The sequence below is a fragment of the Lepisma saccharinum genome, chromosome 14 (assembly GCF_977018435.1).
Source record: "Lepisma saccharinum chromosome 14, izLepSacc3.1, whole genome shotgun sequence".
NCBI lineage: Eukaryota > Metazoa > Arthropoda > Insecta > Zygentoma > Lepismatidae > Lepisma > Lepisma saccharinum.
The window spans coordinates 79370413-79431360 of record NC_139242.1 but is presented as its reverse complement, the minus strand read 5'-3'; the positions used below and the strand labels follow the sequence as shown (position 1 = coordinate 79431360).

General features: G+C 37.7%; 1 protein-coding gene across 1 annotated transcript; it reads left to right on the top strand.

Moving 5' to 3' along the window:
• The first annotated feature begins 7409 nt into the window (after positions 1-7409).
• LOC145998419 (cytochrome P450 307a1-like) lies at positions 7410-50830 on the top strand. Its single transcript, XM_083134826.1, has 4 exons — positions 7410-7830; positions 10448-11239; positions 12740-13073; positions 50695-50830. The coding sequence occupies exons 1-4, from the start codon at positions 7410-7412 to the stop codon at positions 50828-50830; spliced, it is 1683 nt and encodes a 560-aa protein (XP_082990952.1).
• Positions 50831-60948: the final 10118 nt, after the last annotated feature.

Below are 60948 nucleotides of genomic sequence, written 5' to 3'. Positions count from 1 at the left end.
TAGAAAAAGACACCCTCAAACCTTCAGATTTCTAGATTCAGGGGTTCGGGCTGAGTGTGTGCAAGAGAAAATTATTTAGGTCAAATCTTTTAGAATAAAGATAATAACAACTGAATCAAAACCGTACTAATTTTGAATGCTATCCTGTAGTTGGATAGAAAGAAAATCGATGAAAAATCAATCACAATTAATAAACAATATTTGTGTCGCCATCCAAAATGTTCTATGAACGAAGAAATTGTCCAGAAATAGGAATGCAATATGAACAGTATTGCTGCAGTGTGTGTAACAGCAATACAGGATCACATTGAGAAAAGAACACGGTGACACTGGTATATCTGGTAGTCAAATGCATTCATATTACTTCGAGTCAAATAGAAATCCGTGTACGATATTACGTCACAATTTCAAAGTAAACAAACATTGTGTTTCCCAATCAGCAGGTTGTAATACTTCCTCATTCTTGCATTAACATGGTTCTACGATTCCGATTTCTTAATGCCTTGTTGCTGAATCCTTTATTACTCATTCCACATGAATCGGTTGATCAGCGGAAGATATCTGGCCCATGGCATGAATGTTGCAACCGATTTGTCGCAAGAATTAGCATCACTCATCACCAACAAAATGGCTGCTTGAACAAAATTATGGCGGCTGCTCGGTGCGATCTGTTCATGTCACCTGATAGCCATCGTGGTAGACCTTGGTTAGGCTGAAAGACGGCGGATTTGAATATCAACCGGCGTAGGAGGACTCAGAAGCAGACGCCGAAGGTTCCTCGTGAATAGTGACTTATTCGTCTTGTAGGGGGAGATGGCTATCGACGCTCAGGGACCTTGAAATTTCAGATTCTCAGGTGGCGAGTCGTCAGCGTGGCTGCTGAAAAAGTGGACGTGCAACAATGGAGGATGTGACCAACTTCCGCCATGCTTTACTCACTTCACTAAGCCTCGCGACTGGTTAAGTTTGCAGCAAGTTTTATGTATTAATCCACGTGAGAACGGCGCTCAGCATCTCCCGTGCCACTCAACCGTCGAGCTGTTCATGTCACAGGCAGCGAGGAAATCGGCAGTATTGCAGCGGAACTATATTCTGCGCGCACGCTTTGGTCTACATGTGTGAAATGGTTCTGCAAACTTAACCTGTCGCGGGGTTTAATTTGCAAGGATTAAGCAGTTTGTCCCAAAGAAAAGAGTTAGTGTATGGTCAAAAGCTAGATGAATTACTTCAACTTTCTGACAAGAGCTTAGTTGGTTTGTTCGAAACCTGTATACGTAGCATAGACGTGCGCACGGGGGGCAACAGGGGACCGCTGCCCCTCTTAATGTTCTCACTTAGATTTTATGTGTAGGAATCTTATCACTGTTATTAAAGGATATTATAAAATATATTTTCAAGCCGACGAAAGTTCCAAGAAACTACAGAAGGGGTGCGTTATTTCTTATGTAATTGAACTATTCAACCTCGTTCTCTAGCAGATTTCTTGTTATTAACACTTGGCACTCCCACACGCTTTATTCGTTGGTTGTGGTACCTCTGTGTGTTAGCAGAATAAATAAATTGCCCATACTGGAAATCAGTAGCTGCGATTGGGTGTCAAAAACTGGCAAGGCTTAGCATTAAGAGGCCACAGTGCGGAGGCCCTCCTACGACCCCTAATCGCCCTCACTGTTGGAAATGATTACATTCTGCGTAGTTGTTTTGAATCTGCCGTGCAAGACCATGTATACATGTAAAATAATATTTGAACCACCGAGAGGAGAAATAAAGGAGGGGCAAAGAACATTGGTGCCACGGAAGTTTGAATTCTTCTAATACAGTGATTTTCGGTGGTTCCGGACACACACTATATACGCCCCTGTTTCGTACCCATCAATACAATAAAAGTGTGAGATGAAATGGGATTCTTCTTTCTCCGATTGTTATCTCATGAAGGCTTTGACCCTTTCTAATCATAGGGTCTGATACGTAGCTCAATGCTCCAATAGCTTTGCTCTAAATTAGTGCCAACACATGTATGTTTTCCACACAAGCAACACACTCTTTAGGGTACTGGAACTGGAAAACAACATTATGCTACTTGTCAAATATCGGCATCCAACATACGAAAAGCCCCAAACTCACTAACGCACTCACTGACATATTCCTCGTTGTGAAAGCCTCTGAGCCAGAAAATACTTCATTATGATCTCCCATGAAATTGTCCAAAAAGACCGAGAAAATTCAAAATAGTTTTCAGTACTTTTGGGGGGATTCCCGCAGCTTTGTCAATTAATTTCCAAATGATTTGTCTTCAGCCTCATCAGTCCTTCCGGCATTACATGGGTGAGACGAGGAACCGTAGATAAAAATGCACGTGGAAACCTGTCAGACGTCGCCAAACATGTGTAAAACATGTGCGGTAGTTCAGTTCAGATAGTCACCTGTCTAAGATAACAACACAAAATGAATATTTTTCACCATTCATGATAACTAGGATCCGGGGCTTTATGTTATAACATATTTTTCATTTGGCTTCTGATCTAATGCTGGGGTGATATCTTTACATATCTGATGAAAATCAGCCGAAATAGACAAACTTGACAAAGCATATTTTGACATATTTCACCAATTTTGCGTTTTTACAACATATTTCTTCAATTTTGTTGTAATAAGTCATATTTCTGTATAATTTCGTAATTATCTGTTATTCCATAATTTTTAGTTTTAGCACAACGGAGAGTTCATATTGTCGATGGCAGGATCTGAAAATTACGTAGAAAGAAAGATGCCGTCTTTTCTTAGTTCAGAACACCCCACTTTTTTTATCCCGCCGATAATTGATAGCCACGCAATCTTAGGAAAAATGTTCTCTCTCCTTGTTGCACGGGAAGTGAAGAAGTTTCGTTCTCATTTCTTTGCCTTTTATTCTTTTCACAAAAATCAGTCAAAAGTAAAAATAACATTCGGTACATTACAGCCCCTACTCTACATACTCTATCGGGTATGGGAGATTTTCGAGAGTACTGTTGTGCATATTTTTGGCTTTACTGAGACTATTTCTGCATTTTTCTGTCATATTTGTAATTTTTCATGACATATTTTCCAATTTATATGACATAATTACATACATATTTTACAGTTTTATAGGACGTAAAGTCCCGGGCCCTAATGATAACGATTAAATTGTAGGAAAGGTGCAATAGTTTACATGCACCTGGGCACAAGACATTTCAATAAAAACAAATTTTATGCATGAAATATTTCATTTGAAGCAAGTGATTCGTTTAGAAGACGATAGGAACATTTCAAACATGAATATGTTGATCTTGGGTTAGAAGGGCGGCCTCCTAAGACAAAGGTTGTCAGTTCGAATTCATATTCGAACATATCTTCTCTCGTTGTGTATTAAAAACCACTATGTATTTGCATGCACACTTGGCTACTTTGTAGTTGATCGTCAGAAAAATAAATCAAATTTCCAGAATCATCGAATTCAAATCTCGGGACGTATGAGTTTCAGTTGATCATAATAATGTTTTAATAGGTCACTACTGCACATAATGATATTCTAAAATACTTTTAAAGGACGCCACAAATGCGAGCATATCCATATAAATACCAGAGTCACACGCAAGCAACGTCGAATTGTCTCACTTGCTATCCACATGCACACAAACTCAGAACACAATCTTCATAATGAAAGGCACTTTTGTTCAAAGTAATCAACTTTAGTCATGCATTTACATGTAGACAGCTTTCGCACATAATCATGTTATCTTAGTCTTCCCTTATAAACTCACTCACATTTTAAACAGTTGCAAATTGACAAAATGTAACTTCTACATATGATATCGTCAAAAGATCAAACGTTATTACAAATCAGTATCAAAATATGGACCTGAGAACTTACTACAGAGGCAGGGTAGGAATTCTATAATAAAAACATTTGTAAAACAATTATTTGTACATCTTTGAATACATATCTCGCAATGAGAAATATCTGGCAACATTGTACTCAAAACTGTTGCCATTCATGTTATCAGATTATCAATTTTCTAATGCAGTTCAGGACATCACAATTTTATTATTTCAAGAAAACTTCTCAAAATTTAATAATATTAGGAAATTAATTTAGTTTAATTACATTTTTACTGTAGGCAACCTAAAACATCATCACAGAAATGAAAAAGATTTCGTAAATTAGATATTTTAATATATTCACATATTTTTACATTTTTGCAGTACATTTACATATTTCTGACATATTTCAGCGATATGTTCTACATATTTATGTACATATTTAGCCTATTTTGCCTTCATAAAAATCCGCTCCTTGCTTATGACTAGAACCCGAATTTGTATGTAATTACATATGCTATTCCTTTCTAAAGTGTAAATCACCAACCCTGAGCCCTTCTGTAAACAAACCGTCTCACCGATTCGATGTATCACTGAACACGGAGACCTTCCCGCACGCATCGAAGTCGCCATGTTGAAAGTGGCACTACTTCCTTGCTGTTCACATGATTATTTTTAGGAAATAACCAATGTTATAAAATATCATTATGTACACAAATCTCTAAGCTCATTGAAAGTTACAATGCATATTCCTACAAAATGTTCACACTTATCTTGCCATGTCACCAAGTTATTTTACGAGGTGCACTATATTTGGCGGAACAAAAATCGATATTAGGATGCTTGTCAAAGTTTCCAACCTCAATAAATTTACGAACTTTCTTTGTATTCTCTTGATCACCATCAACAATATATTTATTGGACTTACAGCATTGCATATGGTTGTTTATGCCCATTATATATTTTATTTATATAAGATACAATTTACATAAAATCTACAAACAAATTTCAAATACACTCCTATCTATATTTAACCTTAGAAATATACATTACCATGTTATATCGTTTTGTCTAAAAAAATGGAACCAATTTTTTTCAATTCGCATGCAAGAAAGAAGCCAAATTTATGGGAAATAATTACTAGTGGAAAGAGTTAACCACAAAGGTGAAGCAATAAGTACAAAAGAGAGAGCATTGGGTTTAAAGAGAGACGTCATTTGCTGCAGCGTATCCCATACTACAAATTGGCCGTTGTTTTACCTTACGTAATGAATCCTGTAACAACGCTGGATTTTCGTGTGGATTGTTTTACTTCTATGAGTTTGCAATGCTTTCTGCATGCACGTGGTTTTGTTTACAGAAGGTCTCAGGGTTGGTGATTTGCACTTTTTTTTAGATGCATACCTTGAACAGGAAAATGTCAACGCATTATGTAACTGACATCAATTTGCATAAGTTTTATGTTATATAATTTACATATTTGCCAGGATATTATATATTTTACATATTTGCTAATTTACTTTACATAAAACAACATATATCGGTAATTTTTTCCTATCTTTATCCTCTTTCCTATCTTTTCGATCTCTGAAAAATGATGAACAAAATTTGTAGCTCATGTGATATCATATTTTCTAATCAATGAGATGCATAGTGCTTACGGTCACCTACAATTGACTGGCAAGTCGAAAGACAGGCTGAAGACAATATAAAATCAGATATTGTTAAATATTTATGTACATATTTTGTACTTTGATATTACATAAATATCTGGGGTGTACTCATGACCAACGTGGAGCGAGTGAAAAATATCTTGTCACTTGGGCGACTCCTGTCATCCCGGTTTTTCTCTAACTACAAAAATTCACTGCAGCTTTTTGATGTTTTGTGAGTTGAACGATGTCAATTTCCCCCGTTTCCATGCCAATGCCTATCATGAATTATTTGGGGGGGGGGGTGACACAATTTTATAGTTTAGCTACCAATTCTATATATCTTCACACAAAAATTGGGGATCGTTTCGTTTGACTTGTTATTGATATTTAGTTATGGTTATTATGTACAGTTTGCCTATGGTGATCGTGGGGATGGGATTAAAATGAAACACCACCTCTTTACGCCTTTAGAATCGGTTTGAAAATGGGGGAGGACGTGCTGTTGGCATCAATACAAGGTTAATCAAGCAAACAAACTTTTAAGAATAAGGTTCAGCACACTAACAATTTTAAAAGTGGTGCAAAATTAGGAAATTATCAATACGTTTGCTGCAACAACTTTGTAACGTCAGAAGTTATTATCATTTATGTAAAATGTTACTTAAATCAATATCAAAACTCAAAGTAATTGCTTAAATATATCTGAATTATAGTGTTCCGCAAATTTTGGCTGACCAAAACAATTTGAGTAAATAATTGGGCATAAGGAGGGGGAATCTTCTACTTTTTTGGGGGGGAGTGCGTCATAGGCTTTCGGGGGGGGTATGGGGATCCCTGCTTGCTTATGTGTATTTACACATACTTCTTGTAAATGCAATAGGAAAGAAGCTTTTAAAATAGTTCTTGGATGAACACAATCAAAATTAGGAAATTATCAATACGTTTGCTGCAACAACTTTGTAACGTCAGAAGTTATTATCATTTATGTAAAATGTTACTTAAATCAATATCAAAACTCAAAGTAATTGCTTAAATATATCTGAATTATAGTGTTCCGCAAATTTTGGCTGACCAAAACAATGAGTAAATAATTGGGCATAAGGAGGGGGAATCTTCTACTTTTTTGGGGGGGAGTGCGTCATAGGCTTTCGGGGGGGGTATGGGGATCCCTGCTTGCTTATATGTATTTATACATACTTCTTGTAAATGCAATAGGAAAGAAGCTTTTAAAATAGTTCTTGGATGAACACAATCAATGCCAGAAATATGAGAGTTGCAAATGTAATCACTCTCTCTAGTCCGTTGCCTATTTTGAATTGACACGCAACCTGAATGTTACCTGTCGGAATATCGTTTCAGGCAGACGAATTTTGTTTACGCCGTTTTTTCATGCTCCTTCATCAGAATTTCTGTCAGTTTTCCCCTAACGTGATCTTTGCATGCCCTACAGGTGCGTTTTCCTTTAATGCTAAACGGCAATTGTTCACGAGACATTTCCGTTGTCCTTAAACCAGTGGCCATGATTTCTTCTTTTTCCTTTTTTTGTCGCCGTGTCTTCTCTCCGAAGATGAAACAGTCATCATCCGTTTCCACCTTGCCGGCATCCACCCACTATGGCTCCTCCCAGTACCCGGGAACGCCGGTCGCGAGTGGCTGAGCCACGATGGCCATTTGCATGTGCTTCATATTGATGACAGTTCGGCGGTCGGTATAAAGTGGTTCTCTCGGCGAAGGGACCCGCAGGTGATACGCCTTCTGAACGGGCTAAGGAGGTCTGCTGATCTCGGGCGTCCTTCTACGCGAAGGAGTTCCTCTATTAGATTCTACCAAGTCGGCCTGGAAAGCTTTGTCGCTCTCAGCACTTTGCGCTTGTGTTGTTGACGCTCGAGTCTTCTGTTTCCAAAAACATCCACCATGGAAATAGTCTTCACGGCATCGACATACCTGCTCCTGTCAGGTCTTGCGATGCTTATTGCATTCTTGGCTGCGGACACTTGGAGGAAATCGACCAACGGCAAGAGGACAACCCTTCTGCAGGCTACCGAAGCCCGATTGGAATCGGTTGACGGTCCCAAACCGGCTCCCGGTCCCAAACCCTGGCCCGTCATTGGCTCCCTTCATCTGATGGGAGGCTACGACGTCCCTTACAAGGCGTTCACCGCGCTCAGCAAGAAGTATGGTGAAGTTTTCCGGCTCCAAATGGGATCCACACCATGCATCATCGTCAACGGACTGGAGAATATTCGCGAGGTCCTGTTGACGAAGAGCAACTTCTTCGACGGAAGGCCGGACATTCGACGTTACAATCAACTCTTCAACATGAACAGACAGCATTGTAAGTACCTTTATAGATATTCGTGGGTCAATAATTGAAACGGTCACACGAACCACGTTCTATCCAACAAAAACAAATGCCACACAAACAGCAAAACAAGTGCCCCTGTTGCCTTCTCTTGCACGTTTTTCCCTCAAATAGGAAGTTCTACGATGCAGAGAAATCTTCCAACCGTGTCACTGCTATATTCCCAAAACCAAATCTCTGTCGTCTCTCCAGGCCATAATGTTAGTTACAACTATCTTCGTGTGACAGATTCAATTGATATTGGTCGGATTGTATTATTGTCCATTTTTTTACGAATGTATCACGTGATATTCCAAAACTTTTATTGTGAAACGTCATTTGAAAAAAAAACATTTAATTTTAGAAGTATACTGTAATCATATAGTGTTAATTTTCATAACGATACAAATTCCACATTATTCACATACAATATTTTATTTCTAGTAAACAACTCTTATTCAATATGCTAAATTTAAAGAACTTTCCAGTGAAAACAAAATTGAGAACTGAAATAAACTATATTGTGAAGAAAATGTTTGAACTTCAGAAATTCTCGAGCTGCTTCTAACATATAATATACTGTAGGTACATATTATTGCTTCTTGGTAACGAATTCTATTAAATGTAGGATAAAATAGTGTAACGTGTAAGGACTGAAAAATTATAAAATGATACTCCTCTTCCATTAAACGCAATTTGGCTAATGTTTACTCACAAACATATAAAACATTAAATATATAATATCGAATATTTTGTAGGATTTGTGATTAGAATTCTTGTGAACTCGTTTCATGTAAAAAACAATGAAACTTTACCCGCTGCCAAAAGCTGAATTTCTTCATATATTATTAAAATGTAATCTTAGCTTAATATTTCGAGAACAAATTAATTTTGCAACAAAAATTCTCCAAAGGCATTAGAAATGTTTGACCCCCCACCATTCTCTTCAAATAAAATTTCTGCAATTGCAACAGGGAGAGACAGAAAGAGGCAAAAAAAAATATTCCCTCTCATGTAACAATCATTTCAACGTATGTATAAGTATTTGTATTCATTTAATTTTACTTATTCTTGCGACGACGAGGATGGGTGACGATTAGGCAAAACGTTGAGAGTACACTCACAGAGATACTACACCCAAGACCAAGACAATCGAAAACCGTAACTTTCGGTGCGCACAACCACTCAGCCACCGAGGCTGCATTGTTTATTGTTACTCATATTTTTTGATAAAATGTATTACTATGTAACTTTTATATGTAAGAATCGTCAATTTCATAATGAATTTAGCTATTGTACAACCAATTTCATTAATAACTCCCATTCTGTATGAACAATGAAACGAAAAAAGATTTCTGCTCAGGAATATAGAACATAAATTAAAAAATTTGATCAAGAAACTCAGTTATATGACCACTGGGCAAATGCAGATTGTTTAGAACCTCTAAGTATCGCTTGTATTATCCCATATGTCACATAGTGCGGGTATCATTTAAGGGTCCATGCATATCACAACAAGAGATCTGAATAAATAGATTATTATTTATAATTTATATACAATCTCAGTATCAGTACAAACGCTTAAAAACTTCAAGGGGCAATATGTGTTTCACAAGGCACGGGGGTCGACAAATTTAACATTCCCCTTCATTTAACATAACAGTTTCATATTTAATAATAGGCTATAAGAATATATATTTTAAAGAATATATAATTAGGATAACGGTATGTATATGATTATATATATATGATTATATATATTATATATATATATATATATATATATATATATATATACACACACACACACACACACACACCCTCTCCACATACACAAACATATACGGTATATTCGTGATGCTTTTTGAGGGTTGGACAATTGGATGAAAAAAGGGGACTTAGTTTCCAGTATTGTTGCGTAGTGACTTTAAAGATTGTAGTTCATTGGTTTATTTGTATTTTATTATATTTAGCTTCTGTTACTTTTGGCTAATCGCGACGATGACGATCAGCGACTGATTGAATTGGTTTATTTTACTTTGCTTTTTTGACTCTTGGATGGATAATAGTCTTTATATATTTTTTTATTGATGACGTTATTGCACATATGATTCTTTCTAAATGTATTTTCTTGCTGTCACTAGTTACTGAAGCCTGTAACTGAGTTAATAAGTATTAAATTCTTTCCTTCAAGGACTCAAAGCAAAAGTGGTGAACAGATTTGTTGCTATTCCATCATGGGAAGCATCTGCGATAGTTTAGTGGTTAAGGCCATTGCCTTATAATCAAGGTACCTTAGTTCGATTACCGGTGAAGGAACTTTTTTTTTACTTTAAATCATTAGGTTGCCATAAATTAAACTTAAACAATATCGACGTTGTCACTACATCCTCACAATGGTGTTTGTTACGCTTTAGAATAACCGTTCGTTTTCAGATTTCCGTTAAAGCATTGCCCATTTCATAAAGTTGAACGTCAGAGAAAACGAAAAGAGATGTATCGTAGGGAGCAGTAATAATCTCATATTATTTTTCTTCCATTATACTACTTCTTATATATGGTTTCTTCTTTCAAATTAGATTAACTGTATTATTTTAAATTCACTTTTCAGCGCTGGCCTTCTGCGACTGGTCGGATGTCCACAGAATCCGTAGAAAACAACTGAACAACCACGCGTTCCCTCGAGCTTTCTCCAGAGGCTGGAATCAACTGGACTCCTGCATCGCCACCGAACTGGAGACCTTCATGAGCAGCATCCAGAGCTGCCAGGATGGCGTCATCAAAATCAAGCCCCTGGTTCTCAGAAGCTGCGCCTGCATCCTCATCGACTACTTCTGCAGCAAGAAGTTCGATCACGGCGACCAGAGGTTCGTCAAGTTCGTGGAAACGTTCGACAAGATCTTCTTCGACATGAACCAAGGATACGCCGCCGACTTCATTCCCATCCTGGAACCTTTCCTCAAGAGCCACTTCAAGGAGCTGTCAGCCTGGAGCGACGAGATCAGACACTTCATGCACTCGGCCATCGTGCAGGAGAAGGTGGACAGCTACGAGCAGGGTAACACCACGCAGGACTATCTGGACGTCCTCGTCGAGTACGTGAAAACCAAGCAGGAACCGAGGATGGAGCTCGAGACCGCCTTGTTCTCCCTGGAGGACATCCTGGGGGGTCACGCCGCTTTAGGAAACTTCACCACGAAGGCCATCGCTCTACTCGTCAGGCACCCTGAGGTCCAGAGGAAAATGCAGGCAGAAGTCGATAGCGTCACTGGACGAACGCGAAGAGTTAGACTCGAAGATCGTACAGAGATGTCATATGTGGATGCAGTTATGTTGGAGACGTTGCGAGTGACGTCGTCACCTGTGGTGCCACATGTGGCCAACAGCGACAGCACTATTGCAGGTTAGTATCTCCAAGGATTGCGTATCATTTACAAGCACAATACGTATCTCCTTTGTCTTAACTTCTTACATCAAATTGTCATTATCTTTAATACTGCCGAATATACAGTACCTATATCGTCTAACAACGTTCTTCGGAACTTTTAACACACAATAATTGCTTTCCGTTGTTTTATTTTACATTAAACGTCATGATAGTTGAATTCACATTCAATTATTAATTCTATCATGACCCTCTCAAACACGATTCAATAATTCCAAAGATGGCATCTAATTGGAACTTCCACAGAAATGCTCACAATAGCACCGTTACAGAAACATGAACACGGTTTCCATGCTAGCCTAGATAGTACATTTGGTCCAAAAAGAGATTAGCAGGTTAATGCGCAGATGTAGATGAAATTTTAATTAATTAATACGCGACAAACATGCATCCATGCCTTATACAGTCATCTGAACCTGGAATCCCTGTTTTGTACAGCGTTACTTTAACCACTACCTCCCAGCGGCCGGCAATAATAAAATCCTAAACCAATAACCACACTCATGTGTCTCGTTTCTTTAGTTTTCAAAGGACGTTATTAAGAGTACAGATCACTTACTTTACTTAACGTTGTATTATATTCCGGTAAAATTTTGTGTTCTTTTATGCAAATAATTTTAATTTGTTTTGGTCGTAAGTACCTCTACAATGTACGATCTGGATAATTAAGCAGTCATTCTGTAAACATTACAACATGTAAGAAACTCATATATTATAACAAATTTCCCCATTGGTTAAACAAACAAGTACCTCCAAAAAAGTGAATCTATCCAACTATAAAAGCATCTTTATTCTATTGTCGCATTCAATTTCCCATGCATTCACATTTACTAAAATTAATAACATATATTTTAATCCCACACGTGTATAGTAAAAAAACATATTTCGTACAAAACAACTTCCATATTTTTATCAGAGGTTTATGTAAAACGATTATAATAATATAACATATATTATTTGATATAATACAAGTGTGAACTTTAAATGCATTAAAGTTGTGATATCCACAATATTTAATCAACTAATAAATGATCGTTGAGGAAGAAAATAAATAATGTTTTTCGCAGAGTGTGTTTTCGTTATGTACCTTTTTATTTTTTTTTAGTTATATATCTTTACTATTATTCACCAAAAGAGGTTAAATATATAAACATACGTAAATAAGTCACACATGTCGTGATAATGAATCATAAGAGTTAAAGATAATTTCAGTGCTTGATGCATGATTTTTGGTAAAACTACTGTGAAAATATAAAATTTAAAAATGTAAGAAACATTAATTGTCATATTTTTGTTATTAGCAAGCTTCATCAAATCACTTGGTTCATCCAGATTAAATATTTCTGAAACATATTAATGAACTTCTCATTACTTTTATCTGATGTGTAAAACCTTCTACATTTAATTATTACTTGTTTCGTTTGCATTGTGTCTCAAAATAACATGTCTCTCCTTCAGGTTACCATGTAAACAAGGGCGATATGGTTTTCCTTAACAACTATGAGCTGAACACAAGTAAGGATCTTTGGGATGATCCTGAAGCCTTCAAGCCAGAGAGGTTTTTGATGGACGGACGTGTCATTAAACCTGATCACTTTCTACCTTTCGGCATGGGCAAGCGGTCATGCATGGGTTACAAGGTCACACAATTGGTCAGTTTCTGTCTGTTATCATCGCTGGTTCAGGATTATGACATCCTTCCTGTCCAACAAGAAAACTACCACATCTACCCAGGAGTGTTGGCCCTTCCAGTGGATTCGTTCAAGGTTCGATTGCAGAAGAGGAGTAATAGGTAAAGTTCTTTTTCTAGTGAGAAAACTACTTTCAACTTAACATTTCAGTAAAAAAGAAATAGAGAAGGCAAGGTAAGCGTGTTCTGTTATATGATACCTCGGGAAGAAATTACTTCTGATGACTGAATGCTTGAAACACACTAATAATCATCGCGGCTGCTTCTGTTTACCTGCTGTGCATTTGTGCAGTCATGCAGCATTATGGCATGGTGCTTTCTATTTTACAGATGTGAAATGTATGCGATGTTGTCAACAATCGTTCGTAATATGTGTTTATTTCTTGTATGAATTTATCTCTGTAATTAGGCACTTGTTTTATTTGTGTTGATTATGGTTTTCTGAGCCCTGAATGATTGCAAAGACATTTTGCTCCAGGCCATACAGTCTTTAAATCAAGTGGAGTACATTTTAATGAAAGGCACAATATGTTATAATTGTATTTTTGTTACTATAATTGTCTTCCTAAACACGTCCACAAACTGGAGTATCAATTTACTGTGGTACAGTATCAAATACCATAAAGTACTTGAAGCTTTACTTGCTATTTCTCAAAGGGGCCATAGTAAAATTGCTTCACATGAAAAAATGCAAATTATGTGCTATTTTAACACATCCAAACAGAAGAAATGAACTTAGAATTACAAAAATTTGGTAAACTGTCATATTGGTATCATAGGCATTGACTTTGAAGGACAAGGCATTTTCTATTCATCCAAAATTATAGGGAAGAAGGTGGCAGTTCACTTGTATCTCCATACCATTCACCCTCATTTATCAATTTGGATGTCAAATGAATTGAGAAAAATATATATTAAAAATATTGATACATTTTCTTGTAAGGTACTATTCATTTAGTTAACAATCTCACAGAATTTGACCTTCAAGGTCATAAGATTACATAAGAGTATGCAGCAAGAGGCACAAAATCAGTAACTAAATATTGTTGAGAAAACCTATTTTTAAAGCAAGTGTTATTGTAATACTCTTACTGTGTAACTATTTCTGAACCTATATATAACCCAAAAATTGCAGAAAAGTGAAGTAAAATAAATAAATCAAACCTATAACAACGCTTTTCATCAAATTATTCGTCATTACTCCAAGTTGGTGTCACAGATTTGCAGTAAAACTTGTGAATTGTTGTACGATATTCTTAATCCACTAACCAAGTAGCAAATGTCATGCATCAGCTTTCAACATTCTGCCATCTATACAAGAGGTCAGGTGCATCCGATATCGCAGAAGGGCCTGGAATTGTCGATTTTTCCACTGGGTTGTTGTGTTTTTGTTCTATTTCATAACCAAAGATCTTTTATTTATTACAACTATATTTATACCTGGCAAGAAATATATACAATTTTGCTGTCGTAAGAACTGCACGAAATAAGTATTCTGTATCTCATGTATTATTTATACATATTAAGTTTCGACTTATCTAGAACAAATTATATGTATCTTTATTTGTCTTTGGTGTCAACAACTATAATAACAGTTTCATGTTTGCTTTATTGTAAATATTTTAAATTCTGTGATATATTATTATACTGTGAGGAACTGTGTTTTGTCACGAATCTAAATTTTTGTAATTATGTGATATTTGTCATGTATCATTATGTATATAACCAAAGACACACGTTAGATGTTGGTTTACACATTTGTTGTACGATTTTTATAACAAAGAAAAATAATATTAAATTATATCACACTGTACACTAAAGTGAAATATTTTGTTGTTTTTTCTAAATTGTTAGCATTGCCATTGTAATATTTGTTGAAAAAATTGAAAAATAAAGTTATAATTGAATCCCAATTTGTTGTGTGGATTTGAAATTACGCAGGTCAAGAAAAAAGTAGTTGAGACCTTTCTTACATCCAATAAATGATTTTGCATCCTCAAGATGTATGTATTACAGAAAAGACTGCCATTTTGTTGCTCTATCACACAGGTTTCTTAAACATGACAAGTAATATGTACATTAGGGTGTATCGAAAAAAACTTTTTTCGAAATGTTAAGGTGGCTAGTGCGGAAAAGCGGCCATTTGTGATCAAAAACACGTCAGATTTTTTTCAGATTTTTTGGAGGTCGTTTAGGTGGCGCGCATCGACCTTGAAGTTTTGATAGTGATTTGGTTATGCAACACGCACAACAATTACACAGAAATGTCATTATTTGGCTATTTCATGTGTTTTTTTCTGCATTATGGTCATTTATTGTTTTGTTTATGGCAAATATGTTACATTCGTGCCTTAGGGGTGGTTTCCTATGCTGTTTACGTATGCTTTTGGTCAAAAATTGTCAATTTGAGGCAAAAAACTCCACATTTTTCTATTGATGGTTTCCAATTGGTTTCAACAGTGTTTTATTCGAAGGTTTTCCGATATAAAAGACTAAATAAAATATTTTGGCTTTCTAATTGCTAACAGTTCCTCAATTACTGTCCAGCGCTTCTCTTATTTTCATAGCATATTATGCTTTGAAAATAACCCAGAGCTCACCACGAGGAGGTGGCTGGACTGCGAGCTTCACCCACCCAAATGATGTTGGCAAACATAATTTTACTAAGGGGAAGGCCAAGATTTTCTTCTAGTTTTCTCCTTGAACTTTATAGTCACTTTTTGTTCGAAATGTCGGCATATGTTCTCTAGATTCCAATTTCGCTTTCATGTAGCCATCACGTGCGCTGCTCCGAAAACTGAAGAAGCAGCCTCTGTGATAATTTTCACAAGTCGCTCCACTCCTTGTGTGTGTGGCAGGGGAAGTCTTGAATTTCCGCTATATTTTTGTTTTTATTGTAGTCATCTACTTCTTCATTTGTAATATTATTGGTCAACGTAGGCTCGTGGAGGGAGCATGAAGCCCAATCAACCATGTCATAGTATTGGTCTGCATTAAAATTGATGGTTGGTAAAACAAAAGTGCGAATTCTTTTGCCTTTCTTTCAATCCTCTTGCTTTCTTAATTCTTTGCCAATCAAAACTTCTTATTTCTGGGTTTTGGTCGGTTATTAAAGCCAGAAGGAGATTTTCAGGATGTGCAAAGAATACGTTTTGTTGAATGACCCTATTAATCAGATCTCTCAAGTGGTGTGGGAGAAATCGGGACAAGTGGATCAAATTCCAGAGGTGTCGGGCTCCGTCAGTTATCGATGGTTCCTTCTTGATCCCAAAGCACAACGGTGCGTACACCTTCATTATGTAGTATGTGGAATTTGATCTACTTGTCCCGATTTCTCCCACACCACTTGAGAGATCTGATTAATAGGGTCATTCAACAAAACGCATTCTTGGCACATCCTGAAAATCTCCTTCTGGCTTTAATAATCGACAAAATCCCAGAAATAAGAAGTTTTGGTTGGCAAAGAATTAAGAAAGCAAGAGGATTGAAAAAAAGGCAAAAGGATTTGCACTTTTGTTTTACCAACCATCAATTTTAATGCAGACCAATACTATGACATGGTTGATTGGGCTTCATGCTCCCTCCACGAGCCTACGTTGACCAATAATATTACAAATGAAGAAGTAGATGACTACAATAAAAACAAAAATATAGCGGAAATTCAAGACTTCCCCTGCCACACACACAAGGAGTGGAGCGACTTGTGAAAATTATCACAGAGGCTGCTTCTTCAGTTTTCGGAGCAGCGCACGTGATGGCTACATGAAAGCGAAATTGGAATCTAGAGAACATATGCCGACATTTCGAACAAAAAGTGACTATAAAGTTCAAGGAGAAAACTAGAAGAAAATCTTGGCCTTCCCCTTAGTAAAATTATGTTTGCCAACATCATTTGGGTGGGTGGAGCTCGCAGTCCAGCCACCTCCTCGTGGTGAGCTCTGGGTTATTTTCAAAGCATAATAAGCTATGAAAATAAGCGAAGCGCTGGACAGTAATTGAGGAACTGTTAGCAATTAGAAAGCCAAAATATTTTATTTAGTCTTTTATATCGGAAAACCTTCGAATAAAACATAGTCGAAACCAATTGGAAACCATCAATAGAAAAATATGGAGTTTTTAGCCTCAAATTGACAATTTTTGACCAAAAGCATACGTAAACAGCATAGGAAACCACCCCTAAGGCACGAATGTAACATATTTGCCATAAACAAAACAATAAATGACCATAATGCAGAAAAAAACACATGAAATAGCCAAATAATGACATTTTTGTGAAATTGTTGTGCGTGTTGCATAACCAAATCACTATCAAAACTTCAAGGTCGATGCGCGCCACCTAAACGACCTCCAAAAATTCTGAAAAAAATCAGATGTGTTTTTGATCACAAATGGCCACTTTTCCGCACTAGCCACCTTAACATTTCGAAAAAAAGTTTTTTTTCGTTACACCCTAATGTACATGCTTGAACTTACAAATCTCTAATACACGTGAACTTTACAACCAACATAATATAATACATTGTATTGTGTTTTTTAGTACATATATAGATTAGTACATGAAATTCATAAACACATGTCACATTGCCTATTGTAACATTTAAAGTCCAAAGGAAAAGAAGCACGAAAACCACTAATGGTCACGTGTATGATCTGTCAATATAACCGTTGTCGCTTGGGTGAGAAACTTCTTGTACGGCACGTTCTCTTGTACACTGTAACAGAATAATTACGTTTCAGGAGAAAAAAATAACATTAGTCGGCCATCATTGATGTAGTCCAACGTCCATACTCTTACCTTTCCATTTTCCAATTCCTTTGTACCTTACTTTTTGTAGTAGCCGCTCAAGATTGTCATATGTCTCCTACAGATGGACAGAATGAGCGACTGGGGCTTATGCTAGAATGTTACCATTGTCTAGCAACACACCTTTCAAACTTCTCTTGCTTGAATGAATGAAGAACCTCCATTCATCTATGCAAAGGTGGCCATCCCCCCAAGTCCCATGACGCACTCCCCTCCAAAAAGGTAGAATATTCCCCCCGTGTATACCGAATTAATTACTCAAATTATTTTTGTCACACAAAATTTGCGGGAAAATATAATACCAGAGGTGCATCCACGAATTCTTGTCTGGGGGAGGGGAGCAATTACGAGGATAAACGTACAAATAATAATAATAATAATAACATTAATAATAGCTTCATTGTTATTATTATTATTATTATCATCAACTCATCAAAGAAAAATCCTCATAAATTATGCAAGAAGGGGGTGCTAAAGCATTTGTTTGGAACTAACGATTTGAAATATTTTTCAACACTGTCAATTTCACATTAGCTAATAATGGAAATAAAGCGCACAAACTGTATTTTTGAATGGCAGAACATGAATGATAAATGTATTCCGAAGATACACTTGTAACTTTCATGTACAACATATGTTTTACACATATGCAACATGGAGCAACATAAAATAGAAAATACATATGCAACAAGCCAACACTAAATTGTGTACGTATTCAAATCTTATTCAATACAAATATACAACATATATTATTTAAATACATTACATTACAGAAAACTAGTAGAATGCGAGCGAAGCCAGCAAGAAAGAAAATTTTTTGATCCAATTTTTGCAATTGAAAACTATATTCATTTAATAGGGCGCAAATAATTTCACTGGAACGCGATGGCATTCTCTCTTTTACAACTTTTTTTTAGATCATTCGGCGCCCATGGCGGACTCCCGCCCCCCCCCCCCTAGCTACAGCTCTGAGCGAAGCAAGCAAGAACATTTTGCAAAATGTATTTTTATTTGCAAAAAAATTGAAATCGAAGGGGTAATTGCTCCTCTGTGCCCCCCCTGCAGGTGCCCTTGGCGTCAATGTTTGTCTCCTCTTGGTACATTATAATTTTGTTCCGTCGAATGACCCCCCTGCTCCCTGTTTTTGCGTCACTGTGTAATACAGACATATTTTAGCAATATATGTTTACTTTAGATACTTTAGGCTCACTCATAAATGAGGTTTGGAATGTGTATGCAATATACTTAAGAGCTATCCTGAGAAAAATGCTGTTCTACTTTTTGTTTATAAACTGTTGCATACGTTCCTGGAGCTAGCAGGTTTTTATTTCAGCCTCGAAGACAGAAGTTCTGCCGCATCCTTTGGGAGACTTACATCTCTGACCAAATCATTGAGTACCTTTTGTGTGAAAGATTGGGGTTTGCTTGCCCAATCAATCAGAATCTTCAGATGACTCGACTGGCGTAGTTCTCGATTCAAATTGTAGTATCTCAAGATTCTTCGGAGGGTCCAGTACAGGAACATCAGAGCCATTTGGTACAGGCCTTCTAGCAGAATCCAAGTCCGGATAAAACATTGTTTTTTTTTGTATTGAAGTCATTTATTATTAAATAGGCAGATGTAAATTATTAAAAATTGGTATGCGATAGGACAAAACTGGTGTCAATTTTGGATTCAGGTACACAACTTACTTGTAAAACAAGCGTCACAATCAAAAAAGGAAAATCCGTGTTCACCTGTGTTATTAGTGAAAATGACAGTAATGTGAAGGGAAAACGCAGAAGTGTCTGATGTACAGAAAAAGCATTTAGAATTGATTGATAGATTGATTGATTTGCTTTATTTTACTTCGATTTTGTGCCACTTTTGGCTCATTTGCGAAGATGGGGATGAGTGATGACATGATGAAATTGATGAATAGACACTCACAAACCTCCTATCTTGATCTTCAAAATATGTCGTATTTTTTGCAATTAAGTCGAATATATATATTCGAAACTTTAGTAATTTTGTGGTATGGATACAAATTGAAGAGCCGAGAAAATATGTACGTATTTCAAATACTTTAAATACCCCACTAAATACTTTATGTAGTTTTAACAGTTTCTGATTACATCAGTTGTTAACTTAGACAGATTCTCGTAGATCGACAGTTTATATAGCATTTCCTTAACAAATCTTTTATTCTGCAATATTTTATTTGTATTAATAATTAACGAGTCATGTGATTTCTATAATTGACTTTTGGAAAGATTTTATTCCAGCTGATGCTCAATGTACAGCTTTATAATGGTGCCTATTTGGGTGATGTTAACCACTGTCTCCTCTCACTTGACTCTTATTTTTCTATTTTTCATCAGGGTCATATGTCCGTCTTGCGATGAAAGTTACTGTTATTTGAGTCAAGGATTTTACACATCTCGCGGGAAACGTCTCGGAACCGCTTTGGAATCGAACCCATTTCATATCTTTGACCTGCATTCAATTGCTTGAGAATTCGTTTGATTCAAAATTTTATATAAGGTCTCAGCTACCTTATTTGGTATAAATTTGTACTTTTGCAACTAATATCACAAACAATAAGTGACCAAGACCCTTATAAGCCACTGCTTAATATGGGGTTGCTCAATTTAGACTTCGAGTTTCAGAACATATGATGATCACAGTCAGGGGAGGCTTTTACAGTTCACTATACCAGAAACTGTGGATTCTGCAAGAAGAAGCACAGTGAAGTCCTGCGCAGTGAAATTTGCTTGTTGTGCTCACAAGGTCAATAACGCAGTTCACAACTCCAAAATAGCTGCATAAATTGAACTTAAAACTACTACAACCATCAGAAAATTATAAATTTTAAATAACTGTATAATAATAATAGACACCAGCATAATTTTATCGTATGTAGCGTAATTTAAGAGTTGAAAGAGTACTTTTTTTCTTATCAGGAGGTTGGAATTGGCAAAACTGTACTCATTTCACACACGACAGACGGGGAGAGCCTACGAAAATTTTCCTCGGTCTGTTTATCATCACCCAAAATAATCCACCACTGGTTTGTTGCACATGTCACAGTACTCCGACAAGTTTATACATGAAAGATCTGAATACGAGAAACAGGAATGGACATGTGTCCTTGACCTTGCACCAACAGGAAAACTTACAATTTAGGAAATCATGAGACAGAGCTGTTAAATTTTATGGAAACTCCCGTATGCTTAAGATCTCTATCGCCGATGAGGCCGAAGAATAACATGGTGATTTTCCATACTCTTCAATGACGTCAGAAAAACAGAAAAAGAGCAAGTTCGTGGTTTTTTGTAAAGAAACGGAAGATTTCCTTCGCAGTGAAATAGTTTGACCCTCAATCTAATTATGAATCAGTACTTTAGCCTCTTCGATCAACATCGTATCACTCTTCGGTCTCTCGTGTGCAAGGAAGACGATCACGTATCAAGGTTAACGAAAAGGGTACGTGTTTTTCCACATGGCACATGACATTCTGTGGAGCCGCAGGGGTCCAATCGGTAGGGCGTCTGGCTACCAGAGTGGACACCCAGGTTCGATTCCCAATGTGGCTGCTCTAAGATGGGAATGTTTCGACCTTATCCCTGATTACAGCGGCTCTGGGGTTCAGCCAATCGATAATAAATAGGTACCTTGGTGGTACAAGCTGCTGGAGCTTAGTGCTGGTTACGCCACCTCCAAAAGAAGACGCCGAGATTGTTATGTGTGGAAGCGATTGGGTGTTAAAACTGGAGGGGAGGACAGTTTACTTCTTCTTGGTAGTGTACAATAACTCATTGGTGACGTACACTAATTGGTGACGTAGGACTAACTGGACACAGGCTGAGTATACTGTATATCCGTGTATCACCCTTTTTGGGCCTGCATGGCCTGGTGTAATTTGCCTAACGTTTATATAGTTATGTCTGCCTTTTGAAAATGCTAAAGAGGATATTTAATTTTTAAGGGTAGATTGCTCCTGGTCATGTAGGCTGTGAGGGTTTTGGGCGGGATTGCAGTTGACTTATATAGCCGTTACGTACTGACTTTTGACGATTTAATTGGACGGACTGATACAATTTAATGGGGAGATTATACATGGTTATTATTGTTGAGTAAACTAAAATAATGTTCTTAGGTGTTTTGATGGGTTATGAATGAACCATGTGATACATATATAAATTTGGAAAGTATATTTACTGATGTGATTTGTTAATAAATATTATGGTTGAATGAATATTAAGTTTACATTAAATAGTATAATTACCTACTGAATGATAATTAACTTCCACTGCGCCGATAATATAATCCACGTCTCACTTCTTTATTATTTATGAAGGGGAAATAAGATACGTCCGGGGTTATAGTAGACAAGGCTTAGCATTAAGAGACCATAGTGGAGAAGTAAAACGGTATTGGGGGGCAAGAAGTAGGGGTGGCAACTGCCCCCACCCACTGTGTGGGGCCCTACCTTCAAATCGCCCAATGTGCATTAATGGCAAGGTGAAATGAACATGTGGAACTTTACCTTCGCCTTACCATGCAACTCTTGGCGTATTGCAGTGCAGATATAAAACATTTTGCTTGCCATATATTGTGAGATTCATGTATCTACATTGCAAGTGGTCGTTAAACGTTTGTAATATTTTTGTTTCGGGGTTAGAGTGATTGGTATTTAAATAATTAGTCTTGATAGTCTTCGACGAGAATCTTAACCCGTAAAAGCTTTTATGCATACAGAAATAAGAAAGGTTGGTCCACTGGACTCCAATTCCTTTTTCATTATATAAAAATCAAAATGTCTTTATTGTATAAATATATTTTTAATACTGAAAATTGTTGCTAACGAAAATTGTATAAGTTTATAATACATATTGTTGATGCTTTTACGAGTATCAAATAAAAGGTTCTCAAGTTATATAAATGTAATGGCCTTCAATACATTCTATAGGTGTGAATTCCACAAACAGATGTATGTTATTTATTTATCGAACTCAACAGGTACATACCAAATTACAGAGCCCATATGATGGATACATAGTGAATACAATTACATATATTTCTGTAAAATATATATATATATTATATACACACACCTACATAAAAATACATTTAAAATTATTTCCTATATATATATATACACACACACACTTGATCACATATCATTTCATTAGGAAATTATGTGTTTAAGCTTAGGTCATTGTGTTAATAGTGGCTTTACTGAGGTGTCCCTTAGGTTCATAGAAAAGATGTCAATGGTGTTATTCTCGATTAACAATTTATTGCAACTGGTGCACATTCTCCACTTGTGATTCACTCATGCTTATTAGTTATCCTTCTGTTTTGTAATTTGAATTGAAGAGGAAGAAACAAAGTACCTTTAGCACAAGGTTTATTTTGTAAAGGATAATTCTAAAAAAAAATCAACTGTAATTTTTCAATCTAATGGAAAAGTAATTATGTAGAATCTTTCTCTTGCATAGATTGATTGATTGATTGATTTGGTGTTTTAAGTCCACTTTATGCACAGTAAGGCTAATCGGGACTGGAGCTACAGTTTAAAGTGGGATCCGAACCACTTGTGCCTCCACCGGGTATCGAACCCGGGACCCCTTGATTACAAGGCGAGGACGCTACCACTGCGCCATCGGGGAGGCCCTTCCCTTGCATAGTTCACACGTAGTTTTGTTTTATATCATTGTAACTGATACTGCATATTTTTCTTATGTGGTTGAAAATTAGTCCATATTTCCTTTTCTATATGTACAGAAGGAAACATATTTACACGTTATTATATTTCACAGAAAGTGGCACTTTGATACAGCAAACTAAAACAGCAAACGCAAACATGTTTTAGAGGAGAATGTTTATTACGCATATTTTATTTATTTATTTATGCATTTCACATAGGATAGTTTCTTTGTCTTGCTTTCTTACTGGACACAACAAACGTCATTTTTTTGGGAATGGAGCAAACTTACGTAATGAATACCACCTGTTTTCACTTCGGATTAGCATGAACATGTTGTTTTGACTAGTTGGATTATTTTTAAAATACCTGTCCTCATTTGCTGAAAACGTGGAAGTTTTTATGGTTTAGAATGTTCCCCATTTTGGGTTGAGTTTTGCCCACACTAGATATGCGGCAAAGGCAACGATATCAATCACATGCCACCTGTTTGATTTACGCTTGTTAGAGTATGAGTGCAAAACTTTGTCCAAGCAGTCTACATCTCTTTTCCTTTTATTGTAAAGTAGAATGATTTCATATTTCCATGCTTCATCCACCATCACATCGCAGTGTCATGATGCATGGAACACAAAAAGCATCACACACTTGTTTTTCTTTGGAGCATACGAAATCAAACTATCTCACGATCACTTTCATCATCTCTAAGGAAAAAGGCTGAAACGTGTGGAAGTGAGATCGGCAGTCTGTGGGTAGAGGTTCATGTTGAGCCACGGGTTATTGGTATTGGATGTATTGTTAGCAATTATACGCTTGTACAAAATTATTCTGGGAAATAGTTGTTACAAATCGGAAGTGACTACTATTTATGGGGGGAGGATATATAAATTCGTCTTTGTCAGTAATAAAATATTAGCTCTGTTTCCAGACAGACGTCAATCTGTAATCTTGCCCGTATGTGGTTCCACAGTCTCAGGTGATGATCTACCCTACACATGCTCGTTTCTCGTCTGTCGAGTCACCAAGGGCATGTGTAAGGTGGGTTAAAAACTTCGATATCGACGATATTTTACTCTTTTCACTGACAGGTTCTCATCCACGTGTGTGAATTATCCTCTGAGCAACCCACTTCCGAAATCCCGGAGGGAATTATGAAAGATCCTGTATGTATGTATGTATATGTATACACACACACAGACAGATACACATAGAGACACACACACACATATTATATATATATATATATATATACAGGGTGATTCAAAAGGTAGGGTACAAACGAAAACCACAGAGGTATAATTGCAGGTACCATTAACTGTACGGTCCTCTTTCTCTTTTGTTGCACCGTGCTGTGTTCTTGCTGCGCTGTCTCCCCACTGTGTTTGGGGACTCCCCATGCGCTGCACCGCCAGCGCCGCCATTTCTGCCCCGAACCATGTACGCGTCTGTTGCCTGTCGAGTGTCACGGACCACTTTGCTTGCATTCTCGGTGTGTTTCTTCGTCCTACGTCGTCCTCCCGTGGTTCTGCAACCCCGCACTACTTTTCTCGACTGCACTGCTTCAGCCATGGTGTTTGTTTGCCGTTGTGCAATTGTTACTTCATGCTTCATTGCTTCTTTTGTACCGACCGTTGTCGATCGCTACCCTTTCCCTTCACTTGTCTTGCGGGACACTCTTATTTCCTTTGTGGAACCCCATGCGCATGCGTTGCGCAGCTGCCGCCTGGTGTTTTTCGGATGGGCGACTTTGGTGTTCCTTTTGACTTCTTTTGTTCCGCCTTTCTATCTTCACTGGTACTGGCTGTACAGAGGTGTGAAGTTCATTTTCACACGTTTTCGGCGTTGTCTAGCTCTTCACGGAGGTATCTCTCGGCAAAGTGGAAGGGGCACTTTCGTCTCTATTTCATGGGAAGTATCTGTGGTTTCGTTTGTACCCTACCTTTAGAATCACCCTGTATATATAATGCCAGTGTCTTCACATTTTCATATATTAGGTTCAATAGGATGAATTTTTGCCAAATGAGGTCAATCAATTTTAGTAGAATATATATGCCGTTTGTTTAATATGTTTTTACCGAGCATGCAAAACCATTAGGAAACACTTCTAAAACACTAGTATCAGCAATATTATAATTGCACCTAAAACTATGAAAGAAGAAAATCTCATAAAATTAATTAGAATTTCGTATTGGAACACATAGGTCTATTATTTATATTGAATAACTTTTATTCAGTTAATTTGGCTTACATTACAAGCAGTTAATGTAACAATAAATCTAAGTAGACATTGATATTTAACATATTTATGTAAAAATGAATGGGTATTATCTATTAGATACTAAATCAGTTGTAAAACAAAAAATGGGTTACATTCACAAATTACTGTGATACAATTTCTCCTAACAGATCGTCCAAATTTGCTTACTAATTTAATAATAATTTCAATAGAAAGGGAAACAGGAATTAGTATCACCGTGCGTCTACCAATTTGGAATGGGTGCCTTAATTGTTAACCTTTTCCGGAAAGTGATTCCCTGCGCATTAAGACTTATTTTCATTAACGAATCAAATTTATTTTTGACCTACATGTCAATATGAGAACTTAATGCAAAACACGTAACGTAATATCACTCATATCAAAAAAATGGTTCGATTTTTTTAAAAATTTATATGAACACAAAGTTTTAATTTAATCATGTTCAAGATTTGTTTTTGTTTGATACTTTTTCTGCCTTTGCGACGGTTGAAATGTAACAAGCTGTAAACCTAAAGTTGGCAGCCAATTTCCAATACGGTGGTTCTAGCTTATATTGAAAATGGATAAAATATGTCTAAGTTTACATTCTGTGAATGGTTTCTATTTGTATTTTGGTTATTAAGTTCGCTTTTCTACCTCATAGGTTAATTACGACAATGAAAATGAATGAGGAATTGATGAAACTGGCGATGGGAGGAACATAATGAAGTATCCATCACTGAACAAGTCTCGAACCTTGGATCTAGTGCTCTGTAGAACGTTACGTTTACAACTTCACCTGTTGCAATCAGTGGTAATGAATATGGTGTCGATCGATATGATTCTTTGGGACAGACCCATACCCCCACTGAGAAATTACCCTTGCACCTTGCAGGATGACCTACCTCCAGGCTACACTTTTTTCTTCTTTTTTACATTTGCGAGACATGCCCCATATTTTGTTTCTGGTAAATGATTTCTCCACACGTGACACGACGGAAGTAAATAGCTGATCACTGACGCACCTCAATTTAATTTCAGCCAATCAATCAATTCTCCTGGAAACAGATAACCCTGAATATTTGAACCTGTAGACACTGTTAAAAGGAAACGTGACGAGTGGAACCAAATCTCCCCGATGGGAATGAAGGGAAACGAAATGGAAGCGAGGAAACAGGCTTCAATGAATTATTCCAGCTCTTTGAAACGAGCCGAATGAAACTGACAGCGGAAATCTACCGCTGGGCTCCCTCTGTTTTCAATATTGTTACGCAGGAGGTGACCTTCATACATAAAAACATGGTACAAAAGAAAGTAAATGGAAACCTGAAGGTATATTGTTTCAGTCAGTGATTCCTTTGTTCTTTTGGCGCCGAATGGAAAAGCACGTGTGCACCGTGTAGCGCCGTATTCCTCTGTCTCTAGAAGACAAGGACTCTGATTATACCAGTAACATGAGGGTGAATACTAGTGTTGGGCGATATATCGTCCAGATACTGAGAATATATCGTCCAGGCGATATCAACTAGACGAAATATCGTCACGATATTTGGCGATATATATCGTGGAGACGATATATAGCCGATATCATGACACGGATAAAATATAGTATCGTATTCTCTGTGACGATATTTTCTTTACGATAGGCTATATATCGATATCAATTTTCCGATATTCGTAGTGAATACATCTTCAAAATTTCATCCTGCTCACTGATATTAACTCGGACAAAATCATTCTATTCAGACTAGGCTGGCAATAAAAAAATAGGCCTATACGTATATGAAATTATAATCCATTGTCCAAGTTTGGCGAAAGGATGCAATTGGGGAATTAATCGTGAATTTGAAAATAATAATAGTATTATTTTATTACTATTATGTTATAATACGCTTAATGATAATCATTGAACTCAAATATGATATCTTCTGATTACATGGCGATAACGTTTTCATTTCACTAAATTGGAGGCCTTATTCAAGTGACCTTTTGACTTTTATATTAACCTGGTACGGCCTCACTCCCACATGGCAGAGCAGGGGGGACGGGGTGACGTACAGTCAGTACACTAAGCCCAAGTCGTTCTTGTACCGCGACAGTGGTCTAGGGTTCGAATCCCGGCCTGTTTGTGAGTGTTCCTTCATCCATTTCATCATATCATCACTCATCATCATCTTTCCCGCGATTAGCCAAAAGTGACAGTAAACCGAAGTAAGAAAAACAAAACAATCAATCTCTCACGATAGTGGACGGCTCATAGGGTGCGAAATCCCGGGGGGACGGGGGAAAAACTCCCCTCCCAACAATCTTGTCCTGAAATTTCGCCCCACCAAATTATTCCGGGGGGAGAGTTTTTGTATTAAGAACAAACAATCAGTTTGGGATTCTAATATACTTGAGTGGAATAATATCGAAAACTTACAAAAAGGAAAAAACGGACAACAAAGAGCATCATCTGTTAGGACACTGAACCCAGCAATCCCCACAACACAGAAATTAGACCGACTTGTTATTTCTTCTCCATTTCTCATCGCCTATCGTTAGCAACCACGAAGTATATAAATATATTAATGAAACACGTAATAGCATTTGTTTGTGAATTTTATACAGAAAACTATTATCTTCTTAATGTCTCTTAATTTTTGTCCCTCCTCCCTTACGCAAATCATTGTTCACAGCATCAGTAGTACATTAAAATCTTCTATTTGCAATTACATTTTGAATGAAAGACAGTCCATATAATATATTGTATATTTTATAATATAATTTGATTATTTAATAATTGACACACACACACACATACATACATATATATATAATATCAGGAGAACAGTTGTTATGCTTCCCCCCAGATTCGATTGATTGATTGATTTAGTTTATTTTACTTCGCGTTTTGTGCCTCTTGGCTAATTTGCGAAGATGGGGATGAGTGATGAAATGATGAAATTGATGAATGGACATTTACAAACAACGAAGCCCGATCGGGATTCGAACCCGGGACCTTTGGGGTCGCAGCGCTATGCCCCCAGATTCGAACCAGAGCTCGTCCTATAACCGGGCTCAAAGCCTGCCACCTTAGTTCTCACTGCCACGGTGTAGAATCCTGACTTTTATTACAAACAGAGTTTAACAATAAGAAGACGAATGGATAAAGAAGTTAGTAAATGAAGAAGTATGGGATTTGTAAAATACTAAATCTATGCGAGAGATGTAGTTCCTCATATCAAGTGTATATTTTATACAATCGAGATTTTCATGAAGAAATATGAACATCACAAAATGCTATGAACATCGGCCTGCAAGTAAAGAATCCGAATATATGCATATCGTTAAAAAATTGCCGAAGAACTACGTTTTGTAGTAAATTTTGGGGAAAAGCAAAGAAGAAATTTACATGTAGGTGACCTAAATCATTGGTGCTACGTCTACTGTGGTATGGTCAATGGATTAAAAACACAAACGAAACGAGAAAAGCTATCTATCCATTTTACCCAATTTAGAGTAAAATTTAAAAATTGGTTACTATTAGTAATTTCCAATCTATTATCTGCATAGCATAATATTAATTCGCAACTTCAAAAATATTATTAATTGTCATTATCGTCATAAAATAATCATAGGGTGCATTTCAAGACAGGACAAAGCGCCATGCCATAAACGGCGGAAGAAGTATTAACTGCCAGGAGGAACTTCGAAAGTGTGTTTCGAACTGGTGCTGCCACCATGCGAATATACGGGCAACTACTTGAACAACGAGAAAGCGAAAGGAAGAAAAGGTGACGTTGAAGGATGGTAACGATATTGTAAAGACTTCTTCGCTTCTGACTGAGTATAGAAACACTTACAATTAAAATGATTGACGCATTAGTCTTGCCCTCTGATAAAAGAGCCCTGAATGTTCATTTGAATGAATCCAGGTGAATAAGCCTGTATTGTAAATTTACTACATCATACATATTTCGAAAAACAAAAATAATATTAATTAAATAACCGCAGGAAGATATTCTCTTCATTTAAAATATCAAAACCAAAGTTTTCATTACAAACTAAACTAGTACGAAATCGGACTGTTCTGGTCGTTATCATGGGCGTCCGGAAGGGGAAGGGGGGCAAGGGGGTGCCGTGACCCCATGGAAAATGAAAGTCAATAAAAAATTATACGTTTCATACATATAATTTCATTTCAGTCACAATAATGTGTGTTAATTATTGCATGAGTATGATAAATTCAATTTAGAGCAATGTTTTTTGACGGAACAACACTATTATTGGGGAAAATGTGCCTTGTTTGGCCCGCCTGGAAAAAAATACCTTCCTTGCCCCTCCTAGAAAAAAATCGTGCGGACGTCCATGTTAGTTATGGAATTGTTGTCGCATAGTCATATTGCTGATATTCCACTCAGAAAAAAGAAACAGCTTGTACAATGGTGCAGGAAAGGTTTTCGATACAAGGTTTTCATAATCCAGATAATTATTATTATTTCTTTATTACTTGTATTGGGGTTACATTGAAGCCATTGACATTTACGTATATCTAGATAGTGTTATTGACGTCCCACATTAAACATGGCAAAATAATGAGGGAATTTAAAGTTATTGCAAAGGATTCCTCAATAATAAAAATAATAAAAAAAGTTCCAATATAAATTAAGGTAAAAAATAATATTCACTTGAAAATGCTTCGCAAAAATAGTGACAATACAAGTAACAAATAGGCAAACCATACAGAGAAGGGGAAAAGAGGATGCAGAACCGTTTCTTTGTTATTTAGCGTCGCTTTTCTGCCGTTATTGCCTAACCGTGAAGATGAGGAAACTCATTAAGAGATTTTCACAAGCCGGGATTCAAACACGGAACCCCTGGCGTCTTAGCAAGCTGTGCTAACCACTCAACTAAGAAGGTCGGCCGGACACATACCTGTCAACCAATCACATTTTCGAAAGAAATTATGTAGGCACATGGCTGCAACTGAAACTGATACATTGTTTCGTGTAATGCATCTTTCGTACGGACCATAGCAGAATTAATCAAGAAACGACGACAGGAAATATGGGTAAAACAAGAAACGTATAATTGTTCCTAGTACAAGGAATGGGCTCTTAATGTATTTGTTTTGTTTTTTTGTCATTTATCGTCGCATTCCGGTCTTCTTGGGCTAATCGCGACGGTCAGGAGGAGTGATGATTAAATTAAACTGACAATTGTTGATTTCGTTGCAACTGTTTTATCTGTTCTGTTTTTACTTTTCTTGAGCATTATTCTGACTCGGAACCTTGGAACTTCCTCCATGTAACGTAATATTAACAATAAGTACATTATTGCTGTGTGTCAACTAATGTCGTTACACAATATGTCCATCTTTTCAGCTTCCAATCATCTTTGTTGGACATTCGTTGTTTGTAATCCTGTAAAACATTTGACACCCTGCTTTAATGTTAGGTTTATAATTTTGGTAAGTACTTCTCTCTGAAAAAATGTGGCTACTAGAATGGAGAGTATCTATTGAAGGAACAGGGATACATTAAACTCCCTGAGAGTTTTACAAGGGAGATGCAGTACCCCCTTGTAAAGTTTTCTGACAAGCTCAATAATAATAGTAAATGGTAAAGTAGATTTTCGTAATACAGAAATTATAATTTAATAATTTTTTATCATTTTATTCAAAATATAGTAAATCTTAATTTTATTCTGAACAATTTCGAGATCTATTTTTTTTTTCAGAATATGCATTGTATTCCAGGTGACGTCACATGCGTAAATATGTCTTATGACTAGATGTCGGATTTTTAGGTTCTAAAATGTGTGCTTTTAGGTTCCTAAAATAGGCTCTAAAAATGCTAAAATAGGTTCAGAAAAACTTAAAATATTTGAAAATTGGCAATGAAAATGGGACACCTATATCCTGAAATACGCACTATCTTGCATAACATTATGTGTGTTGCCTAACCCTACGGCGATGGCAGAACTTACCATTGGAAATTTGCTATTAAAATCCACTCTTCGAAGTATAGTTAGGCAACAATCTTTTTTCATGTCCACAGTCAAAATCAGCAATTTTGTCTGTGAGGATTATCTTGTATGCTGAAAATAATATTTCAACAAAAACATAGTCAGTGATGCAAACTTCAACGCTGAGATGTTAGTTTGCAAGGCGTGAATGCCACAAAGCAAAAAAGTGACCCGAAAGTGAGCAAGACCACACAGATCAGACCACTTTGGATTGTGCAGAATGTGGCACCAGACACTTTGCTTTGTTTAGAGCAGTGGTTTCCAACTGGAAAAGGTCTGAGGCCCAAAATTATATCCAGCAGTTGATTGGTGGGCCGCATTTTTTTTGGGAGGGGGGGATTAAAAATTACAAAAATTGTAAATACTGAACTGAAAATGTAGTACTTTCGCATAACCTAAATTTCTAAAATACGGCAATAAAAACAATGGAATCACAAATCAAAATTGTATAATTACAATTTATTTCACAAAAACCCAACACTTATGGATGAATTGAAAGAAATAAAAAACACACCATACAAGTAAGAATCCTTCATAGTAAGTGTTCAATGTGAAAATTGAGGTTCTTGACGAACTTCATTGAAGAAAAAACACTTTCACACGTGAATGTTCTGCAGAACATCGATGTCATTCTTTGTCCAAAACTACGACGGTTTGGATAGCGTTCTTTTGAAAGGTATTTGAAAAACTCTGGCCCCTTTTCTTGCCTAGTTTGAAGGAACACATCGCTTTGCAAATCACACAATTCAAGTTGGAGAGAAGCTTCTTGTTCTTCGATGTTAACGCCAAGAGGATTGCGTAATAGCTGGAGGCTGCTTTTAAGTTTTTTAAATATTTAAATCGGGAGTCAAACTCATCCATTATTTCTTTAATATTTGCACTGAATTTAGAAAAGTCCAGTCACCCAGTGTTTCTTCATCATCTGCTAGCCGCCGACAGATTGGAAAATGAACCAGGTTATTCCTCTCCAAAGTAACGTTGAAAATCTTCAGTTTATTAAGAAACCCATTAATATTTCCCATTAAATCTGACACCAGCTGGTTTCTTCCCTGCAGTTTCAAGTTCAGTTCGTTCAGATGGCCTTTGATATCTGTTAGAAACGCCAGTTGCTTAAGGATGTCCATACTCTGAAACTGTTCCAGTTGTGTTCCATCGAAGAGGTAGGAAGCGGGCGAGTACATTCCGCATAGCGAACGGGTGGAATGCATGGTGTGAAAAGTAAGTTGCGTCATTTTAGATTCTTCTGATGATCATTATTAACTGCAAAATCAATTCTACCTGTGATATTGTCTTTCTTCACAGAGCTTCCGTTCCTTCAGTAAAAATAGAACGTATTTTAATAAAAATACATAAAATTAATGTATTTTGTAAACCGGCTTCGCGGGCCGCAGAAAAGAGCATTGCGGGCCGCATGCGGCCCGCGGGCCGCCAGTTGGAAACCCCTGGTTTGAGCTTTGAAAAATCACCATGAAATTAGAAGAAGGTAAATCGAGGGAGAGTACGTTTCAAACACGTTCGTCATTGAAATTTTCGTGACCAAACTAAGCGAATGCCGCTGTGTGACATAAAAATCCTGTAAACTAACTAACTAACTCCCTAGCCTTCTTAAACCCGAAGGTTTATGGCTGCAGCAACACAGGCCTTCCATCTTTTCCTATCTTGAGCAAGTTCTATATACTCCTTTCCATCCCTACCGATTTCCTTTAGGTCCATCTCAACGTTGTCCCTCCATCTTCGTCTTGGCCTTCCTACAGGTCTCTTACCATCAGGTTTCACAACAAGAATCCTGTAAACTCCTCTCTCCTCACCCACTCGTGCCACATGGCCTGCCCACCTAAGTCTTCTTGATTTAATTATTCTAATAATATCTGGACATGAATACAAATTATGTACTTCTAAATTATGTAACCTTCTCCACTCACCTGTCCTCTCATCCCTTTTAGGTCCAAATATTTTCCTAGGGATCTTATTTTCAAATACTCTCAATTTATGTTCCTCTTTCAATGAAAGGGACCAAGTTTCACACCCATATAATACTACAGGCAAAATTACTGTTTTGTACATTTTAACTTTCAGTTTCTTAGATATTAAACGAGAAGACAAAAGTTTATGAAGAGAGAAGTAACATGCATTTCCTGAATTAAGCCTACTTTTTATTTCCTCTTTAATATAATTTTCATTTGTTAATATTACTCCTAAGTATTTGAATTTGGAAACTGGTTCAAACGAGTTGTTATCAATAATTAGATTTTGATTATTACCTAACACTTGGTTTCGGCATGTAAGCATATATTTAGTTTTCTCTTTGTTAACTGTTAAAAATCCTGTAAAACCTTAAAAATATATATAAAAACCTAAAAAAAAGTTTGATTTAGACGCATAAACCTAAAATAGGTTCTAACAAGCAAAATAGGTTTTTTAGGCACTATAAAACTTCATCAGTTGTTGCGTTTTTTAACGAAACGCTGACATAACTTATTATTTCTTGCATACCTGTGAAGGAAAAATAGGTTGAAAAACTAAACTCCGACGTCCACTTATGACGGTTAATACTAGTTCGGAAGATGTCCTTTACATGTGTTTAAAATAACAGTGATTTAAAATAACAGTGATAATAATTGCAAATTATTATAATTAGAAATTGTATACCTACAGTAAACATCAGTTCTGATCATTTGTTGACAGTCAAAAATTTTGACCGCTCACTTTATCCTCAGATAGGCTATTCGGGACCGAACCTATAGGTGGGGGTCCAAAACACTGTGCGATATGCTTCCACCGGGGTTTGATCCCGGGGCCCGTGGTTCTAAAGTGACAGCCTTACCTTTACAATATCATGAGGGCAATAGTTCTCCATTATATCTTTTGCATTTATTCTGAAAGTGAATTCAATTTAAAGTTTGAAACACTGACAAAATTCCATTATCGGCTATGTTGCGTGAAAAATCCTTTGGAGGATTTAAGTTGGTAATAAATTCAACGAAGGGTTAAATTGAGCAATTATCCAAAATAAAAGATTACTTCCTTACATTCTACTGAGTGAGTATCTTTGCTTTTCCGTTGTTGCTAATGGTGTCGAGAGAAGGAAATTTCGGGGGAGTTGATTTTCCCCTAATTGTATCTTTGCGTGCTCTTTTGATCTGCCTTGCGTGATTCCTTATCGCCTCATCTTACGTAATGAAGCGACGAAGAAGGCGGACAGATTCTCTACTTCCGAAAACTTCCTACCTATTTATTGCTCTAATTTTAGACTAATGTTTCAAGAGAAAGTTCACATCCTAGCTTGAACTCATTACAACGATCAGGCTACGAGTTCAGCAAATGTAGTTCGTAAAATGTGATATGGTAATATGGACGATCCGATTTCATATTCTATATGGTCGAGTAGATTTGTCTTCTATCTACTTCTCTCTCTCTTTTTGAAAGCAAATCGCAGATAGATATTAACGTACCCTTTGAAATACAATTCCTTTTAAAGATGTTATTGAACATCATAATCGATTGAGTGATTTTTATAATATAAGCATATCAGCACATAGTCTGTTTTTACACTTAACTAAATCAAAATTTCGGAAAAGCCCTTAAGAATAAAATAACTTCCTCACTCAATTTTTAAAACTAATAAATTTAAAAAAATAATTATTTGGTCATCAGAATCCGTGATAACGTCTTCCGTAAGTTGGATTTTGTTCACTGACTTCCCCTTTCACCAAGAATGCCCGCAGGGAGGGGCCAGGGAGGGCAATTTCCCCCCATGAGATTTCTGGAAAGAGTTAATGTAATTCGAATAGTGAAATTGTAGCGACATTTTATAACAAAAAATGTTTTTTCTGTGACTTATAGGTAATAAGCAACTATTATTATTACTATTATTATTATTATTATTATTTGAAGTAGGGTTATATTTAAGCTTAGCCTATTTTATACTAATTATCTAACTATAAAAAACAGCTTTTTGTCAGAATACAGTGAATAAATCCTGCGGGACTCCTTTCATTTCACGCTCGTTTGTGGAGCCCTCTCTAGGCATTACTAGTTCAGAGGACATAACATACTCACCAGATCGTATACACACAACAAGATGTGAAAACTGTAAGAAACAGCCTTCAGATAAGATGCACGAACTCTAAGCAGATCGATGATTCACATGCTTGACAAAAGTGCCTATTTCATCACCCTAGATAATTCATTCTAAAGACCTCATGTACAAATTGACCTTCAAGACCTTTTTTTTTCAAAGTCAACCCAGCCATGTAGCAAGTTTCTTTTCTGGTAGGAAAGAGGCGTAGCCAATCCTAGAGTAGAAAAAAATCTTGACCACCCACCTGAGACTTCACTAATTGTAGCTAAGAAGTAGGAAAGAATGTGTTTTACTTGTTTTTTTCCTAGTCTCCGATCAAATCGCTCCTTCTAGAGAGGGAAGAAACGCGGTGTCCGACAGAGACAAATTGAGGTGACGTAAAGAGGTTCTCGATCTGAATTCCAGATCAATTAAAAAAAAGGTATCTAATTAGTACTTGTCTCCCGCCGCCTAACGGTATAAGATGAAACTGATTTGTGCAAGAAGTTCTTCCATGTTCCTTTTCGGGTGATGTTCTGCACGGTTGGTTCATCGGATATAAATCAATGACAGGGGACAATGCTTGAGGGTAAATGCATTAGTATGACGTTACAAAATCCTTTTGGCAATTGCAACTGTAGAGAGTCCTTCCTTGGAAAAACAAGCAAAGCAATTCTAATAAACAACACCACTCAGTATCGTAACATACCCTACGGTATGAGGGATCTAATCAGGGTAGTGTAGCTCATTCGTCATTCATCCCCAACTAATGGCATGTAGATAGCTTAATTGTAAGGTGCGAGAGGTAATAACTACACACATATAAATGGCAATACACAAAACTTGAGTTTCGCACACCTACAGACTGGATCAGCATGGCAAGTGGATAAATGTACCTGTCTCTGCCTGAAGCTGAAGTTCTGCGAAGAGTCGAGACTGTACAACAGACTCGCGACTCGCTCCAATATGAGTTTCCCCCAAGTCGTACATCTGCTCCTATCAGTGTTCGTTCCAAAACTGACCACTGACCTCTACTCTCCCAGACATTTATCCTGATCGATTTTATTAAGCAAAATGCCGAGTCAGTTACCTGTAGTCTCTTCCTTCATTGTTTACACCTGTTTACAACGATGGCGATCAAGGAAGCTTGGCAATGTCTGACAAGGCATTCCTCAGATATTTCTAGATATTTCCTGTCTGGAAGAGTGATGGCTAAATGTCTTGGTTTTGGAGTTCTTTGTACTTAATACTTCCATTGATTTTATAGATTGTTACGATATTGTCCACGAAAGGACCAGTTCTACGAAGGAGAGTCAAATGAAAGCCTTAAAAGTCTGAGAAAATTACAAGACAGACTGTAAACGGCTCAAATGAACATGACGTCACTGGCGTACGCAGAGGGGTGTTGAAGGGGCACAGCCCCCTCCGAAATTCTGAGAAAATCAACAGTAGTGAAGAACTCGGGGAAACACCAGAGTTGCAAATGCAAAGCCTCGTTAAAATACCCTCGTTGCCATTTTGAGAGAGGGAAATTCTAAAAATATGAAATATCGTATTGTGTATGCAACCCCTCCCCCCAGGAAGCACCCCTAGCGTTACAATTCCAGCCCCTACAGAAAAAAATCCTGCGTACGCCACTGCATGAGGTATCGACTGTTATTTACGAAACGACTTCAAGGCTGCTACACTGATCAAGTGAGCTTCAAAACGCCATTTCTGTCATTTTAAAGATGGCGGCTCCTCTACACACTTGCACCAACGAAGAGCAGTGGTTTCTTGCTCTATGTCAGCCAAAAACGTATAGACATTCTACGGCAAATGAAAATTCAATGTCTCTATGCATGCCTACCACGCCGAAAAGTTCGCAAATAGAGGAGAAAGTTCGACAATGGCCTCAGTCCTCACGCAGATGGGTGGAAAGACCTTCGCTGTGGCTCATATGACTGCACATAGATTTCAAATATTTTTCTTCTTGAGGTAGACAGGCGCTAACTCAGACTTGAAAATATATGAAGATCAGCAATAGGTCTGTGCTAACTTCCAGCAAACTTGTGCAACCCTACATACAGAAACCTACTACTTAAGAAACAAAATCAAATTAAGCTTTTTCATTTGACTCAATGTGAAATTACGGAAACACAGAGAGCACATCACAAAACTCACACACGTTTAATTTTCTTTACTAGAAAGCTACTGCGCCTGTAGTTAAGAAATGAAAAAAAGCGTTAGAACAACGCAACTCAAGGTGAAACGTATACTTCTTTTGTCGCTTCACAAATTTCCAGTAGATGTCAGCATGTACCCCGTGCAGCATGTACTCACCGATGGAAGAACTATCAGCTGCTTCACAAATTTCATTTTATTCTGGTTTTGTTTGTATCTTTACTTTCATTTTGTTCTATGCTCATATAGGCTAATCGGGACAGGATGCACAGTCTACCGAGGATAAAACCCAATACCTCTTGATTACAAGATCAGGACTTTGTAAATGAAAGAAACTCTGTATAACCATTGAAACCGACTTCTTCAATTGTAAATTATAAGGACATCTTTGTTTAAAAAGACACACTCAGCTGTTCATTTCTCAGGTTGTTCTCAATTGCAGATTCTCTTCTTAATCCACGCGCAGTGGTATTTTTTTTTTAAATTAAAATACCCGTTTTTGAGAAAATGGCTATCAAAGTTTTCTTTACACCACCTTCAAATGTTCTTTTACCCTGGCATAGGCATGCTATACCTCGTGTGAAAGATATCTTCAATACCTTTCCAACACCATCCGTATCACTTCTATAGGTGCCCCGTTTGCCGAAATATTGCAATTTAAAGTTTACAAGATGTTTGAAGAAATTATCAAAATCGCACAGTTTGCAACGCTGTAATTTCGGAAATACAAAAAATATGGATCTGTAAAGTTGCATATTTTCCTACCTCAGGTGGCCCTTTCAGTATGCCAAATTTTAAATAAATCAAAAAACGTATGGTTGATTTGTTGATTTGACTGGTAATAACCCATTTTGTGTATTTTTCTACACAAAATGTTTGCTCTTTTTGCCTGTAAAAATTATTGAATTTTAAATCAAGATAAATATAAGTATGTTTACAGTTTATATATTATATTTCCTTTCTTATGAGCTTTATCCCCATCAGTACATACATTTTTCCCCCTTTCTTAGAGACTAATAAACATCATTAAATGATTACGAGATTAATGTACTTTCACCAAAAATGATTGTGATATCTACAAAATCCATTCATTCATTCATTGTTTTCTGCCTAATTGCCAGGTTTTTCACTGCAATCTCCAGCTTTCCTTATCCTCCGCCTTACGCTTCGTAATAGCATACGACCCTGTTAATTTAATATCATCCATAAGCTGATATCTCTTTCTTCCACGGACTTTTCCTCCTTCAACCATTCCCTCCAAGGCATCTCTTAGCAGGCAGTTCCTTCTTAGACAGTGTCCTAACCAGTTTCTTTTCCTCTTCTTGATGGTCTCCAGTATAGATCTTTTTTCACCAACTCTTTTCAGTACGGCTTCGTTTCTTACCTTGTCCGTCCATTTTACACGCTCCATTTTTCGCCATGTCCACATTTCAAAAGCTTCGAGTCGTTTCTCTTCATTTCTTCTCAACGTCCAGGTTTCTGCACCTTAGACCTATGTCCATGGGTCCACAAAAACATTTTTTCTTCTATTGAAAGCTTCTTTTGCTATTGCGATTCTCATTTTCACTTCTTGTTTGCAGCTCATGTCACTGCTTATAGTGCATCCGAGGTACTTGAAGCTATCCACTTGCTGGATTCTTTCACTGTTTGCTCTCACATTAATATTCCTTGGTTTCCGTCCTATAACCATTGCCTTTTTATGTACATTATTCTATAAATTATTTATTTAAAGTGATTTAAATTAGTATTTTTGATTAATCACATGATTTAAATCAATCAACCGTGTCATTTACCAACAGGACGATCCGTCAACTGCTAGTATCAGCTGGTCGGAGCTTGTTTAAACCAACATTTCCCGGGACGTTAAATTGGATGCTGCATTTGCATTCTGATTTAATGACCAACGAGGTTCCTTGATATTACTTCCAATCTTTGGAGTTTCATCAAGGACACCGTATACAAGACAAGGGTGAGTCAACAATGGACAGTCGAACACGTATTGCTGAAGAATTTCAACAGGTAGCACCTAACATCTTGCAGCGTACACAGGTAGAACTAGATTATTGTCTAAATATCGTCCTTGCATCCTCATGTGGAGGTCTGTCGACCATGTTACATAAAACTTCCAAATTTGGTATGTATTTTAGAAATGTAATTTCTTAATTCTTTCTTGTATTTTTATTTCCATTACAATCAGAAATTGTATACCACATTTGTGGACACCCTGTATATTAGGAATAATATTTCTTCCTGAATATGGCTCCAAGTGGGAAGTTCGTAATCATTTTAAAAGAGAATGTGTAGATTTTGAAAAGTACAAAACACGTCACAAGATACTTGTTATCAAAGCCAGTATTAGGAATCAGATTTTGAAAATAATCTAATTGATTCTGCTAAGATTACTTTTCTCGATCTCCATTGTGGTCCAGAAGAACAGAATTCCATGCAAGTTTCGGATTTCTGGTTACGTAAGTTGATGTAATTGCTACAGCCTAAACTGCAAAGAGCTGTCCTGCTTCTAGTCCTTGGCATCCTATTTCTCAATGCATGCCTCAGTCATCGCAAGAGTATCCTAGGTCCTAGGACATGATTCATCTTGTGGAGAGCACATTAATTTCCTGTGCTGCTTCCGTTTCAACCTGGATTGTCTGGGAAGAGAAGCAATTTTCTCCAACCCCCCAGGCAGGAAATGAAACGAATGCTCACGCTTGTGATAAATAAAAATACGGGAAACCTTCCGTCCGTCTGTACATACAATGAAAGTCATTAACGCGTTGCCCCAGACAATGGCCTTTCGATGGAGTTGCCGCAATTTCAGTCCCTGTATTTTTCAGAATGTCAACTGTAGCCATTTTGAGTTGTACTCTGGGGGAGGGCGGAAGGTTCTAAAGGGAGAAAGGGCTCACCCTTTTATATTCCCTTAAATCGTCCAGTCTCTGGAGATGCCTTTGTTTTTCTCAGCTCACTCAGACAATGCAATGTTTTCAAAGAGAGAATGTCCTTTATATGTCCAATATAACTCTTCTGTATACCTTGTTTTCGAACACCAAAGGGAAAATAATGAAAGCGTCGTGGTTTTTTGAATAGTTCATAACCGTTTGATAGACAATACATTTAATTCATAGTACAGGGTGTCTACATGAAACCTCCTGTTCGAAGAGGGAAGATCGAACGTGAACGACGAACCGCGTGTCGGGCGGCCTGCAACTGTGAACACTATCGACAACGCGGATCGTGTGAATGCAATCATTGTTGCTAACCGCCGCGTGAAAATTAAAGAGATTGCAAGTGAACTGAAGATATCCTATGGTGGTGCGTCTATGCTGATTCGTGATCAGATGGGTTATCGTAAACTGTGCTCTCGCTGGGTGCCGCGCATGTTAACCAACGGTCACAAAATCAACGTTTTGATGCTGCGCTGTCATTTCTTCGGCGTTATTCCACGGATGGTCCGAAGTTTCTGAGCAAAATCATCACAGGAGATGAGTCCTGGGTGCACCAATACACTCCCGAGACAAAGAGGGCATCCATTGAATGGAGACACAAGGATTCGCCACCACCAAGAAAAGCAAAAACCTGTCCAACGGTTCGAAAGGTCATGCTGACGATCTTCTACGATTCCGAAGGCGTTGTTTACAGTGAGTTTGTGCCCCGAGGAACAACAATCAATGGCGCAACATACTGTGAGACTTTGAATAAGCTGAGAAAAGCCATTAAATATCGAAGGCCCGGAAGATTGAGTGATGGGGTTGTTCTTTTTCACGACAACGCTACTCCCAATACAACTGGTGTCACTCAGGATTTACTGAAGAAATCAAGTGGGAAGTGTGGTCTCGCCCTCCCTATAGCCCCGATTTGGCACCCTGTGACTACCACCTTTTCGGTATTCTCAAACAAGACCTAGGGGGTCAGCGTTTCGCGTCTGATGAGGAAGTGCGGAAGCAGTCTCAAAGTGGTTCAAAGAAATTGGACGGAATTTTTACACACAAGGAATCGAAAAACTGGTCACACGATACGAAAAGTGCTTGGAACACCTTGGTGACTATGTAGTAAAAAGTTAAATGTTCATGCGTTTTCGTCCAATATTTTTTTTTCTTTCTAATGTGTTTCGTTTGTTTTTAACAGGGGCGTGTAACTTACTTTTTGATTCACCCACATATTAACCATGAAGACAGAATTTAGTTCTTGAAGCCCTGGTAACTTATAATTAAAAGTTAGTTGACACGGACGGACAGCAAGATAGACTTAATGGTCACATAAGGGTTACTTGTTCAAGCCGTTGGTGGTGACCTAGAATGCGAGATAAGGTTTCGATTGCGGAAATATAAGAACAGCAACAGTAAGTTAGACTTAAAAAAATTGCTTATGGGAACCAAATAAGCAAATTAGAAAATACAACCTCACACTGCAGAGACCTACCTATACCCCGTCCCAGTTATCTTTGGAGCAAGCAAACAAAAACAAGTCTCTGCGCAAGTAGTGGCGCAAGCCGGCTCCACCAATAGACACGTGAGAGGGCACGGAAGTGCGTGGAGGGCGGGAAAGCGACTGCCGTTACATGCCTTCCCAGCAGCGTGTACTGCTTCTCTCTGTCCACTAGATTTCCACCCCACCCCCCCTTCTTTGACCCTATGCGCGGTCATGCTCCAGACCGTTCTAACCACAAATTATGAATATTTTCTTGTAAATTTACACCTCCAGCATTAAATTTATTCCAGAGTAGATGAAACCTATTCACCGCCGGAGGATCCGCTCCGGGAAATCTTCCGGTGCGGATTTCCTGCCGGAGCTAGAAGGGATTCTGGGCCTTGAATACTGCATTGGTAAGCTTTCGCTTGACTTTCGTATGCGCCGTTGTTTCGCCTGCTCCATTCATAAGCTCCCGTTGATCCTACTACAATGACCTGAAACTTTCATAACGCTTAATCCAAGTCATGCTGCTTTGCCATGAGATAGAATGGAATTACTTGTTTCAGCCTCCCAACTCGAATGGTTAGCGTAAGGCCGCGGGTAACCATGATATCTACATTGCAACCCTCTCTTCTTTTATGTTTTTTTCCCAATTCATCATGATTCTTCATCGGCAAGACTCACAGAGATAAAAATGCGACATGAAAATATAGTCATTTTAGTCTTTTAACAAAATTAAGAAACGTAAGTTATGGACGCAGAAATTGTACTTTGCTGAAAACAAGATCTGTTTTCGTAGATCTGACAAAGTTAATGTGGTTTATTTTACTTTGAATTTCTACTACTTTTGGGCTAATCGCGACGACGAGGATGAGTGATGATACGATGGTATTGATGAAGAGACTCTCACAAACAACCCCCATACACAGATCTGGATTCGAACACGGGAACCATGACGTCGTAGCGTGCTGTGCTAAACACTCCTCATCTAACAAAAGAAATACGTACGTTACAAAAGTAATGCTTGAGTATGAATGCCCTGAAATGAAACAAAAATATTTCACAATTGCGAATGAAATCTGTAGAGTGAATGTATACTAAGCTTTCTTTTCTTTAGTTATATGTATTACGTCACTTTTGTACCATTTCGGTTAATGTTTCAATACACCATGGTTGTAGGGGGTACTCAAGTAGAGGAAATGTTTTAAATATGGGCCCTCTTCTTATGTTGTCATTTTCGGAGGAAAAAATTAATATATCAATAACCTGCCTTTAAAATGCATATCTATGAAATATATACTTAAATGTAATAGCATGATAAAGTATAGATGGTCTCATTTTTTTTAGAAAAAAGAGCAATTTCCAAAAAAATGGTAAAATGATGTATTTCAAAATTGTGGTCTAAATATGGGCTACTAGTGGCAATATCACAAAAAGCAATTACAATTTATAAAAAACAGTAATTTATCGCTAAAACATTATAAAATTGATATTCATGAATATTCTCATGTTTTGAAAATCACGCGGAATGGGAAAAATTTAAATTAAGAAAAACATCCAAATATTTGTTCAAAATGTGATCTCAACATTATATCTCATGTCATAGCCCATATTTAGACCATCACGCTATTTTTCATCTTCAATTTATTTTCGCTCTCTGTGGTACATATTTCACAAACAAATCATGGCATTATAAAAGCCCACATTTGTTCTATGTACCGATAATATCATAACCTATATAAAGCAGATGAGAATTCAGAAAACACCGAGTTAAAACATACTTGCAAAAAGTTTTCGGAGGTCGCAATTCTCTTAACAGCGTCCAAGGCCGAAACTAACCACCACTTTCTCTTGCGAATTGGCGCCGCAACCTTTGTCCTTGACAGATAACCAGTTCCAATACACTCTGCCAGGCTGCAGCACCCGGGAGCGCTGATAACTCCAAAACCCATATTTAAACCTTCTCCTCTACCTATTTAACAGCTAACTTTCATTGCTTCCTGAAAAACTCTTTGAAGAAAACCGTGAAACAGTCTAGGGAAATAATCATGTTACTTAGGTATACCTTTTATGGGGAAGAACGTAGTTTTATCATCACATAGAAATAACTTATTTTTGTTTCTGTCACATTAACTTATTTTGTGACTTTGATAACATGGCGAAGTCAAGGTTTTCACCCGCATGACCATCATTTACTACCTTTTTCTACATATACCTAATACAAAGAAACGGAAGGACAAAAATTACACGAATAATACGAGCATACACAAACACAAACGCTCACTCTTCTACAATGACAAAGCAAATACATAAATATTTACTATGAAACAAAGTCCAAATACAATAATCATGATTTACCGTAACATTATTAATAGTACAGATGTCATTATTAATTATATTTTTGTGTAGTTTACGAGAACTAGGCTTATATCTAGTTTAAAATTTAAACACGTGTCGTATTAATTTGATTTGACTGTCAAAAACATTACTCCTATGGTTTGTTGAAATTATATATTTCTTTTTACAGGTTAAAGCCTAACTTAACAAGATTCGTTTGTCAAATTTATGCACAGATAGACACTTGTCTCCGCTATGTCACTACTTAATATCGAATCCAAGACCCCTTAATACGAGTCTGAGACCTTATTACTATACCATCGGGGACAGTCTTCTATTTCCATGTTATTTTCATAGGTTGTATCCCAACAATGATCAAATTTTCATAGCTTCTTAACCTGGCGTTGGTCGACATGTTAGAACGACGCTAACACCTCTTTTTTTTCAATTTCGTTGATTCTTTTTGGTTCTCAATATCATTTTTTTCTTCATTATGTGAAAATACCACATTTTTAGTCACGTCCAGTGTACTGTGCCCATGAACATATGTTTGAGTTTGATTGTCACCTTCCACGGCTGAAATTTCATTGTTGCTGCCATGATCACTTATACCAAGCTGCTTCACATCACTATCTCCTGAACAAAGAACATCGCACTGCTCCTCACGTATGCCTTCATAGTCTGTATCGTGTCTTAACCATCGCAATATATGAGTATTGTCCATCATGAAAAAAGTCATTTAAACACAAGAAAACCAATAAAATTCATAACAAAAACATTAAAAAATCATTCCCGCGGTTGGTCGACACGTGAGCGTCACGCTAACATTTTGCCAATTTGTTTACAGGATCATGGCACAGCTCCTACTAACCAAAGGGAACGCTCCACCCTATTACATTTTCCCACCCGTAAAAAAACAAAAGTCAGCTAGACTGTGTTTCAAAGAGCTTTTGTATTTTTCAAGGGTCTCCTTTTTTGGACAACGCTACAGCAACCTTGCGTTCTGACGTCACCGGAAAATGCTTTTATTGATAGGCTAAATGTCTAAGTTGTTAGGTTATGCTGGCTAGGTAAAGATAAAGAGAATCAGCGTATTTATGCTAATAGAACCTAACCTAACAGACCTAATCTAACAATGTAGGCATTCCTCGATTGACGTCAGAACGCAATGTTGCAATAATGTTGTGCGATAAGGCAGACTCATTTTACAACATATATGTAAGCAGATGAATTTCAATGTTAGCGCTGCACTAACATGTTGACTAACGACGGGTTAAATGAATTTTGTAAACTTGTAGGTAAAGCTGTGCCACTGACCGTGTATTTATCATCTTCTCTTCACAAAAGTTTCGTCAGAAAGTTCCAGACGCACTTTACTTCGCTGGCACACAGGCAAAACTTGGTTCATTGTGCTTCCGAGCGAGAGAGAGAAGAAAGCCTAAATTAAGTTTTCTCCGAGAATGTCGCTGAATGCGTTTGGTGTCCCTCTGGTGTTAACGCGCCGCATTATTTCTCCATTTGCAGCCTCTCGCCCTGGCCAGACGTGATGAATGAGAAAGTTGCATGACGACCGCGTGGGGTGAACGACCAATTGCGTATTAATAAAGGGTGCGCGCCTGAGGACACCCCGGCCACAAATGAAGAATCATTACTGCACGTTCTATATTTAAGTCTCCTCGCCTTTCGTTGTTCTTTTTTTATCTTCACAATTAGCAGGTGAGAATCTGCACTGCAGGCACAGTTTTGGAGAAAGGATGTCCCGTAGTATTTATGCTTGTGGAAATGCCACGTAGAATTCTTGCAGTACGATAATGTTAGCGCTGTGCTAACATTGAAATTTATCTCCTCATATATCTGTTGTAAGATTCGAAAGCTCTTTGAGACGCAGTCTAGCTGTCCTTTGTTTTGTTAAGGGTGGGAAAATATAATAGGGTGGAGCGTTCCCTTCGTTAGTAGGAGCTGTGTAGTGATCCTGTAAACAAATTGGCAAAATGTTGGCGTGACGTTCACGTGTCGACTAACCGCAAAACTGTTTATTTATTATTATTTTTTTGTTGTTTTCGTGAATTTTATTGCTTTTCTTGTGTTTAAGTGCTTTTTTTCACGATGGACAATACTCACATATTGCAATGGTAAATACACGATAGAGACTATGAAAGTGTACGAGAGGAGCAGAGAGATATTCTTTATTCAGAAGTTGGTGATGTGAAGGAGCTTGGCATAAGAGGTCATAGTAGCAACAGTGAAGTATCAGCCTTGGAAGATGACAATCAAACTCAAAGAAACCTTCCTGAGCCACAGTACACTGGACTTGACGAAGCAACAATGTGGTTTATTCACATTATGACCAAAAAATGATATTGAGAAACCAAAAAAGATCAACGAAATTTGAAAGAATTGAGGTGTTAGCGTGGTTCTAACGTGTCGACCAACGCTGTGTTAAGCAGCACTTCTGTCTTTGCGTGTTTCCAGAAAAAAACATATTGCAGACACTATTGTTACTAACAAAAATGTAGTTATTAGCTAATATTCTAATAGAATAACCAAAGCAAAAACTGGTTTAGATCGGAAAAAATCTAATAAAAATTCAGGAACCAGGTTATACATATTTCGATATTCTACCATTTAATCCAAAAAATTAATGATTCCACTGTTTTAAAGTTTCCAAAAATTACAGTTTTATGTCACACAACATAAATCTGAAGATAATACAATGACTGTGAATTTCAGTACACTGTATGAAATGTTTAAAAAAATGAAATAACAGTTGTTCTGGATCGAATATTAAGTCTCCCCGTTTATGTAATAATGATAATTATAATAATAATAATAATTTGTAATAAAGTTGGTTCGTTTTAATATTTATTGTATAATAACAATGTTATTTGAAATTTTTATATATTTTTTATTATTGTTGTTATTATTTTTACTATTTAATTTTTAACATTGGCCCGAGCCCTGAATGAATTTCTGGCGACGCCTATGATTGCAGACTTAACCTACTGGCTTGGCGCAGTAGAAACAGTTATGTATTCCTAATCTTTGGAATGAAATATTATTTACTTCCTCATTTTTGTTGACAACTTTTCCTTCTTTCTTCCTTCCTTATACAGGGTGATTCGATTGAGATATCAGAAAAGTAAGCCCGTTATATACAATAGATTAATGCACGTATCTCTGAGCAGTTTGTGTAATATAAGCAGATATTATGTAAGTATTAAGTGAGTGGAGGTTTAAAGACTTCAGCCGCGTGGTGCTAGAGTGCATGGAAGACAAAAATGGTGGTCATACCCAAACAGCGTGCACACTGTTTCGCATTGTATGCCAAATTTTCAAGTGTTACACGTCATGTTGGGTACTAATGTGCTGGAACATGAAACCTGGGACTCTCCTACACATGTATATGTACAATTAACAGGCAATAAATTAAAATATTTTCTTGTATATAACGGTTTACTTTTCTGACATCTCAAACGTATCATCCTGTACAATGATATAAAAATAACGAGGCACAGACTGCGACAACAGGAGTCTTCAGTCCATGCGATGAATGGACTGATTAAGACTTTGCCGCACCAAATGATGGAGGGGTCCAAAGATGGTGTGCATTTGTGTTTACTCTAAAGGATGTTTGTCTGTATTTATGTTATTTTTCCGCTACTATTATGCCTGTTTTGACTAATCGTGGCGATGACTGATGATTATATGGATTTGTTGGAGGTGTGGTCCGTGCGCAGACCGAGCCTCCAACCTGTGAACATCGGAGGCGCACGCCACATCAGAACCGTCTACTCTGTAGAAACTTACACTTTTGAATCGTATTCAATCAGATATTTTTGCAAGTGATTTGGTTCACTGTCAATTACAGCATATACTGAGAATGTCTTCATATAATTTAATTAACCACAACTTACATCTAGGGATATACTGTTGATTGAATTAGATTCTTTTACATAGCTTTTCTGCCACTTTTGGCTAATTGCGACGATGAGGAAGCGTGATGTGATGATGAAATTGATGAAGGGACACTCCCAAGTCCAGGCCTAGATTTGAACTATGTAACCCTAGCGTCGTAGCGCGCTGTGCTAACCACTCCAGCACAGAGGTCGGCGATATACTATTCGGTGAACAATGTTTGTACCGAACTCTTCACCTCATCACTCACCTAACTCGAAAGGAACGATTTTAATTTTATCTTGAATCGCGTTACTGAATTTATGTTTTCCATATTGGACCGTAATCAAATGCTTATCTGATGTTAAAGAGTTTTAAGCCACAAGGAAAGATACAAATTAAAATTCCTTCCGTATTAAGACCAACTTGTAGTCTGAAATTCTGGCGAATGCTTCAGCCGAACAAAGTCACGACTAGTTCTGAAAGTCTTCCCGCAGCTGTGCTGCAACGTTCTTTCTATGGACGTCTAGTAGTTCTCATTAGCATCTAGTTAACTCCGCAAACATCTTCACAGGCCCGCTGCTTCTCTGCGAGGCTGTCCATAAATTATATGAAGATCTTGCGACTCCGCTAAGTGCGCGTTCTCGTGTATGCAGTAGGAGAAAGATCATGAGATTACACCCCGTTGAGTTCTCCTTGGCCTTCGAAAGCAGGAAGGAAACTACTGGTTGCAGACTTGACAAATTAACATGCATTCATTTTCAGAGGTGTTGTCTGCTGTTATCCGTACAGTAACTGCAGTAATTTCACCAGCAAGTTAGCATGATTAATTAAAGGGAAGTCATTGGGCAATTATCGCCAATTCAAAAAAAAAAAAAAACGAAGCAGGAACAAGCACAGATTTCAACTCATGGGAGCTGGTGTTTTAAAGCATATAAAAACATCAACCTAACAATCTGCGAGATCCATCTACACCCTTATTTCATGTTCAAATAGTCGCCTCCAGTGGCGGAGATTAGGGGGGAGGCGTGGGGAGACAGTAGCCCCCCACATTTTACCCTTCTTGCTGCAGCACTATTTATTTATTGATAGAGCTCAACAGGCCGAGTCCAATTATGGTGCTCTAATTACATAATTACATAATATTACTACAATAGGTTCGTTGCAGTGTTCTGCTAATTGTACTTTTAAGATTGTATAAACTCATTGCAAAAATATCAATTATTGACACTTGAAATTGTGTTTCAAGTGTAACACAACGGGTAGAGTTTTAATTTGAATAAATAGTGAAGATGTACAAGTAACTTTCATCTTGTAAATAAGACGAAGTCGAAGGTTATAATTTACATCAGCATAAACCTATTGCGTAGCATTCCGCTTAAATTTCGGATCTAAGGGCAAAATCAGAAATTTTCAACAATTATCAAATTGACTCTATATTATATGTTCTCATTTTAAACTACATCTGAGAAAAAATAACAATCGTTATCAAATACAAACAATATCATTGGAGGTAACATTTTCTGTAACATTTTTCTAATTAGCACATTGAACACATTTAAACGTGAGTGGTCTTGGGTTTGTGATTAGCCTTGTTCAAGGTGGCAATAACAAAGAAACATTAATAACTTAGTCACGGTTGGTTCTAGAGCAACAATAAACATCCCATTTAACATTAAAATTTTCAAGTTGAATTCAAGATGGGGGGTTAGAATATGGCGGCCGTCATAGCGGAACAGTATGTCATTCAACAATTATTCTGGTGTCTCCATACTTTTGGACCACTCTGTATTGTTGGAGATTTATCCATAAAACTAACCACGATTATTCTTTCTTTATATACAGTCATGCTCATAAATTAAGGATAATAGAGGTTTTGGTGCCCCACGATATAGCACTGCAACAAACTAGTTCTGGTAGCACAGACACATGTTGAACACACAAGAAAGACATTCACATACCCTGTTTAACCCTGTTTATTGCAGAAAACGTCAGAAAAACCAATGAGCGCACATATGATACAAACCAAGGGAGAGTGTAAATTGTTGTTCCACAGTTCTTTGAGCATGTGCACAGGTTTCAGTATGGAATGTGATGCCCATGCACATTGACACATGCAGTACAACGGCTTGGCATAATTTGGAGGAGGTTGTCGAAGAGCTGTTGGGGTATGGCCTCCCATTCTTGCACCAGTGCCTGTCGGAGCTCCTGAAGAGTCCGAGGAGGTGGAAGACGTGCAGCGACACGTCGGCCTAGAGCATCCCAAGCATGTTCGATTGGGTTGAGGCTGGAGGAATAGGCAGGCCACTCGATTCGTATGATGTCTTCTGTTTGAAGGTACTCCTCCACAATAGCAGCTCGGTGTGGCCTGGCATTGTCATCCGTCAGGAGGAACGTAGGAACGACTGCACCTCTAAAAAGACAAACGTAGTCTTGCAGAATAACATCCCGGTACACCTGACCTGTTACAGTACCTCTGTCGAAGATATGCAAGGGTGTACGTGAACCCAGGATAATGCCACCCCACACCATGACACCACTACCTCCATACTGGTCCCTTTCGACGATGTTTCCGGGTCGGTATCTGGTTCCTGGTTCACGCCAGATGGTTACACGACGAGAATCATTGTTGAGACTATACCTGGACTCGTCAGTGAAGAGTATCTGAGACCATTCTTTCATTGTCCATGTCTTCTCTACACCAGTTGTTACGGGCTACTCTGTGACCATGTGACAGTGGAATGCAAATTTCAGGCCTCCGGGAGAGTAAACCGTGCCTGTCGAGTCGTCTGTACACAGTGTGTCTTGAAACAACTGTTCCAGTGGCAGCTGCAAGGTCTGGAGCAGGGCCCCCGGCAGTACTCCGTCTGTGTCTCCAGTCACTTACGGTGAGATACCTGACTTCTCGTGGTGTTGTACACTGTGGACGTCCACTGCTGTAGCGCCGAGATACGTTTCCAGTCTGTTGGAATCGTTGCCATAATCGTGAGATGACGCTTTGTGGCACATGGAGCACATGTGACACGACCTGCTGTCTTTGGCCCGCCTCTAGCCGCCCAAGTATCCTTCCCCTCATTACATCATCAATATGTGTTCGCTGAGCAATTTCACACACACACTCAGCATTAGCACAACCGAACACAACTGTACACTTCCTATAGGCACTGTACTCTGATCAACAGTTTTGCTCCTGGGAGTCATTGGATAAAGGTCATATTGAACACAGGTTCTTTGGTACAGTACCCGGACATCATTTCAAGCTGCAACGTGCACATCAAATATTTCTTTGTACAAGATTCAGCATTATCCTTAATTTATGAGCATGAGTGTACTTTATATTCACATATAACTTCAATTGTTTATTTGTGTATATCAAATACTTTAAGGAACCTGCACTCCCATTGGTTGATTCATTCTGAGCGCGGCGTCTAGTTACCGCCATATCTTTGGACTCTGCAGTTTTCAGTGTTCGTGGAGAAGCCACTCGGGCAACAGCCGGAAACCGTCGCAGACAATTATGGATACCTTAAGCCTAACGTGGCTACGTTTCATTAGTGGCGTGTTATTGTGACACGAGCTGCAAACTTCGTGTAAACAGATTTCCCTTGACAGGAGTGCAGGGAAGGAAGTGTGATTACGTATTATGTGTGTATAAATTATAATACATAGTTATAGTTATGAGTGTGTGCCTGTATTTTCTTTACGACTCCCAAGAAGATCGCGGTGAACTTAGCCCTGTAGTGATACAATCCATTCCAGAGAAACGTAAGTGGTAATCTACAAATACGCTTACATTTGGATCCTGCCGACCAGGATCCACGTTCATTTTGGTCCTCAACGGGCAGGATTCATCATTCGGTATAGTTTCAAGCACGTAATATGGATGGTACAACATAAAACTCGCTGACCAAGAGGTTCACCATTTACATGAGGACTGCAACTTTTTGATCACATCTCACGTGTAAAGTATTTATTTGTAATTTATGTTCGATAGAGATTCGGTGTATCATTTGTTCGATAAAAGGTTTCTTGCATGTGTGCGGCACTCACAATTTTCCTCTCGTAACAGTGATAGAGGGAAGAGTGATTAGCCGTGCAGATGCAGACCGACTGCTGTTCTAAAAAGGTAAATATTGTCTTGTCCGGACGGAGATGAATAATTGAAACACTGATTGACAGGAACAACCGTGGAACGACGTTAAGTCCCATGGATTGAATAAGCAAATAGCGTTAACGATATCAAGCTTCGCCAGTAGCTCGATATCCGGTCGGTCGTTGATAAAAAAAGTTCGAAAAACATAAAGTGATCATCCACTAATTGCAGTCTCGTTGCATTCCATCCAAAGTTTAATCTTCCGTCTCTTTGACGATACCGTTCAATCAGAATGTCAGAATTGCCGAACAAGATATCTTGTAAACCAACTGGCAACTCATATTGAAAAAGTAGATAACGACTCTTACAAAATACTTGGCTTTGTTTTAAGAAACTCCAAAGATTTATTTAATATCAACTCTTTAGCATATTTATTTAATAATCTTGTACGAGCAAAATTAGAATACGGGAGTACGGTATGGAACCCATACATCTCATGCCATATCAATAAAATTGAAAAAGTTCAGAATAAATTTTTACGACATATTTACTACAAAAAATACAAGAGATCTTCATATGCATATCGCATATCCTATGTTAAATTACTAAATGAATTCTCATGTGATACACTTCAACGAAGACGCGAAACGGCTGACCATATATTCCTATACAAACTTATCAATGGTATACTTGAGTGTTAAAATCTTTTACAGTTGATAAACTTTAACGTCAATTATAAGGTATTAAGAGTAAGATAACCATTTTACTGCAATAAATGAAACACAAAATTCCATCAAAATTCTCCAATCATTAGACTATTAAGTAAACAAAATAATATTGTCTCGAATGGAATTGATTTAGATTTTGCTTTTAATATTAAAAACTTTCTATATAGTTTAAATAACATATTAGATATAATATACAAATAAAACATCCAAGTCTAGAGTGATATATTTATAGTCTCAAATACAATTTATAGCTTTTTAAATTGTGTATACATATAAACGAATTCAAATTTGAACTTTTGCTTTGTATTGATTATTGTTGTTTCTTATTTAAATAGTACTATTTGTATAATTTCTTTATTATTCTCAAGCTTTTATAGTTTGTTCCTTGTTTATGTTTTGTTTCTTCTGTCCTTTAGTTTTCTCCTCTGTTCAAAATTTCTAATATATGCATGTAATTGTTTGTATTTGTGTAACTTTTGTTTTTGTATAACTTTTTGTATTCGTATTTATCTAAGGTTTTGTGTAATAATTACTATGTGTTTGTATCATGTATTATGTATTTATGTAAATTATATTGCATATAGCAAATTGTAATGCCTATTGTAATTGGAGCATTCGCTCTGTTATAGGCGACTGGTTAATAAATAAAATAATTAATTACAATTCGTTATTACATTAAAAGGTTTGAGAATTTATCGTTCAGGCATTACCACGCCAGGAAGTTCAAATGCAAATTGTATCAGTTGCGCTACTTCGTTCTACGATTTTAAAATAATATTGTTGATAATCACGAATTTTCATTGGTATTTTCGAAACACATGTACAGTCACCAGCAACAAATATGAGACACCCTGAAACGCTCGTTTGCCTGCAGGGTGTCATGTATGTTGCCTATGTCTACGACGATAGATTTTTAATAATAATATTTCAATGGCAACTTCGTATCACGCCAAATCCGTGATTTGAACCCGGGACCCCTGTCGTCAGAGCTCGATAGACTAATCTCTTCGCCAAGGAGTCCTGCTGAAGCACTGGAAGTAGCTTGTTACAAGCATATTACACCGGCGACATTCTGTGGAACTTTCACGGGAATCGACAGGAAATCAGTTGAAATAACGTAACGTCAGCCTTATGCAAAAAGCACGGTTAACGAGAGGATGGAACTGGCTCAACGGCTTTAACGATCGGAAATTTGAATCCCCTTTAAATAGATCGCGATAACAGATCTCAGCCCAGTCGTAGTCCGAAAGTTATAGAGTAAACAGTTCTTGTCTCCAAGTGCTAGATTGAATATCGGTGCTACGCTAGAGTTATAAGGGGGAGTTGCGCTCCCTAAAAACGTTTCATTTCAGGTCCGGGCCTTATCTACCAAATCAGCGGAGATGATCATCTCTACAGGAATCTACAGATAAACGAACATCCTTTCTGTTATTATCGTGATCCTGCCCTGTCCAGTCAATAGAAGTGTTAAATCTTGAATGTCGTTCGTGTTCTCCTTATTTCACAGGGGCGAGTCGAGTCCCCTTATAGGGTATATAAAAGGTACCTCTCGTAGAGGAGAGTTGCCTTAGGCTGCCACAGCCTAGACTCGATCCCGAGAACCCAGGTGGGGTTTTGTACTACTTCTACCACAGCCAGGAAACACACAAGAGAAGCGAGTATATCAGGATCTGGGTGTGCCATTTTTATTGCGGGTGACTGTACAGGTTTTCATGAAAATAGTATCCATTTTGTTTACCGGCTATCTATAAATAGATACCTCCAGGTATACCCCTTGTTTACCAGCTATCTTTATATAGATACCTCGACAAAGTCGTAGTTTTTGCATCATAATGTCGCTATTATTCGCTGGAATTGCGATTTTCTTCTTTTATATTACTGTTAACACATATTATGCGCTGTAAATACTGGTTCTTCTATAAAAGGGGGGGGGGGAATGGTGGGAAAATGGCAGCTTCCTTTGAAACTGAGTCAGTGGCGCATAGACACGTCGTTTTGGCGGTACGAGTCGTGTTCTATTGCTCGTATGATAATAGTGCAATTATTTTGTTGTTCCAGACATGCCAGCGATCATTTCCATGTGTATTTTGACAATGTCCTGTGCTTTGTTGTCCAGGGGCGGACGGGGGGAGGAGCATTTTATGTGAGATTTTGGAATTTTCCGGTTCCTCCCTCCCCCCGCATTTATATGTATATACACTCAATGTGCATAAATTTTATATAGTCCGAATCTATGGTTCATTTCGCGTATAACGGTACTTGATTCGTCCGTATAGGGCAATTAGCTTCGGACCTACAGTCGTTTCAAGGTAACTGCGCATTAGCCTGAATGGCTCAGTGGCGTACAGACATATCGTTTTGGGGGTACAAGTCGTGTTGTATTGTTCATATCATAATAGTGCAATTATTTTCTTGTTCCAGACATGCCAGCGATCATTTCCATGTGTATTTTGACAATTTGCTGTATTTTTTTGCCCGAGGGGGCAGGGGGGCAGAACCCATTTTTTTAGAAATATTGGAATTTATGAGTTCCTCCCCACCCACCCCCTACAAATACACTGAATGCGCATACATTTTGCATCGTTCGATTCTATGGTTCATTCCGCTTATAATGCTATATAAATGATCCATCTACTGCAATCAGTCTCCAAGTTACAGTCGTTTGAAGGTAACCCTGTAATTTTCTCAAAATTGGCCCGGTCACTGGGAGCTTACCAGCGAAAATGGGCTTGGTAAACAAAAGGATATCGGGATCTGGGTGTGCCATTTTTATTGCGGGTGACTGTACAGGTTTTCATGAAAATAGTATCCATATCAGCTGTAACAAAACTGGCAAAAACTCAAGAGTTCGAAACGTTTCAGTCATTTCTTGATTTGGCAGGAACCTTAGGAGCAAGGAAGAACTTCAGCCAAAGGCGGTTGCAAAAACTAAACAGGCCCACGTACTGCATATTCTACCAAAATGCATAGTCGAATTTCGTGGTAACATATGCGAGGATCATTTCAAGAAAAGTAATTACATGCTCATACAAATGTTTGTTTCCAGTTATGATGAGGAGTAAGAGTTCGCTCCATGATCTGTGCTATGCAGTGGTGGCGATTAGTGCCACCGCACTACGCACTATGCTAAACCTTACCTACAAAGGAAAATATTTCCCTCCCTCCCCTCAGTTTTGGCACCTTATCCCCCTCAGATTTTGGAACTCAAACGCCGCCACTGGTGCTATGTCATCGAAGGTCTTGAATTGACGTCCCTGTACAGGATTATTCAGATTCCGAAAGCTTAGTCTCAACCTCATTGCAAGATCATATCGGTACCACTTTTGGACTTCAGTCACATTTTGAGTTATCCATCTTATCACCGCTTTACGCAGGTTTAATTAACTTGTAAGGATCCTAATGTAGAAGAAATATCCACTTCACCGCTAATTCCAAGCCACAATCCTGTCTAGGGCGACAAAATATCTAGCTACGTGAATGACAGCAAATTTCTATTGACTCTACAAAGCAGGAGCATTTAAAGAAAACCTCGCACATCGAAATGTGAATAAAATTTTAAATTCTGTAATACAACATATAGAAATGGTTATATTTTCAAAACTTCATTGAAACTGATCCAATTTTTATCCAAACCACCGGAACCTAATTCAGGACTGCATATATTTTTTTAAAAAAAATATTATTGGGGCATTCCAGCGTGTGTGACATTTACACACAAAATATCAGGGTCTAGACATGAGATTGGATTAAAATTTTCATAATTAACTGATTTCATGGATTTATGAAGTACTTTGTGGTGTCTGCTAGTAATTGGAAAACACATAGTATTATGCATAGGCTCAATGCTTGGAAAGCATTAAAAAAAATGTGTTATGTGTGGAAATATTGACTTAATTTCTCTGTGAAGCATGTAAGCTGAAGATGCTAGTAACTTTCATTGGTGAAGTGTGTAAATTATATGCATTCACAAAAATCTAAACCTTAATGCAACTAAAAACAATAATAATTTCCATATTAATTAATTTTATTATTAACATAGAGTAGGCCATTGGTCGTGGAATGGCCCTATTACAAGCATAATGACTGTTCATAGGACACGCACTATACAGAATTGTACAGTCGTTAGAATGGATTGCATTGGAAGCAACATAATAAATCTGATGATTCAACTTTACTTGACCTGCATTTACTCTTGCTTGAGGGCATGTTTCAGATATTTTGGCGACATTGTACTTTGCTGCTTATAGCTACTTGGAAAAGTTCCTCACTAATCATATGAGCAGTAAAGGTTTACCAATCTATCCCTACAGCTGAAAATCATCAGCAGGGCCAGGTTTTGATGACCTAAAAATATCTGCAAAATGATCTTCAAAATGACTTAAAGATATAAATAAAATGACCTAAAAAATTACTTAAAAATTTTATCTTTATTTCAGGGTATGACAGATAGTACGGCATGGTTCTTATTTCTGTAACGTTAGAACTGAAATTACAAGGTGTATTTGGATTCTGGGTATAAGAAGCTGTAAAAATCTTATCTCATTCAGAATTTTTGCAATAGGTAATGTCGAGCGGCATGTTGCTTTTGTTCCTACAATCACGTGGCGATAGAATTCTTGTTTTTATTGTTACCGACATCAAGGGGATAAATGTCAGTTCCTAGCTAAATATGAGTGAGAGAAACGTAATGCAATTACATTGTTTTGTTTTTTTTGTTTTTTTGGAATTTCGCAAAACTAAAGTCCAGAAAAAGACGTCAAACGCGAAAAATTACGTAAAACCTGAAAAAAAAACATTGGCAAAAATATGAAAATTAAAATTCCATCATTTTTTATAACCAGAGGTTCCTGTTCAGGATATTAATATTTAAGAGCAATGCATACTACATAAGGAAAAAAAGATGACATGCAATCAAAATCCGGGCCCTGCGAGGAAATAAAATTTCGTTCCTGAAATCGAGAATCACGTGAAAGGTGCCAATTTTGAGATGTTGGCAATCCTGCAAACGCCAGCAATAACCTGTCTCCAAGGCAACGACACTCATTAACGACGATAATCATTAAGCACAGGGTTGGATGTTTACGACAACCAAAGTAATAAAACCTTCTGTTGAAAGTATGGGAGGTGAGAAACAACTTTTTCTTTTGCCTTTTTACATCTGTGTTATTTCTACTTAGAACTTGTCATTAAGCTACTTATGCTTTTAAAACAACTTCACTAAGCAATTAATGAAACTGCTTTGCAGAGCTTTTCCGTGAATCTTCCTTATTGCATTCCTCCGCAAAAATATGTCATCCGTCTCGGTGGCCGAGAGCGTTAAGAAGTCTAGTTTCGATCTGGCCAACGAATTTCCCGGGTTCGAGTAACGGACTCTACATGGGTGTTCTTTATGAGTGTCCTTTCATCAACGTCATCTAATTATAATTATAATGCATACTCATGGACAGACTTAGCCAAAATTGACATAAAAGCGACGTAAAATGGCATAAATGCATATACAAAAAATGCAGAAAAATCTGAAAGTTGTTACTGAATATATTTATATTTTTAAAAATATTTCTTATTGTTATTATTATTGCCGTCAGCAGCGGAAACTGTCCAACTGTCAATGTGTTCACCCTGGATAACACAACACACATCCACATGGTAATCAAACCAGATTCGGTGTATCACGTCCTCTGGAATGGCCTACAGTGCATGCGCCATCCTATCACGAAGTTCATGGATGGGCATGGGCAATGGTGATACATAAACACTATCCTAAACAAACCCCCAAAGAATGAAATCACATGGTGTAAGATCCGGCGAACGAGGTGGCCAAGGGAGAAGTTTCCTGTCTCCATTTGCAACAGGTCCGATCCAGCGTTGTGGAAGAACACCATTGAGAAGCACTCAAAAGTCCCTGTGAAAATTGGGAGAGGGAGCTTCATGCAGTTGTAGAATGTAATCGTCATAATTGGTATTCGGGCGGGGACACCCTGCTTCAAGTCCCTCTAGCCACTGACTTGGTGCTTAACGGACTCTCTAAATGTTACATACGAGATCGACCAGGAATCTTGCCTTTACGCAAGCATCCAGTTTCCACATACTGCCGCTACCAACTGCTTATGTTATTCTCGTGTGGTTCGTCTTTTTTAAACCGCGCTCTAAACTCATGCTGCACTGTGATCGCAGATGTCCGCACCTCAAAACGGAACACCTAAGCTTTGCGACAGGTTAGGTTTGCAGAAACTTTTCACATATATAGACTCAGGCGTGCGCGCAGAATATAGTTCCGCTACAATACTTCCGATTTTCTGACTGTCTGTGATATGAACAGTTCGGCGGATGAGGCAAGACTGGCACGGAACATTCTGAACGCCGTTCTTGCGTGGATTAATACATAACATCTGCTGCAAAGTTAACCTGTCGCGGGGCTTAGAAAGCCTTGTCCAGCTGTGACGCCATCTTGAAAACTGACCCCGCAGCCTCCCAGTAAGCATGAGACTCGAACTGTTGGTAGCGTATGAGAAACTTGAGACAGTTTCTGCTGCTGACGGTGTATTTTGCACCCGTGTAAGGTGAGAAATAAGTTTGTTATTAACTTTTGTAACCGCACCATTATTTTGCGTATGCTCTGTATTTAGAGCTTTTGTGAACCATAAAAATAAACGTGAACACGTAACTAACGCTATAGTAATTCCTTCGCCGACGGATATTTTCGTACAATTTACTCCTTCCGAGCATGTCAGAGTAATATGACTTCAAAGATCAGACTAGCGAACAAACGAATGGGCAATTACAGCTGTCTCTTCAAGAGTCTGAATCTGGCTTTAAAGTTATTGGTAGCTTCCGAAGGGTGTTCATCCCGAAGAGATAAAAGTGTCCATGTCGCAAGAGAGGAAAATTGCATCGTTTCTCCACGATGATGATGATGGAGGGAGAGAAGTAATAACAGCAACACTAAAATTGATCTCAGAAGCTGTAGGGGGGCTGCAGAATATTTCTCAAATTGTCTGGTCGGTTCCGAGAAGAAAGGAGAAAATGAAGAGCTATAGAAATGAGGATTCCGGCATGTTCTTGCAAGCAGTCTTCAATTTATGTGGATCTCTTTGTAGCGCCTGCCCCAGCGGCACTAATTGGAAAATGCCTGTGGCTTAAGAGAAAATCTTTCAATGTCCCTCTGGCTGGCGATGGGAGGCCTGCTTCAGTTGTGATTCTCAACACAATATTTTCTCTTGCTGCAAACTTTGTCGCTGACTCTGTCAAAGATTATAGTTAAAAGCACCAGATGTCTCTGAATGTGGTCAATTTGCATACGGAAATTGTTATGTCGTTGCCCTCATCACCACGAAACAGAATTGGAAATTATTGAAGCCCAGTTGCACTTCTAAATAAAACTTAGAACTTAACAGATTTTCTCAAAAAACAATGAAATGATATAATCTCTGTTCATTGAAACGTTTTTCCAAAGATAATTATTTGAGAATTTAATAGTCATTTGGAACAGTTCCACGTATGTATATTCCTTTTCCGGAATGTCTGGAGTAAGAGAACGCGAACGCGTCCTTAGC

What these genes read in the sequence shown, in the direction of transcription:
- LOC145998419 (XM_083134826.1), top strand. Translation starts at nt 7,410, where the DNA reads ATGGAAATAGTCTTCACGGCATCGACATACCTGCTCCTGTCAGGTCTT. An exon ending in CAGCGACAGCACTATTGCAG is followed by an intron (nt 11,240 to 12,739) that starts GTTAGTATCTCC and finishes TCTCTCCTTCAG; the next exon opens with GTTACCATGTAAACAAGGGC. An exon ending in TTGCAGAAGAGGAGTAATAG is followed by an intron (nt 13,074 to 50,694) that starts GTAAAGTTCTTT and finishes TGACACATGCAG; the next exon opens with TACAACGGCTTGGCATAATT.